At 42.4% G+C, this 72,089-nt stretch overlaps 1 long non-coding RNA gene and 1 other non-coding gene across 3 annotated transcripts; one reads left to right on the forward strand and one right to left on the reverse strand.

Annotated features, from left to right (window-relative positions):
• Positions 1-14,468: 14,468 nt before the first annotated feature.
• LOC114810006 lies at positions 14,469-55,187 on the reverse strand. 2 transcript variants are annotated; one of them, XR_003757757.2, is made up of 3 exons: positions 55,105-55,187; positions 54,852-54,998; positions 14,469-14,625 (listed from the first exon to the last, which is right to left on the reverse strand). It is a non-coding gene; the product is annotated as an uncharacterized LOC114810006 (long non-coding RNA). The 2 variants fall into 2 exon arrangements; XR_003757756.1 differs by lacking the exon at positions 55,105-55,187 and having other exon boundaries at positions 54,852-55,050.
• Positions 37,027-37,153, forward strand: LOC114810520. Its single transcript, XR_003758219.1, has one exon. It is a non-coding gene; the product is annotated as a U6atac minor spliceosomal RNA (small nuclear RNA).
• Positions 55,188-72,089: the final 16,902 nt, after the last annotated feature.

The raw sequence follows: 72,089 nt of genomic DNA on the forward strand, positions 1-72,089 counted from the left end.
TATGGAGGAGGAGGGGATGGTCGACAGTGTCAAAGGCAGCAGAGAGGTCAAGGAGGATTAGAATGGAGTAGGAGCCAACTGGATTTGGCAAGAAGGAGGTCACGGGTGACCTTAGAGAGAGCAATCTCGGTAGAGTGGAGGGGACGGAAGCCAGATTGGAGGGGGTCTAGGAGAGAATGGGAGTTAAGGAATTCTAAGCATCGATTGTAGACGACTCGTTCTAGGATTTTGGAAAGGAAGGGTAGTAGGGAGATAGGGCGAAAACTGGAGGGGGAAGTGGGGTCAAGAGCGGGTTTTTTTAGGATGGGGGAGACATGGGCATGTTTGAAGGCAGAGGGGAAGGAGCCATTGGAGATTGAGTGGTTAAAAATAGAAGTTAAGGAAGGGAGGAGGGCAGGGGCGATGGTTTTAAGAAGGTGAGAGGGAATGGGGTCCGAGGTGCAGGTGGAGGGGGTGGTACTTGCGAGGAGGGAGGAGATCTCCTCTGAGGATACTGCAGGGAAGGATGGGAAAGTAGGGGAGAGGGTTGGTGGGGGGGAGGGGAGAGGCAGAGGGCTGACTTTGGGGAGCTCAGACCTGATTGTGTTGATTTTCGTGAGGAAATAGGTGGCCAGTTCATTGGGGGTGAGAGATGGGGGAGGGGGAGGAACAGGGGGCCTAAGGAGAGAGTTAAAGGTCCGGAACAATCGGCGGGGGTGACGGGCATGGGTGTCGATGAGGGAGGAGAAGAAGTTTTGCCTGGCGGAGGAGAGGGCAGAGTTAAGGCAGGAAAGGATAAATTTGAAGTGTGTGAGGTCGGCTTGGTGCTTGGACTTTCGCCAGCAGCGCTCGGCAGCTCGAGCATAGGAGCATAGGAGGTGGACAGAGGAGGTGATCCAGGGCTGTGGGTTAGTGGAGCGAGAGCGGCGGAGGGAAAGGGGGGCGAGAGAGTCGAGATGAGTAGAGAGGGTGGAGTTGAGAGCGGAGACCTGATCGTCGAGAGTGGGAAGTGAGGACAGGGCAGCAAGGTGAGGAGAGATGCTTTTGGAAAGACGGATGGGATCGAGAGAGCGGAGGTCTCTGTGGGGCAGTAGCGAAGATTTGCAGGGGGAGGGAGTGTGAGAGATGAGGCAGATGAGAAGGTTATGGTCAGAGAGAGGGATTTCAGAGTTGGTGAGGGAGGAGATAGTGCAGCGGTAGGAGATGACGAGATCGAGGGTGTGACCGAGTCGGTGAGTGGGCGCGGTATGGTGGAGGAGGAGGTCGGCAGAGTCGAGGAGGGATAGCAGGCGGGCGGCGGAGGAGTCGTCGGGTACATCCGTATGGATGTTGAAGTCTCCGAGGATCAGAGTGGGCAGAGAGAAGGAGAGAAGGAAGGTGAGAAAGGGGTCAAGGTGGTTGAAGAAGTCGGAGGTGGGACCGGGAGGGCGGTAGATGACAGCGACAAGTATCTGGAGGGGGTGGTAGAGGCGAATGATATGGGCTTCGAAGGAGGGGAAGGAGAGGGAGAGGGGAGAAGGGATAGTGCGGAAGCGGCAATGGGGCGAGAGGAGGAAGCCGACGTCTCCTCCCTTACCGGTGAGTCTGGGGGAGTGGGAGAAGGAGAGCCCTCCACTGGAGAGAGCGGTGGCAGAGACTGTGTCTTCGGGAGAGAGCCACGTTTCCGAAAGGGCGAGGAGGAGGAGAGAACAGGAGAGAAAAAGGTCATGGACGAAAGGTAGCTTACCTGTAATAGAGTGGGGGTTCCAGAGGCCACACTTGAAAGTAGCTGTGGGTGCAAGGGGGGAGGGGGAGAAGGGCGGGGGGAGGGGAGGGTTTGGATGGGAAGGAGGTGGCGGAGCCCTGGACGGGGAGAGGGGGATGAGGGCTAGCGGTGGGACAGGAGGACTGGGATGGGGCGTGGGTGGGGAAGAGAGAAGGGGGGAGGGAGGGAGGAGGGGGTTTGGTGGGGGAAAGAGTAGGGGGAGGGGGAAGAGGGGTAGCGCTGGTAAAGTGGGGTTCTAGGGCGGGGGAGTGGAGGGGGAGAGGAGACAGAGGAGAGAGCGGGAAAGAGCTGAGCGAGAGAGGGGAAGGGGAAGGGGAGGATAGGATAGGAAGGGGCGGGAGGGAGGAGGGGGGGAGGAGGGACATGGAGAGGCCAGAGAGGTGGGTGGCAGCACTGACAACAATAAACAATAACAAACGAAATCGGTAATATAGCAACATGATACAGTATGATACAATATAGTACTGTTAATAAGCGGGCGATGACCAGGGTCGGGGGTAGGCTCGGTTAAAGGGCGACCTGATCAAACTCAAAGTCAGGCGGCTGGTGAGGCTAGAGAGGTGGGTGGCAGCACTGACGACAATAAACAATAACAAGCGATAACAAGCGAAATCGCTAATATAGCAACATGGTACAGTAAGACACAATACAATAGTGTTAATAAGCAGGCGATGACCAGGGTCGGGGGACGACCCGACCCTACCCGATCAGACTCAAAGTCAAGCGGCTAGCGGCTGAGAGAGTCCCAGAGCTCATGACCAAATGCCCTGAGGCGGCGGGGGGGGGGGCCCTGAGGTTGTGCGGTGTGGGTTGCGGCCGTAGGCGGCGGCTAAGGTGTAAGGTAACATGGTGAGAACAAGGACATTGTCGCCCAGGCGGGGCGGGGGCGGGGGAGATGAATCACCTCAAGGGGGAAGAGGGAGTGAGGCCTTCCCAAAATGGCCACCTCAGGCGGAGTTGGGGAGTGGTTCGGGAGCACAATGACCCCGGGCCCGAGCAGGGGGACACAATGTCCCCAGAGGACACAATGTCCCTAGGGCCGAGCAGGGGAGCACAATGTCCCAAGTGGGTGGGGGGGTGGTTGGAATGGGAGCTGGTGGCTGGGGGTCTGTGGGGGCGAAGATCCTTAGTGTCGGAGTTCCCGAGCGGGGGTGCGGAGGTCCAGGTTGGGAAAGGATGAGGCGGGCGTGGGGCCTGGCGGTCCAAGGCTCAGCTCTCCGGGGGAGGCGGAGGAGGCGCAGATGAGTCGGCGAGCGGCAGGCAAAGGACGGCGCTTGTCGGGAATCGGGGCCGGGCGGGCCGAGGCTGCGCTTCAGGGGAGCAGAGATCCCAAGCCCACGCGGTATGTGCAGAGCACTGTACTAAGCACTTGGAATGTAGAATTTGGTAACAGATAGAGAAAATCCCTGCCCATTGACGGGCTTACAGTCTAATTGGGAGAGACAGATGGACAAAAACAAAACAACATAAACACGATAAATAGAATCAAGGGGATGTACACCTCATTAACAAAATGAATAGGGTAATAAAAATATATACAAATGAGCACAGTGCTGAGGGGAGGGGAAGGGAGAGGGGGAGGAACAGAGGGAAAGGGGGGGAAAGGGGGCTTAGCTGAGGGGAGGTGAAGGGGAGGCAGAGAGGGGGCAGAGAGGGAGCAGAGGGAGCAGAGGGAGCAGAGGGAGCAGAGGGGAAAGGGGAAGCTCAGTCTGGGAAGGTCTCTTGGAGGAGGTGAGCTCTCAGTAGGGCTTTGAAGAGGGGAAGAGAGTTAGTTTGGTGGAGGTGAGGAGGGAGGGCATTCCAGGACAGTGAGAGGATGTGGGCCAGGGGTCGATGGTGGGATATGTATGAACGGGGGACGGTGAGGAGGTGAGTGGCAGAGGAGTGGAGCGTGTGGGGTGGGCAATATAAAGGGAGAAGGGAGGAGAGGTAGGAGGGGGCAAGGTGATGGAGATCCTTGAAGCCCAGAGTGAGAAGTTTTTGTTTCATGTAGAGGTTGACAGGCAACCACTGGAGGTTTTTAAGAAGGGGAGTGACATGCCCAGACCATTTCTGCAGGAAGATGATCCGGGCAGCAGAATAAAGAATAGACTGGAGCAGAGAGAGGCAAGAGGAAGGGAGATCAGAGAGAAGGCTGACACAATAATCCAGCCGGGATATTATGAGAGCCTGTACCAATAAGATAGCCATTTGGATGGAGAGGAAAGGGCAGATCTTGGTGATATTGTAAAGGTGAGACCGGCAGGCATTGGTGACAGATTGGATGTGTGGGGTGAATGAGAGAGCTGAGTCAAGGATGACACCAAGGTTGCAGGCTTGAGAGACGGGAAGGATGGTCGTACCATCCACGGTGATATGGAAGTCAGGAAGATGACAGGGCTTGGGAGGGAAGATAAGGAGCTCAGTTTTGAACATGTTGAGTTTCAGGTGGTGGGCAGACATCCAGGTGCAGATGTCCTGGAGGTTGGAGGAGATACGAGCCTGAAGGGAGGGGGAGAGAACAGGGGAGGAGATGTAGATTTGTGTGTCATCTGCATAGAGATGATAGTTGAAGCCGTGAGAGCGAATGAGTTCACCAAGGAAGTGAGTGTAGATGGAGAACAGAAGAGGGCCAAGAACTGACCCTTGAGGAACCCCTACAGTTAGAGGATGGGAGCGGGAGGAGGAGCCCATGAAAGAGACCGAGAATGAACGGCCAGAAATATAAGACGAGAACCAGAAGAGGAGGGAGTCCATGAGGCCAAGGTGAGATAAGGTGTGGAGGAGAAGGGGATTGTCGACAGTGTCAAAGGCAGCTGAGAGGTCGAGGAGGATTAGGATAGAGTAGGAGCCATTGGATTTGGTAAGAAGGAGGTCATGGGTCACCTTTGAGAGAGCAGTCTCAGTAGAGTGGAGGGGACAGAAGCCAGATTGGAGGGGGTCCAGTACAGAGTAGGAGTTAAGGAATTCTAGTCAGCGAGTGTAGACGACTCGTTCTAGGAATTTGGAAATGAAGGGTAGGAGGGAGATAGGGCGATAACTAGAAGGGGAAGTGGGGTCGAGAGAGGGTTTTTTCAGGATGGGGGACACATGGGCGTGTTTGAAGGTAGAGGGGAAGAAGCCACTGGAGAGTGAGCGGTTAAAGATAGAAGTTAAGGAGGGGCGGATGGAAGGGACGATGGTTTTTATAAGGTGAGCGGGAATGGGGTCCGAAGCACAGCTGGAGGGGGTGGCACTTGCGAGGAGGGAGGAGATCTCCTCTGAGGATACTGCAGGGAAGGATGGGAAAGTGGGGGGTGGGGGGGGGGGGCGGGAGTCAGAAGGGGGAGGGGTGACTTTGGAGAGCTCAGACCTGATTGAGTTAATTTTCGTGATGAAGTAGGTGGCCAGATCGCTGGGGGTGAGGGATGGGGGAGGGGGAGGAACAGTACCTCACCTCCTTTCCTCCTTTCTACATCCTAGCCTGCACACTTGGCTCCTCTGTTGCTAATCTTCTCACTGTGCCTCAATCTTGCCTGTCTCACCACCGACCCCTGGCCCATGTCCTACCTCTGGCCTGGTTTGCCCTCCCTCCTCAAAACCACCAATCACTCTTCCCTCCTTCAAAACCCTACTGAAGGCACACCTCCTCCAAGAGGCCTTCCCAGACTAAGCCCCCTTTTCCTCAGCTCCCCCTCTCTACTTTGTCACCTTGACTCACTCCCTTTGCTCTTTCCCCTCTCGCCCCCCAGCACTTATGTATATATCTATATATCTATAATTCTAATAACTTATACTGATGCCTGTTTACTTGTTTTGATGTCTGTCTCCCCTCTCCACCGCCCCAGATTGTAAGCCTACTGTGGACAGGGATTGATCACATTATTGCTGTATTATACTTTCCAAGTGCTTAGTGTAGTGCTCTGCACACAGGGCTCAATAAATACAATTGAATGAATGAATGGAAGGCAATCTACTAGAAGTCAAAACTCATCTGTGCTGGGCAGTAGCATTATGGGAAAGAATTGAGGGTGGAGACTAAAGTTTACTGCATGGAAGAAGGCAATGATAAACCACTTCTGTATTTTTACCAAGAAAACTCTGTGGATACACTACCAGAGCTATTGCAGGGAGAGGTGGAGCATTTTGGGAGAGATGTGTCCATAGAGTCACTATGGGTCAGAAATGACTTGACAGCATAAGACAAGACAGTTGAATTGGGCTTGTATGTCAAATGCCCAAAAATAAATTGATTAATTCTATAATATCAAGTTTTGTATTATTCCTGGGTTGCAACTTTTGCATCCTTGTTATGAGAAGGTTAGAATTCTTAAATATGTTAACCTGAAACTGTTCCTTACATTTTAATAAGTCTGGAGGCTTTCATGTGAAGACTGAGTCTGATTTGAGCTTTTGGAATATTGCACAATCACTATCCTTTATCCGGTTGACTTGATTGGATTACAGCTTGAAAGCTGATTTCCAGGCCTGGAAACTAAAGTCCTGTATTTATCCACAGGACGGTTAAAGCCGGAGCAGTGGAACCATGAACTCACTGCATACCTCCCTGTTGTTGTTATTCATCACATGTATTTATCACACGTATTTACCCATTCTTGACACCCCTCTCCCTTCCTGCCACAGAAGTCCTCTATTCCCAATCCTGTACCTCAGTATAACTTGAAAGGGCAGGATAGCCTTTTCCAAGACTGTTCAATCACTGATTCTCTGGACTTGAAAATACTCAGTAAATACCACTGATTGAATGATTTTTCACCAGCAAACCTATGCCACTCATTTGTTTCATGGGATACTTGTCCTTTACTACTGCTCCAAGACCCAAACCATCCTTTGTCATAGCCCAAAAGGCAGTACTCCAAAACTTTGATCTTGGGTCTTCAGCTTGGGCCAGATGAGAATCACTGACCAGGAGGTGGGCGTTTGTGTGTAATGAAACCTTTTAGTCCCCCCAAAATAGAACATTAAACAAGCCAGTTTATGCAGTTTGCTTCTAAAGTTTCAATAACTGACAAAAGCATTTTCATTTCCACTAATGAGGAAAAACTCATAACAGTGATGCTTTAACACCTTCCTCCTTATTGTTCTTGTTTGGAAATGGGCAATAAAACTTTACCACAGCACCATTATAGATCACTTTTAAAAAATAAAATAAAATCGAATTTACATTTTGTTCCAACTGGTTTTCTTGACAGACAGTTGTCCACAGCTCAGTGGTTGCTCTGTTCAGTGTACTTTAATTTTGAGCTTTCAAGTATTTCTGAAGCCCATTCAGAAGTAAATTCTCAGAGAAAATTGAGCTCTGTCATGGATGGATTAGTACTATAATAGTTGGTCACATATCTTGCATGAAACCTTTCAGAAGCAAGGCAAATGAGAAGGAAATGAAATTCATTTCATACTTCTTCAAGCACGCTAAGAGACTTTCTCTCCAAGTAATCTGTGAAGTACCACTGGTTTATTGGAGGTTCGCATAACTACCATTACATTATACCCTGTCACAATCTCATATATTGGGTGACTGCTTTTTCTGAACTGATGGTACCTGCAAAGTGCTCTCTGAAGGCACTGAACAGAGTACAGTTTTTTTGATCAAAATATATAGGTCTAAGGAATGGCATAAATAAGAGTACTTGAAGTAAATTGGGACATTACAGGTCAGAGGTGAATGAAATCTGAAAAGCAGATATATTGAGGAGTCATCAGATTTGCTCTTTGATGTATTGATGAACCAAAAGATGAAAGAGAAAAGGGGATTAAGGAAAAAAAATAAAGTTTTTTCCAGCAAGCTAACGCACAAAAAGGACTGCCAATTCATTTCCCTCCAGGAAAGAAATAGAGGTTTATCACGTATAGCCATTTAGTTGGCTTCTTTGTCACTGGCAGTAATGCCAGCACTTCATTCTAGAGTGTGAGTGTGTGTCTGTCTATCTTACATGTTTATATTTTAGGACCGTAAGGTAACACAACTTACCTTGAACTCATATTACCTGTGGAAACAATTTCCAGGGTGGAGGGATACATTTTAAACATTTTTTTTTTACTTTTATATGATTATCCTTTTACACTTATTCTTTTACACTTGCCTGGGATTCAAAATCTCTCTCTGAGAGATGCAATGTGACCTACTGGAAAGACCATGGCCTTGATAGTCAGAAGATCTAGGTTCTAATCCTGCTCTGCTAATTGCTTGCTGTGTGACTCGGGGCAAGTCATTTAACTTCTCTGAGGCTCAGTTTACTCAACTGTAAAATGGAGGCTAAGTCCTACTCCCTTCTACTTAGACTGTGAGTCTCATGTGGGACAGGCTCTCTGTCCAAACTGATAAACTGTATCTACCCCAGAACTTAGAACAGTGCTTGACACCTAGTAAGAACTTTAATTCCATAAAACAAATATGGGGATGACAAATACACTAACAAATTTTTTCCAAATGTGAATCAGCTGCCTAGTTTATCAAAACCACATGAATATTAGATTCATCACTTTCCCCATCTATTTTTTCAAGTCATTCAAATCTAGGGATGGACTAATCCACCAAGATACCAGGAAAATCCCACTGGGCCAGGGCCCCTGAGGTCATGTCTGAAAGCCAGAAGGACCTGGATTCCAATCCTGACTTTGCCACTTGTCTGCTGTGTGACCTTGGGCAAATCATTTAATTTTTCTGTTCTTCAGTTACCTCATCTGTAAAATGAGGATTAAAAATGTAATAACCATGGTACTTTTTAAGTGCTTACTCTGTGCCAAGCATTGTGCTAAGTGCTGGGGTAGATGCAAGTTAAGCAGGTTGGGAGCCTCTTGTGAGACATGGACTGTGTCCAACCTGATTAACTGGTATATACCGCAGTATGTAGGACAGTTCCTAGCACATAGAGCTTAACAAATACCACTTAAAAAAAAGTATTTGGCTTTAAGACTTCCTCTACGTCTTTAGAGTTAGGCATCCAGAAGTAGAGGAGCTTCTACACTTAGTACAGTGCTTGGTACATAGTCAACACCTATTAAATTTCATAATTGTGTGGTTATTATACATAATGATAAACTCCACTGTTCTCAGACATTTATGTCTGGATTCCTGAGTGAAGACTTCTGAACCAGTACCACTCTGTTCAGATGTTAAGGAAAACAGTTTCCAAATGGTTTGCATTTTCCAAAATACTGCAATATTTCTGTGGTGTGCTAAGAATCTTTAGGAACTTACATATGTTACCTAAAGAAAACAAAATTTCCTAATTTCCTCATACTTCTCCCCACTCCAGTCTCTACTACATTCTGCTGCACAGATTATTTTACTGAAGCTTCCATTGGCCCACACATCTCCTCACTTCTAAACCTTCTGCTGTCTCTCTGTGTCACTTCACATGAATCAAAAACCCTTCCAATCACCTTCAAGGCTTGCCATTATCTGGTTCCCCTTTAACTGTCTGCTCTCTATGCCTACTATTCCCCAAATCACTGTTTTCACTGTCTTCATTCTTCCCAGGCCAGAACCAGCATGGCTCAGTTGACAGAGCACAGGCCTGCGAGTCAGAAAGAACTGGGTTCTAATCCCTGATCTGCTTGATCCCTGATCTAGGGATCTGACCCTGATCCCTAGAGAAGTGACTTCTCTAGGCCTCAGTCACCTCATCTGTAAAATAGAGATTAAGAATGTGAGCCCCATGTGGGATAAGAACTGTGTCCAACCTGAATAACTTGTACCTACCCCAGTACTTGAAACAAAGTAAGCGCTGAAGTATCAGAATAATAATGTTATTATTAAGTCTCAGCTGTAACCATGCTCTCTACCCTCCCACCTTTATCTCCTCACTCATGCTGTTCTCTCAATTTGGAGCTCCCTCCCTCCCCACCTCAGACAGATCCCAGCTCTCCCCAGACTGAAAGCTCTCTGAAAAAATTCCACCCTTTCCAAATAACTTTCCCAAATTATTTCCCCAATACCCTGAACTGTATCATCCCTTCAGCTAACTCTAGCACTTAGGAACTTATCAATACCCTCCTTAGCAGTTATACAGACATAAATTTATGTATTTTTTACCTCTCTAGGTTGTAGATTTTTTAGTTTCTTTTTTTTCTCCCTAGGAGTGTAAGCACCTTGTGAGCATTAGTCATATGACTAAATTTTCTGAACTTTCCTAGTGCCTACTACAGGCACCATATCAAATATGTGGTTAGTAAATGTTACTACTATTATTGCTGCTATGACTACTCATTCATGGATAGATTGTTTCAGACCACTAGGATGAAAGATCTATTCAGCCTCTAGTTCAGACTCAGCAGTGCCCTTCCACCCAAATCAATCAATGGTATTTGAATGATTTTCTTGGTGCAGAGCACTGAATAAGTTACTGGGAGAGTACAATAGAAGTTGGAGGTCTCCCTGCCTTCAAGGAGCTTACCATCTGTTGGGAGAGTCAAACATTAAAAAATATTACAGTTCTTATTTATTACAGTTAACCTGGATACCAATTGAAGTATCTGTCAGCTAGGATGATTTTTGATTCCTGGATGCTAGCATAGGGATATTTCTCAAATATTGTAATGATAAAGCTTTGGCTGTGCTAGAACTTAGGATCTGGGGAATACCATCAGTTTGGTGATATTTCATCACAAGACCAGCAAGGGACATGGAGTGTAAATTTGGCAACGTGCCTGAAATACAGTATCATTGTAACAGTAAAGACAAGGGAGTTGCAGAGGGAGGGAGGGAGGGAGACCCAGGCATTCACAGGGTTGAACACCTTTTTTTGTCATAAATTTCATCCAGGCGACAAGAAACGACTCTATTTTAGGTAGTCGTGAAACCTCTAGAGATTGTTACAGAAGCTGTCCACCCTGCTTTCAAAGCAGTAGGAGAAAAACATTATGACAATTGTCACTTTAATAATTAACTACTGTATTTCCAGTTTATGAAAATTAATTGTTTTCTATGAGTGTATATGCTATCTTCAGCAGGATTTTTTTTACCCCTAATATCTACAAATAATAGGTATAATGAAAATTCAGTGGAAATTAAATTTCTTATCTCCCTACTTTCTCTCCTTCCTCTAGCCCTTCATTTCTCTGTGCCATCTAATCACTTAAGCACAATCAACCGCCTGTAGCCCATACATATGTACATACCAGGTACTTAAGCAGTCACCAGTATACATATCCTCTTTTCCTTCTTCCTCTTATTTGTATTTTAGCTAACCCTCTGTCATTCCCCTAGGAACCCCTCCAGGGCAGGGCTTTTGTCAACTAATTCTATTGTATTCTCCCAAGCACTTGGAAAAGAGTTCTGCAATCCTCTAAAAAATCAATAAATATTATTGATTGATTTGGGTTAAGTGTAGTTCTGGTTAGTACAATGTGTCACCTGGATAATGGCTACCTACACTTAAATTCTTCGGCAAGAACCAAGGGATTTTTATTTTATTTTTTAATTCGCTCTTTGAGGATAATCTTCAAAAGGCAACTTTTTATCTTAAACTTCCCTGACCTGACCAAACCTCCCTCCCTCCACTCCTACTCCAAATTTACCACTATCAAGGGGCAAGACATGTAAATAACTGCTCTCCGAGTGAAGAAATTCTGTAGCCGGTTTTGTGGGAGACTATGTGGACTACTTAGTGAACAACAATAAAACAAGCTTCACAGGTCAACTTTTCACAAACTTGTGACCCCAGACCCAGTTGTAAGCTATCCATTTGTCTAAAATACCAATCAGCAGTGACTCCTTCTAACATAAAATGTTGTCAATATTAGGAAATTCAACTGATTTTAATGAAACTCTTGAGAATCTCTCACTATGAATCTACATCCAAAACACTCCCTGCTCTGACAGCACTTTGCTGTCCAAGGAAAAGTGCCTGAACTTTCCAGAAGGGCTGAATATACCCCTTGGCAAGAGTTTAAACACTGGAGAAATCTTTACCTGCCTCTTTATTGCCCTAGATGTCACATTTAAATTCACCCGTGGACATAATACATGATGTCTACTGACTTACTGACTGTGCAGATTTAAATGAAAGAGTGGTCTGGGACCCTGATCCCTTTAATTAGTCCTACATAGACTTAGAGCCATAGCAAACAAGTAGCCTCATCTTTGAATACAAAGGATCACCTCGGTATGCATATGTAAAATAACAGAAAGGGGCTCTGAAACTGTTTCAAGGAAAGAGCCCCGGAGAAAATTGCCAATGTTATTTAGGTGCAGCTGAATGTCAAAATAGTGCCGTCAAATATGTTAGGGGCTCTGCTGGCAAAGTCACTGTTCTAACTATGGGCTAAGAGGAGAATATCCTCTGGGAGCTTGTTGCAGCTTTGATGGACATCAGTGGTCTCAATGCCTTTGAATATTGTATTCCTTGCTATTTATTCTGACCTGGCCCGTGGAGAGGTGGTTGGGGTTACTGGGGACATGGCTATTGCATACGTGATGAGCTTCCACTCTGCTGTCAGCCACAGCTTCCTATAGTATCTGGGCATCCTGTCCCACTGGGAGGTGGGGAAAGGGTCTAAAGAGTCCCACAGAGAGGGCCGCTCAGCAGACATACAAGAACGAAAAGCGGGCCAGAATCCCCGGACACGTTATTTGTGGACCTGGGTCAACAGAATGCAAGCCGAGGCCATGTTAAGGAGTAGGAGGTATTCCTTATCTGCTCTGAAGCCATTCCCAATGTCATTAGCATAGTCCCCTAGAGGTCAAAGACCATCTCTTCTCTGTGTCTCCATGATCGGGAACACAACAGTGATACACAAGCATGAGCCAGCGATTCCCAAGGGCTATGTTGAGCCCTGATTGGACTTTAGATAACCTGGAAAGCTATAGAAACACTGCATCCTCTCACTTTCTCATTCTTCCATCCTTCCTCTCTCCCCCCACCCCCACCCCTAACAAGTGTACCTCTCCCCTCTCCCCTTACCACCTCACCTCCCACCATGTACTTCAAATCTCTGCCTGAAATTTATCAGCTTGGATAAATAAGGAATATCATGGAAAAATAAGAGTCCAACAACTGAGCCCATTATTTTTTTTTGGCTTTTATTACACAAGTGCCTGCAGAGCTAGCACTATGTAGTCATTCAATGAGTGATATTTATTGAGTGCTTATGTTCTAAGTGCTTGGGAGAACCCAACAGAATTAAGCCACATCTTCCCTGCCTACAGTGAGTTTACAGTCTAGAGGGTGAGACTGAGGTTATTGTAACACTCAATGAATACCACTGACTGATTACCACTCAATTAATAAATGTATTGCTAATTATTAAAATACTCTAACTGCATTTTTCATTGTTTCACATTCCCCGCTCACTGATAAGTTGTCTTGACTTGCTCTATTTTTTAATCTTCATAGGATCTAAGGTGACAGCGGGTTATAAATAACTCAGTAAACAACAGGAAGAATACTACCCTAGTCTCCCATAGTTTGTTCATTTTAACAGGCCTCCAGAGTCAAGGAAACGACATACTCTCTAACCATCTCTAAATAAGTCAGTAAATCAAAACTCCAAAAGGTTGGAGGAATTCATTAAGCTTCACAAAGAGTTACTCAGACCATCCATGGCTTCTGGGATTTTATTGTAGTAGAGCCAGAAAACAATGAAAAAAATAGTAGGCTGGGGGGAAATCCTCCTCCAACAGAACAAAAGGACTGAGAAACAGCATGGCCTAGTGGAAAGAATATGGGTTGGGGAGATGGGAGACCTGGGTTCTAGTATGAGCTCTGTAACCTGCCTGCTATGTGACCTTGGACAAGTCACTTAACTTCTCTGTGCTTCAATCTCCTCATCTGTTAAGTGGGGATTCCTACACTCACCTAGAGTATCTACCACTTTCTCCAGGTCCTCTGTGTTCCTCTCCAAGATTTTTCTAAATAAGGCCATTATTTCTGATCTGTGGAATTCAGCAGTCAGGGCTAAAATGGAGGGAGGCTGGGAATGAAAATTTAACTGCCAGACATAGAAGTGTCCAGTGCATTAGCACCCAGTGTAAAATCAATCAGGAGAAAGCCTGTAAACTCACCTGAGCTGTGCTAATCCAAACTGCAAACTCACTGTGGACAGGGAATGTTTCCGTTTATTGTTAGATTGCTTAGTACAGTGCTTAGTACAGTGCTTTGCACACATTAAGTGCTCTATAAATACAATACAATTAATCAATTGATAATCCTGTAACAGTGCACTCCATTTCCCAAAACCCTCTGTTGAGAAAGTTCTTCCATTCAACTAGCTTTAATCCTTACTGCCGCTCTCCAAGCTCAGACGTGTCTTTCAGAATATTTTCTCCAGAATACACTTTTTTACGCTGCCTGGCAGAAATTATTAGGAAGTTTGCAGAAAATGGCTCTAAGAAACAAATTTGGATATACTGGAACCTACAGAAAAAGTTATCTTTTTGCAAATACTTGAGAATTTGTGAAAGCGTTCTTTCCAGCCAGGAAATGTCATTGCGGCTGAATTTTAAATCAAGTGTTCATATTTCTTTGGGGAGTTTCAGATCAGCAAAAGAAATGGAATATTTACAATTTGGTGCATAATTCATTTTCTGTGTGTAACTTCCAATTTTTTTTCTCTTTTTTTTAGGTTGAAATGGTGCTGAAATCCTGACAAAAATGGAGAGCATAAATTATTGAAAAGGATTGGAGAGCTTGGACTTAAGTGAAGCATTATTTGCCTTATTATCATCATGGCTAATAAAAGAGCTTATCAGGGAAAGGCTAAAAATGGGATTAATATTGCTGACCAAGGAGCTTTAATCACCTAGTGTTTGCATGTTTATTTGAATCCATGTGAAACAGGATCTTTTTTTTAAATCTTCACTCTGATCTGTGTCTTTTACAGTTGCAAAACTCCGGGCACATTTCAGGAGGCGCCAGCCAGCTCATCTTCTTGAAGAAGGGCCTTTCAGCTTCAAATATCTGGCAGGGAGATAACATCTTTTAGCATTTAGGTCTGAAACACAGATGGGTTTTCATAAAGGCACGACCTGCATAAGAACTGAAACTCTTTTCAGATTTTCATCTACTTGAGTGGCACAGATGGAACCTGATTCCCCAGGTGCTGCTTCTCAGGTAGGTTTTTTTCCGCCTCTGTTTCCAAGCTGAGGATAAATACAGCATGGAAGCAGCATGGCATAGTGGAATAGATCATGGGCCCAGGAATCAGGTCATGGGTTCTAATTCCATCCTCACCATCTTGTCTGCCGTGTGGCCTTGGGCAAATTACATCAGTTCTCTGGCCCTCAGTTACCTCATCTGTAAAATGGGTATTGAGACTGTGAACCCCATGTGGGACAGAGACTGTTTTGCTTGTATCCACCTCAGCACTCAGTACAATGCCTAGCACATAGTAAGTGCTTAACAAATATCATCATTATTATTATTCTTACTATTAAATCCACTCAACAGCCTGCTTCTCCACATAAGTCTCAGGGGTCTGATATTCATTTGGAAGTGGTGTGACCACTGGAAAGAGCACCGGCTTAAGAGCCAAAGGACATGGGATCAAATCCTTTCTCCGCCACTTGCTTCCTGTGTGACCTTGGGCAAATCACTTGAAATACCTTTGTCAAATTCACTTTATGGGAAGTGGAGTTTCAATACTTGTCCTCCTTCCTACTTAGACTGTGAACAGGGAAGCAGCCAGGCGTAGTGGATAGAGCACGGTCCTGGGAGTTAGAAGGTTATGGGTTCTAATTCTGGCTCCACCACTTGTCTGCTGTGTGATCTTTGGCAAGTCACAACTTCTCTGTGCCTCAGTTACCTCATCTTTAAAATGGGGATTGAGACTGAGCTCTAAGTGGGACAGGGACTGTGTCCAACTCGATTTGCTTGTAACCATCTCAGTGTTTAGTACAGTGCCTGGCACATAAACGTGCTTAAAAATAACACTATTATTATTATTTAACCTGCTTATCTTGCATATACTCCAGGGCTTAGTACAGTGCATGACACATAGTAAATGCTTAACCAAAACTGCAGTAATAAATGTGATTGATTTACATAAAGGTTCCCCAGTAAGATAAATAATAATAATAATGGTGTTTGTTAAGTGCTTACTATAGGCCAAGGACTGTTCTAAGTGCTGGAATAGATACAAGGTAATCAGGTTGTCCCACGTTGGGCTCACAGTCTTCATCCCCATTTTACAGATGAGGTAACTGAGTCACAAAGAAGATAAGTGACAATTTTCTTGTATCTATGCAGTGTTTAGAACAGTGATGGAGCATAGTAATCACTTAAAAAATCAAAATTATTAGAGGAGCGGCAGAGACAGAGGAAACACAGATACAGTTAGACACACTGGAAAAGAAGGGGAGAAGGAGAGGAAGAGAAGGGGAAGGGGGAAGAAGGGGAGGCAGGGAGGAAAAGAAGGAAGGAGGGAGAAGAAAAGAGTTGGGGAAGGAGGAGAAAAGAGGAGGAAAAGAAGGGTATGAGAAGCAGTGTGGTTTAGTGGAAAAAGCATGCGCCTGGGAGTCAGAGGATTTGGGTTCTAATCCTGGTTCCACCATTTGTCTGCTGTTTGATCTTGGAGGAGTCACATCAATCATTTATTTAGTGCTTATTCTATGCAGAGCACTGTACTAAGCTCTTGGGAGAGTACAATACAACTTAATTAGCAATCACATTCCCTTTCCATAATGGGCTTCTCTGTGCCTCAGTTTCTTCATCTATAAAATAGGCAGTTCAATACTGATTTCCCCTCTACTTAGACTGTGAGCTCCATTTGGAAAATATTTTATCACGTCTGATCCATTTTCATCAAGAGCCTTGAGTGCCTTTTTTTATGGCATTGGCCAAATGTTTATGATGTACCAGGCTCTGTACTAAGCACTAGATAGATACAAGGTAAATCAGGTTGTATCTTTGTCTATGGGCCTATGTTTCCATAGCCACAGTGCTAATGGCAGCCAGGTAGATAATTTCCTCTAACATCTCATTCATTATTCATGGTACTTCTGTAACTGGGGTAAATTGCTATAATAGGGTGGCTTTCATAATGTCACAGAATGCCTTGAACATAAGAAATGCCTTTAGTAGATCAGATCATTTCTTTATCCAGCCCAGCCTGTATGCTGTAACCAACAGAGGGAACAGGACACTGGAAGAAAGAAAATGATGGTGGTTTTTAATCAATTTTCATCAAACTCTTTAGTGATGAATGATCCAACACCTTAATTTGTTCATTAGTCAATCAATACAGGATTTTTTTTACTGATCTCTTAGTGTGAAACACTGTATGTGCACCTTGGGAGAGGTAAATAAAAACAAGATCCACATTCCTTGCCCTCAAGAATTGATTGACTGATTGACTCATGCTTTACTTGATAATGTCCCTTTAACCATAATGGGATTTGGTGAATACAAATTCTGGTTGACTGTCCATACTTCATAATTTTATATTCTGAAAACTTGGTACCGCTCGGCCTAGTTTTCCCCAATGAAGAGTCATTACCTTTTCCATTTCCAGTGTTCCCAAAACATCTCAATCCTCCTTACCATTTTAGTTGCTGTGACGATTTTGGAGCAAGAATGTTATGAGGAGGCACAGAAAAGGGCAAGATTTATGACAAAGAACACTTTGTGCCAGACACTTTGGGCATTTCACCATTCTGAAGCAGTTCTTAAATCAATCTTAACCAATGATATTTATGGAGCACTTACTATGTGCAGAGCACTGTACTAACTGTTTGGAACAGTATAATGACAACAGAATCAACACTCTCCCTGCCCAAAATGAGTTTACAGTCTAGAGGGGGAGACAGACATTAATATGAATAATTAAAAATATAATTTAGAGTTTATCCATGAGCCTCCCCACATTCTGCATGGTGGAGTCATATCACATCACACAAATCCACAATAAAACAATGATGCCACACAGAACATTGTGTGGAATAGGTCGTCTCCACCACCACCACCACCACATCTTCCCTTCAACTGACTGCCTCAGTTTACCATAGCTCTGAAACCTCAACATATGCCCCACCAGTGCCTGACTTTCAAATTCCCATCTTTGATAAGGGATCTGGTACTCTGACAGTAAATTAGGTCTATTCTTGCAGTTACTAGAAGTTTCTCCAAGGGTTGGGTGATTCACTGGGAGAATGTGTGTCAACAAATGCCTACAACTTAATTTAACCTTCCAAACTAAGGGCACTGCCATAGAGCTCTCTGATAATAAAAAATGTTCCTTAAGGCTTTGTTTCAGAGAAGCATAAGAATTTGAATTTTGCTCTGTTGCCATGTAAACTCGGATACACAGCCTATTAGCTGCTCAGTTTCCATACCCAATGTGGGATTATCTACCTCACATCACTACTGCGAAGCAAAAAAATCTAGTGCAAAGGATCATTTTGGACATGTAGGTGAAAAGCAGGGCCAGGTGCTATGTAAAGGTTGGTTAGACTATATAGCTGCAAGCAGCACTAGTTAAAAATCCATTTTTTATTAGATAATTACCCTTCAGAAGCTCAGTTGTCAAATATAGGTTTATGAAGAGAGTAATACATGAATACAGTAATTATCACCTCAGAGATGACATTGATCATTGTTCAGATCACATTATATATTCTCAATGAAATGTAAAAAATGGGTGACATTGTAAATGATAAGGTAAAACTAAGATTTTTCCATTTGGGAAAAATTCAGAGAGAAAGTTACCCAGGCAACTGAATATATTGCTTTGCAAATAGACCTGACCAGGAGTTGGTAAAGGTTATTACACACTCCAATTAGATGTAGGCAATAACACAGACTTCTACCTTGAGTTAGGCAGCAAGATTTGGTTGCCTTTTAAAATTCCTCAAGGACCTCCAGTGGCTACCCATCCACTTTGGCATCAAATAGAAACTCCTTAACATAACCTGAGCTTTAAGATACTTCAACTGCTTTCTCCTTCCTACCTTCCACTTACTGATTTCCTATTACAATACAGCTTTGCTCTTCTAACCCCATGTTACACACTGTTCCTTGAACTCACTCATCTATCTCACTAATGACCCCTTGCCCATATCCTCTCTCTGGTCTGAAACTCCCTCCCCCTTCATATACAACAGAACACCACACTCTCCTCATTCAAGGCCTTACTGAAATCACATCTTCCTTAACAATGGTCTCATTTCCCCTACTCTCCCCAACTTCCACATAAACCTGACACTTAGCTCTTTACCCTTGAAAGTCTCCCCACTCTCAGCCCCACAGTGCTTATGCACATAAACATTATTTATTTTCAAGTCTCTCTCCCCTTCCAGACAGCAAGCTCCTGATGGACGAGGAACATGCCTATCAACTCTGTTGTAGTATATTCTCCAGTGCACTTAGTACAATGTTCTGCAAACAGTAATGCTCAATATCGGTAATTCACTGAGTGACTGAATAGCTTGAGCTAAGACTCCAAGTCAGGAAAGTCTGGAACAGTGTAGAGTTAGAGGATTAGCTTAGAAGAACAAACAATAAAAATTGTTGAGTAGCAAATGAAGAACAAGTACATGGAAAATCTGCAATCCAAAGGTAGGGTTTTTTTTCTGATGTGAAGAGATGAATAGCTAATGAAGGGTATTGAGGAGTGGAGAGCTGTGAGCTAAGTGATGTTTTGGGAAGATGCTTCAGGCAGCATGATAGAGTATAGACAGGAGGGAGAAGAGGTGGGAGACAAGAAGAGGAAAGAGTCAGGGAGATGAATCAACCAATGGTAATTATTAAGTGCTTACTGTGTTTATAGCAATGTACTAAATGCTTGGGAGAATGCAATTTAACAGAGTTAGTAGATGTGTTCCCTGCATGGTGGAGTGGATAGAGCCTGGACCTGGTAGTCAGAAGGTCATGGGTTCTAATCCTGGCTTCTCCACACCACTTGTCTTTCGTGTGCTCTGCACCTCAGATACCTCATCTGTAAAATGGTGAGTAAGAATGTAACCCCTATGTGGGTGTAAGTAGGAGGGACAATGGACATTCAATACCCATTTTGCAGATGAGAAAAATATGGCACAGATAAATTAGGTGGCTCGCCCAAGGGCACACAGCAGATATGTGGCAGAGCCAGGATTAGAACTCAGGGCATCTCACTCACAAGACCATCCTCTTTCCACTAGCCTACACTGCTTCCCAGCAAAATCGTGGAAGAAACAAGGAGCTTACAGTTTAAACCTTAAAATACATAGTGTCCCATATTCTAATACATCCAACATTTTTCCAACCCTCATTTGTTAGGATGGTAGTTATGATGTGTCACCAAAGAATTTCTCATGGTAGTCCATGGAGATAAATTTCATCCAAAGATTCTCTTTTTAAAAGAAATCCAAAATCAAATTCCATCTACAACAGAATTGGTTTTGACTAAAATTCTTTAAAAAATGTACTGCCTGGACAAGACAAAGAACCACTGACATGGGAGCATCTTTACGTATATAATTTGGCAAAAAGAGAGGATTGGTACATCATTAATCTTAATTCACATTTTCGGCCCAGGATAGAGAAATAACTCACTTTGGTGTGTCACTGTAACTCTTTTTGGGCTACTCTACAATTTTAATCTTAAATTCTGCCATTTTCAAAATGGCATCTTAATGGCCCAAAATAGCTAATGAAATAGGGAGCCACTCTTTTCCTTGATAAAGTTCTTAATCTTTCTTGAGGAGATTAGAAAAAACAAGGAATAAAATACTGCAGACTATCCTGATAGTAGAAGCAACTTTAAGTAGGGGGTATGGAGTAGATGATGCCTTTCATTCTTTGACACAGTACTTTAGTGATCCCTGCTAGTAAAATGGCTTAAATATGTAAGTACAAGAACTCAAGCCTTTAACTCCAAACTTCTAGCTATATTTTATGAAACGAAGGCAATATCTACATGGGAAGAGCTAAGTGAGTAGGACAGTTGATTTGATCATTTGAAGTCAACTCACCTGAGTCATGTCACGTCTAAGAAACAATACCTAGAAAATTATCTCAGCTCTTCCTATTACTTTGCATGCTGGGTCTATACTAGCAAGGGCTACTGTGCTGCCTGGGGATTGCAGCATCTAAACAATTATTATTCTGTGGATACCAATTTTTGAAACTGAGTACCTGTCAAATCAGTAACTTAATATCTGTCGTATCGGGATGACAACTGATTCCCTACTATATGAGGTAGAAGTAGTTTACAAACAGTACCTTAGTGTGTAATTCTCCCTATAGACATACATCTATACATGGTGCTTCCTAGCAGCTCCTCATTGTAGCATTTGTTTTCTGCTTGTTAACATCATTTCACGCTAGACGGGCACTAGTGTAATTTTCCATTTTGTTTCATCAAATTAAGGGAAGAAAGGAGACGGTCTTGCAAGTCTTTCATTTTATAGACAGTTGGTCATTTCATTAACACTTTTCATATTCTTGTTTGTCATGATGACTGACGATGGTAAAAAGATTTTCTCCCCATTAACATATGATAGAACAGCACTTTTTTTGCAAGGAAATATTGATCGGACAAAGAGTACATTTATTAAAATGTAACCGGCATCTCTGGCCCTCACAAGTGGTGCACACTTTAACCAATTAAATAGTCATGAAGGAGAAAAATCAATGCATCTTGGATTCCTCTGTTCTGGTCCTTGCCAGCGAAGTGGCCACAAGAATTATGAAATAAACAAACGTGGGGATAAGCTTAATATTTCAATGAGAGTTTTATGAGAATAAACATAATTATTAATTATTTCTAGTGGTGGTGATGATAGGTTTTTGTTTTTTTAAAAAAAAAATTCCTGGCAATTTGTAAGAAGCCAGGATTTCCAAAATCAATAGGGTCCTTAGAGGTAGCTGTGAGCCTCCAAGCAGTCTTAAGTTTGGGACTCAATAATGCAATACAATTGGAGGTGTCTCTGGTCAAGGGCCTCAGTGAACCAGATTTGCTTATGCATCTAGTTTGATGACACTAAAATGATGTCACAAATGGAACAGGTTCTCATATGCCTAAGAAAAAGGCCTCACTCTCTCCCTCAGACTGGTAGCCCAATGTAGGAGAGGGAACATGTCTGACCTGATTATTTTGTAACTACTCCAGGCTTAGTCAAATATTTGACACATAGCAAGGGCTTAAATACCACAGTTATTACTATTCAGATAAAAAGAATACCCTGCATAAACAGTTGCCCAAATGTTTCAGGGAAAGAAAAGGGGATAGAAGGCTTTTTTGGTTGGAGTTGATTTACTTTTGTTACTAAAATATTTGCACATACCCCCACACTCTGCTCCTCTAGCACCAATCTACTCTCTGTACCTCAATCTCAACTAATCCTCCATATACTCCTTGTCCAAGTTCTCCCTCAGGCCATCCTGCTTCATATCTAAGAGTCCACCACTCTTGGGATCCAAGAGGCCTTCCTAGACTAAGCCCTTTACATCCCCTTTCTGGTATCCTCTCTGCATCAACTATGCACTAGGTCGTGTAGTCGTTAAGCACTCTGACAGTCACCACAGCCCCTATGAAAATATTCTTATACTCTATTTCCCATATCCCTAATCAATTTCAATGTCTCTCTCCCCCTGTAGACTGTAAACACCTTGAGGACAGGGATTGCATCTACCAACCCTGTTTTATAGCATTTCCTTAAGCACTTAGTAGAATGCGCTGCACACAGTACATGCTCAACAAACACCACTGATGGACTGAGCTGGTCAGGTTTCTTCACTATTACTCCATTTGATATCATCAGGGACAAAAATCTTGGGTTGGAGTAACCACTGGTCTCATCTAGTTTATCACCTTCTGTAGCCTGAATTAAATGTAAAAATCAATATTTTGCTAAAAAAAAAAAGAGCAGACTACCTCAGAAGAAATGGAAGTCTGCCCAGTGACTTATTGGATGAAATGAAATTTTTGTACTTTCACAAGCAGGAGGTGGGACAGGATGTGAAGAACACAATTACCTCTCCCCTGACCTAGCCACACCCTATGATAATGTCATGCACTATTTCACTTGTCCCTGGAATGCAAACCTTTGAATTACCATTCAATGTCTTGTGCCTGGCACATAGTAAGCACTTGACGAATATCATTATTATTATTAACTTGGCATACCAGGATTTTCACTGCTTAATGAAATTCAGAAGTGTGATTCTTGTTACTCAGGTGATTTTCCTATGAGCCTAAATTCACTCTTAATACTAACTTCCTTAATAATGGTAGTATTCATTATATACTATGTGTCAAGCACTGTTCTAAGCACTGGGGAAGATACAAGATAATCAGGTCTCACATGGGGCTGATGGTCTTAATCCCCATTTTACGGATGAGGTAATTGAGGCACAGAGAAGTAAAGTGATTTGCCCAAGGGCACCCAGCAGACAAGTGGCAGAGCTGGGATTAGAACTCAGGTCCTTCTGACTTCAAGGCCCACATTCTATCCACTAGGCCATGCTGTTACTGAGGGAGTAGCATTCCTTTTCACTTCAATACTGGACTATGTAATAACAGTCCAGAGTTTGTTTCTACTCTATTAACTCCTATTGCTACTGATATTCTCTAAGAAATCTTAGCCCCTTCAGGGAAAGAGCCCATGTCTAATTCCTGTTTGTATACTCTTTCCCAGTGCTTAGTATGCCATGCACACAAAAATTGCTTGATAAACACTATTACTGGTTAGAAGAGCTTTTGACATTAATGATACTGAATCAATTGTGTTTTTTGAGGATTTAGTGTGCAGTGCATTGTACTAAGCACTTGGGAGAGTATATTATCACAGAAATGAGCTTTTACTAGGATAAATGATGGCATATTTCTTCAGACCATCTAGATTCCAGGAGAACTCTCAGATTTCATTTACAGTAGCCTAAAGTGGTGGTCATGCTTCAGAGACAGAGATTTAACTTGTCTGAAAATAAAGTTTATCTCGGACTGCATCACACTGTGTTTGTTCAAGTCCCTCTGAAACAATAAAAACCTTTTCAAAGTGAGTTCTTTCTCAAAGAAGCTGTGAAAGGATATAGAAATTCTATGGAAATCAGTAAAGGGAGAATGAAAAAAACATGAAATTTTGATTGTTACTGGTTTGTAAAAGAAAAGTGCAAACAATGTCATGGGAAAACAAAAAGTAAAATTTCCATACTCTCAATAAAGAGAAAGATGAAAGAGAAAAGGTACAAGCTCCTGAAATCAGTAAAGATCTCATAACCAAAAAGGAAATAAAAAACAAAGCCAAAAATAAAGTCATTAAATTGAAAGAAAAAGGGAGACAGACAAGAAATCTAGAGATAAAGGAAAAATATGCGCTGAGTGGGATCTTATCTATATTGGAGAAAGGAAAAATGAAAATCTGCTGCCTTGCCTAATGGAGTTTTGCATTTGGCATAGAGGGGAAGATAGGAAGAGAAAAAGCAGAACATTTTTGGTTGGAGGTTATGTTTCATTTTTATTCCCTTACTGAAATTTCATTCAAGTTAAATCTAATTACATATTGAAATATAATCATGTGTATGTCTTCTAATTTATAATTCCAGAATTCAGGAATGTGATACCCACATGATTATTATACTTTTTGGCCTTGTAAAGGGAATAAATATGTGTAAAGACAAAATTAGGACAGACTTTTCACTAGTGTTCTTGAATCATCAGAGGACTAGTTAAACTGTGAACCCCATGTTGGACAAGGATTAGTTGTGGGCAAAGAATATGACTTATATTGTACTCTTCCAAGTAACTAGTACAGTGCTCTGCAAAAAGTAAGCCCTCAAACATGATTGACTGACTGCATTCAAACTGATTTTTTTCTACCTACCCCAGCACTTTGAACAATGTTTGACACATAGTAAGTGCTTAATATAATAATGATAATTATAATAACAGTGAACATACCCTAAAGCTGAATACATTGCTTGACACATATTAAGTGCTTAATTGTTTTTTTTGTTCTTTCCAGTAGGGAAAAAAGGAAAAAAATTGCATCGGATCTCCTCCTAATTACTGTCATCTCCTACTCACACAATGGCTTAATGGATAGAGCATGGGCCAGAGAGTTAGGCCATGGGTTCTAATCCCAGCTTTGTCATGTGTCTGCTGCGTAGCCTTGGGTAAGTTACTTTATCTGTGCCTCAGTTCCCTCATCTGTAAAATGGGGATTAAGACTGAGAGACCCATCAGGAATAGGGACTCTGCCTAGCCAGATTTGCTTATATCCTCCCCAGTGCTTAGCACAGTGCCTGGAACATAGTAAGTGCTGAACAAATACCACAATTATTATTCTTAATAATAGACTTAGAAAATATAAGTAACTGGTTTGTAGCAAACACCCAGAGATCAATCTCTCAGTAACATTAGTAGAGACCTTACTATGTGCAGAGCTCTTTACCAAGTGCTGAAGAGTACAGTAGAGCTAAAAGACTCAATGTCTGCCCTCAAGGAGAGTTCAGTATAGTTGTAGAGGCAGAAAAAATAAATTACACAGATAGGAAGACGGAAAGAAAGGTAAGGTGGATATTTGGATACGTGACTAGAGTATGTGTTAGCCAGAATCCCAAGCCGTGGCAACTCCTACTCTCTGTCCAAAAATACTACCAGTGGTATTCCAGTACCAGCACAGAGCATCTCCAAGTTACCAGATGGCAAGTGACACTTGTCAACAGGGTTGAGCTTATTGCTTGGGTTCCCCACAGATCATCATGCTCCAGCTAAGCACCCCTCTCTGCTGGAAAACCCCAAGACTAAAAGCCCCAGAATCCCAGTGCCCAATCAATGAATCAATCATATTTGAGTGGTTACTGCATGCAGAGCACTGTACTAGGTGTTTGGGGAAATACAATATAACCAAGTTGGAAGACAAGTTCCCTGCCCAAAATGAGCATACAGTCTAGAGGGGGAAACAGAAATTAATGTAAATGAAAAAGATTACAGATATTTACATAAGTGTTGTGGAGCTGTGGGAGGGGTGATAAAAAGGAGCAAATCCCAGGGCACAGAAGGGAGTGAGAGTGAGAGAAAATGTATAACATTAAGTAGACATAGTTCCTGCCTACAACAAGCTTAAAGCCTAGAGAAGGAGACAGACATTAATATTAATCCATAATGGATATATACACAAATGTTTGGGGGATGAGGAAGTGGGGAATTTGTAAAGGTGCAAATCCAAGTGCAAGGGCAACTCAGAAGGAAGTGGAAGAGGAGGAAATGAGGGACTAGTCTGGGCAGGCCTCTTGGGAGGAGATGTGGCTTCAAAAAAGCTATGAAAGTGGGAGAGTCATCACCTATATACATAGATAGAGGAAATTCGAGTCCAGAGGCAGGATATGGGAGAGAGGTCAATGGCAAGGTAAGTGAGATCAACATACAGTGAGTAGCTGGCAAAACAGAAGCAAAGTGTGTGGGGTGGGTTGGAGTGGGAGAGCAGCAAGTTTAGGTAGGAGGGGGCAAGATGATTGAGTCCTTTGAAGCCAATAGTAAAGAGTTTGTTTGTTAGGATGGTGGGTGGTCAACAACTGGAGGCTTTTGAAGAGTGGGGAAAACATGGACTGAATGTTTTTCTAGCAAGAGGATCTATCTGGGCAGCAGAATGGAGTATGGAGCTGGAATGGGGAGAGACAGGAGGCAGGGAGATCAGCAAGAGGCTGATACAGTAATCAAGGTGGGATAGGATAAGTGTTTAGATTAACATGGTAGCAGTTTGGATGGAGAAGATGGGCAGATATAAGCAATGATGTGAACAGGATTCAGTGACAGATTGAACATGTGGGTTGACTGAGAGATGAGTCAATCACACCAATTTTACAGGCTTGTGGGACAGGAATGATAGTGCTTTCTACAGTGATGGGAAAGTCAAGGAGAAGGCAGGGTTTGGGTGGGAAAATAAGGCATTCTGTTTTGGACATGTTGAATTTGAGTTGTTAGTGGGACAACCAAGTAGAGATGTCCTAAAGGCAGGAGGATAATACAAGACTGTAGAAGAAAGAGATCAGGGTTGAAGACATTGATTTGGGAATCATGAGTTCTACAAAACAGTTGGAGTAGTTGAATTCAAGGGGACCTAGAACTGAACCTTGAGGGACTCCTAAAATTAGGGGGTAGGAGGCAGAGGAGGTACCCATGAAAGAGACCGAGAATGAGTGGCCAAAGAAATATGAGGAGAACCAGGAGGACGGTGTCGGTGAAGCCAAGGTTGAGTAATGTTTCAAGGAATAGGAGGTGGTCCACAGTGTTGAAGAAAGCTGTGAGGTTGAGAAGGATTTGGATGGAGTAGAGGCCAAGAATTGATGGATTTGTCAAGGAGGATGACACCAATGTTGGACTTCTGGGATAGGGAGGATGACTAATTGACAGAGATGGAAAGATTCCAAGGAAGAGAGAGTTTAGGAGGGTGGGTGAGTATTTTAGTTTTCGATAAAGTTTGAAGTGCCAGCAGGATACTTAATGGAGATTTTTCCTGCCATATTCGAAGAATTTTGAAATCTCATGCTAGTAATTATTTCTGAACCTGCTGTTACTTCAGTCCTCTCCTGCTCTTCATGCCCAAAACAGAGAAGGGGCAAAATCCCCTCACACTTCCACCAAAAGAACTCAGAATAGGGATAAAAATGGGCATGTCTGTTAGTTTTTAGCAGTTGCAGGTCTAGAAATCATTAGCTAGAGACGCTTTCTCTTCTTTTCCTTCTTCCAGGATTCTGTATGATTCTCACATAGCACCATTCACTTGATAAGGATCATATACTTTTTTTAAAGAAAGGAAGGCAATAAATTGTAGCCTATGGCCAATTAAAGGCATTCATTTTCCTCATGAGTCATTTGCGACAAATATACAAAGTGGCTTTGATATCTGGGGGTAAGCAGAGATGGTAATTAATCTTGCATATCACCTGAATGCATGATAAAGCCAGGATGGTGATTTAGTAAACAGAAACCATTAAGTAAATTCTCTGGAAAGGAGCTCCGGTGGACAAGACCCTACTTCCCTCAACTATGACTGCCTTCCCTACCAAGATCAATTAGGCATCGCTAATAGAATGGAACCAGGAAAAAAAAGAAAATCACCTTAACCTTGCCCTAATGGATCCCTCCTATAACCCCCCTAAAATTATATTGAGCTGAAGAGAATTAAACAAGCCAACTTTATGAAAATGATGATTGAAGAGACTTCTGAAGAAAAGGTGTAGCAGCTGGTTGGCTGGGGGATTCCAGTTTGTTAACATCAAAACCTAGAACACACTTTGCCCCTTATTGTGAAACCATTATACAGTTCTGTCTATCAACTCTGTTATAGTGTACTCTCACTAGTGCTAAATACAGTTCTCCACTAGTGTTCAATAAATACAGTTGATTGATTGAAAGGGTAAATGTAAGTGTCAAATTATTATTATTGATGAGCCACTGAAAACCTGCAAGATGTTTATCTTCCCATCCTCCAAGAGGGAAGAAGCAGTGTTGCCCAGTGGGAAGAGTATGGGCTTGGGAATCAGAATCTGGGTTCTAATCCCAACTCTGCCACTTGTTTGCTGTGTGACCTTGGGCAGGTATTTCACTTCTCTGCCCCTCATTTCCATCATCTGTATACTGGGGATTAAGACTATGAGTCCCAAATGGGACATGTTCTGAGTCCAACCTGATTATCTTGTATATACCCCTGCACTTAGTTCTTGGCACGAGTACTTTGATTGGCAGATTGTAACTACTGGAACAAATACCATAAGGAAAGGAACAGGTCTTATAAATAATGTCATAGGAGCCATGGAAAAAAAAAATCTACTTTGTTTACAAAATTCTTATTGGGCTAGCTAGTATAGAATCTTCATCTCCTTTGTGAAAATCACTTTCTTCCTCCATTTGCTAGCCATACCCTCTTCCTGATATTACCAAGTGAAGAAAAATATCTGGTTGTAGCAGAATTCCCTCAAAGAAAGATTCCAATAAAAATCCAGCCAAGAGATATAACATGCAAAAGCAGAGAAAAGGAAAATTATTTTAGACTCAGTGTCTCCAGATTTCACTAATTAAATCGTGGGCACATAGGCCTGGGCTTGTTTCCATGGCTGAATGAAATCTAAGCCATTTAAATAAAAAGAGTGATATACCACTTCCTTTGTGATCTCCAAAGATATTCCACAATCTTCCATTGTCCTATTTTCTATGGCCTCACAACTCTCAGGATCCAAAGTTCTTCCTAACGTTTGTCATCACCAAAAATAAGATGGCTCTTAAGAGGTGGGATGATGTCATCTATTTAAATGTTAATAATTCTTTAACCTTTCTTAAAAAAAATATAGAGAGAGTATAGCCTAGCAGAAAGAGCAAGAGACTGGAAGCCGAGAGATTCCAGGTCTAATCTCAGCACTGTCAGTGGCCTGTTGAGTGTCCTTGCTCAAGTCACTTAAGTATTTGCATTCAACCCCTCTGCTTGGTGAGATTCCCCCTCAGTGCTTCTGACTTCTTTATTCAACTTCAGCAACCATCCTTTGTTCCACAAATCTTGATTCCAAGAGGCATTTCAGATTAGGGAGCCTTCTGAATCACATGATGTGACTTACACGACACTGGAGTCTAGGTGCTTTTATTTTCAGATTTTGTTCATTGACAATGGTTGTTGAAGATTGGACTTTCCAATCTCACATACTTATCTCAGACCCAAAGTCTACTGTAAGAGTTGTTTTCTTTCACCTAGAACTTCAGTTATTCCTTAAAGAAAATATCCAGTCTAAGGCCTGAATTTCATTTCTGATATCCTTCCTAGATTCAGGGAAATTCCACATATTGGAATTAAATCTATAGGGTAACGAGCACTTGAGGTCTATTCATTCATTTGCGAAAGGCAATTTTTCTTTTACAGCAGGTAGCTTCTTTCCCATCATAAGCACTTACACTTGAGGGAAGTTAACATGAAGCAACAATGTACCACTGGTAACAGTTAACATTTCATTTCCCAGTCCCAATTTTCAACATAATGGAAAACTCTTAACAAAACTAGTGATAGAAGGAAAAACTGTTACACCAATAAATGTGCATACATAGAGGATATGTTTAATAGTTCTAACATGTATAACATTAAAATTTTATCAAATCAAGAGAAGGACATTTTGTACACAGAAATCAATTTATACTGCAACTATCCGCAAGACTTGCTTGTAATTTCTTTTGCCTAGAAAAGTGTTACATTTAACCCTAATTTTATTGAGTAGTGGTGTATATGAGGAGGAAACAGTAGGTGATGTTAAAATTACTTTTCTTGATTTTGGTTTGGAAAAAAGTACTGATGTCCAGGTATTTCATAAGTTTAAAAAAAAGATGAAATAAAATAAAGCTCCTCAATGTAGAATGGGAGCTGGGTCATATAGAAAAGTGGGTGGTAAGGGCAGGTGATAGCCTGATTCTACACAAATACATCCAAAGTTGTGCCTACCAAAGGGCAAGCCATATTCTGCCCCATTTCCCAGTATTAGCCTGCAAGGCCTGTTAATCAACAGCCTATAATCATCACAAGACTGAGTTCATCAGAGGATGTCATGACTCATGACCACCCATTCCTTACATTAAACAAAGGGGTCTCAGAATCCACTGTCTTCCTCTGTCTCCACCAATGCTTGTCAGTAAGATACTAGTCAATAAATAAGGGGGCTGATGGAGTGGGGGCAGGGGGAGGAGATGGTCAAGAAGTTCAGGTAGCTCCTTTCTATCCTTTCCTTAACACATACCTTCCTCTATTCCTACTGAAATTTCACTTTGCCTCAGTAAATCTGAAGAATAAGGATGCCAAGATGTTTCCAGTGTACAAGCACTGGGTACAAGACTAGGCAATTTTTTTGCCCCAGGAATTGTTAATAAAAGTAGGCATCCAGCTGCCTAGACTTTTCTGGAGCCACAAAGGTTCAGTGCCCAAATTGGAAAAGACCAGCATTTCAATACTGAGGATTTCTGGGGACATTGTAAGCCAAGCTGGGGTTACCATCTTCTGAGAGTCCTTGAGCAGGCAGCCGGTAGCTAATTGTCTGGAAAGGCTCTGTGTCTCTGGGCTCCACATGCTCTGCTTTATTACAAAGGAGAAAGATAATCCATTTCCAATCCATTTATTCCAATACCATAGAAGCCGAGGCAATAACAATTATCTCCATCTCTACACTTTCTCCCCTTTCTGGCTAGTCCTTGTACAGTAATGAATTGTAACAGCTACTTCTCGTAGATTTCTTTCCCATATAATTAATGTCCTGAGATATTCTATTTACTTGTGAAGCAGTTTGAATCAAGAAGTGATTACTTTTAGAATAAACAGAGCTGCTAAACTCTCTCCATAAGCAAAGCTGATGGCAGTTTTCTTTTTAAAAAATACTGAAATGGGAGTCCTAAAAAAGCTTTGAGTTTAAGGTTGCTTATTGTTGTGTTTTTATAGGGCTGTATATAGTCTAGCTTAGTTTAGCTAAGACAAGTATGCTAATATTTTAGAGTCAGTAAACATCTGGAAGTCACCTATAAACTGATTAATAGTCTCCCTACTTAATAGCTATACTATCTGATCAGCTGCCTCAGCACACACATACACAATATATATTCTACTGTGAAAAATGTATGCTTTCCCATTAATTTGTAAGCTCTTTAAATGCAGGGCCCACTAAATGTTCCTCAAGTGCCTAGTTCATGCTCTGCACATAGTAGGTGCTAAAAAATACAGTTCGGTGAGGATACTGATAAAGTTAGGGAGATAAAACCAGTTAGGGAGATAATACAATTCCTTATTTCACCTCAAACTACTGTTGCATGATAGGGCAAGACCTAAAGTCACAGAGAAGACGAGATTCTCGGAAAAATTAAACAAAGGACAGGAGAGAGAAAAACTGCTCTGTCAATGTGGGTTTTTTCCTTTTTTTAAAAAAAAAAACCAAAAACTCTGCACTTTGACTAAAACAGCGTGAGCCTGTTTGGATACAGTGAGACAGTGTCAAAAGCAACAGTTTTTCTTCATAAGCACGACATTGAATAGAATGCACATTTTCCTTAAACACTAGGTTTGCAAAAATCATTTCTCCAGGGTTATAGGAGAACTGGCTGCCTACTGTTTCTCTTTGGTCCACTAACTTGTGCTTCATGCACTTTCCCTTTCCATAAAATGGACATTCTCTATCATCATCAACAACAGCATTTATTTGACACTACTATATGCAGAACACAGAGTCCTGGGTGCTTGGAAATAGAACTCTGTCCCCAACATTTAGATGTTTAAAATCTAGAGAGAGACAAGTGGACACAAGTTGCCAGCATGTAGTAGGTAAAGAGTCAGAGTTCTGGTGCAAGTGATAAACGCAAAAGCAAGAAGTTGAGAAGCAGCATGCCTTAATGGATAGAGCACAGGCCTGGGAGTCAGAGGACCTGGGTTCTAATTGTGGCTCTGCCAAGTGACCTTGCACAAGTCTCTAAACTTCTCTGTGCCTCAGTTTACTTATCAGTAAAATGGGTATTAACACTGTGATCTCTGTGTGGGAAAGGGACTATATCCATGCTGATTATATTTTATCTACCCCAGGGTTTAAAACACTGCCTGGCACATTTAAAGCCCTTAAATGTCACAATTAAAATGATTATTAAAAACATAATCAGACCTATACATTAATGTCAATGGCTGATGAGATGACCTGAACAGAAAGATGGCATTTGTCTCTGAGAAATGAGAAGAGCACATCAATCATTGGAAGAACATATCACAACTTAATAGAAAGAACAGAAGACTTGTCCCAGCCCTGCCCCTTTCCTGCTGATTGACCTTGGATAAGTCACAACTTCTCTGTGCCTCAATTCCCTCAACTGAAAAAAAAAAAATTGTGATCTATTACCTGTTCTTCCTCAGACTGTGAGTCTCACATGGGACCTGATCATCTTTTATCTATTCCAGAACTTAGTACAGTACTTGGCACAGAAGTACTTACACACCACAACTATTGTTAAGTCACTCAGCTTCTGTGCCTCAGTACCCACATTTGTACAGTGGGGATAAAATACCTTCTCTCCGTCAGATCCTTGAATCTCATGTGGGTCAGGAACTATGTCCAACTGGGTATTCAGCAAAGTGCTTGGCAAAGTGCTTAATATAATCATTATTAATATCCTGTCAAACTAGGTATAAATACTGAATTCTTACCAGCAGAACTAGATAGTTTTGGTTTATTTTGTTGTTGTTTTTTAAATCAAAGTTGTTAAACAGTTCCTGTGTGCCCTGTAATAACAGCTGGGATAGACACAAGTTAGTCAGGTTGGACAATCTGTGTCTCACATGGGGCTTACAGTCTTAATTCCCATTTTCCAGATGAGGTAAATGAGGCACAGAGAAGTTAAGTGATTTGCACAAGGTCACACAGGAGGCATGTGGCAACGCTAGGATTAGAACCCAGCTCCTTTTGAGTTTTAGGCTTGTGCTCTATCCACTAGGTCAGGCTACTTCTCTGATCCACCAGGGTGCAGAAATCAAACATTTTAAGATTAATCAATTATTAAATCTCTGTTTATCAAATTCACCTAGGACCCAGGCATCTTTGACCCACTCCTAAGGAAAGAACTTGGGGGAAGAAAGGTCTCCATCTCCTTTTTCTAACCCTCCACTGCTTGCTCTCACACTTAGCTTTGCGGTGCTGTGGGTTTCTGGCTACAGGGGAGGAAAGTGAGCAAAAACCCAAAGTGGTGAGGACTGCAGCTGTAAGGGGTAGGGGTTCCCAGGGCTGAGAAAAATTGATCCTTTGACGGGTACCTGGCACACCCCACAGAAACTCTCTTATTAAGTGTGTATTTTAATGTGATCTGTTCACTTTTTTCATGTGTGTAGGAATGTAGCAGATTCATTTGCTTTCACATACCATAAAGAATACCTCTGCCACAGCACCTCTTAGGAAATAGGACTATGTTACCATGTTTAATCTAATACTGGGTCATGCCAAGGCTCCATCTAGGCCAGTATTTTGTCCCCACCACTAGCAACACAGGATAGTTGGAGAAATGGAGTGATAACTACCCTTGTAGATACCCATTTTCTAAGATGCTGAAATAGTAGTTCAGGGAAAAGACCCCAAAACAACCCACTCTTCCCCTTCATTAGCTCACTGGTTTCAGAAGAGGAAAAAGAATATCATGTGACCAGCAAAGCTACAGGGTGGGTTTGGAAAAGGGATTTGAGTCCTGTGCTTTGGAGAGATGCCAAACCCCTGCTCGTCCAGATGTAAAGCAAATGAAACTCATCTGCAAATCCCTGACATGCCCCTTTCCAAGACCATTAAAGTGGTTTGACAGATCGCTTTTGGAATACTATCATTACCCCTGATCACTCTGGCCTCATTTGCATATCATTGGATTGAGAGACACATCTATAACATAGAATGCTATTACAGCTTCCTCCAACGGATCACCTCTTTTTTCTATTTCATCATGGTCAGAGTGGAATCGGCTCTGGGATCAGGGTGCAGGTCAGCTCACTCTCAGCATAGGTCAGAGATGGTGTCCAATCTGATTATCTTGACTCTATCCCTTAATTTAGAGTGTTTGATACCCAGTTAGTACTTAAAATACCATTATTAATTATTATTATTAGGAAATATAAAAGGGCTCAGGTAACTTTTAAACAAGGGTGTTCTCCCAGATAAATCTTATTAGGACATCTGGATTGGAGGGATCACCTCTCTGCTAGAAAATAATTTCTTTAATACAGGGACGATTTAGGAGGACAAAGCTATATTAGTGTCTGGGAATCACCTGCTTTGCTCTGTTTTCTGAGCAATGGAGAAGTGTCTCAACCTTCATTACACCCATATTTGTTCTCTCCACCCACTCATTGACATTTCTCTTAAGAGAAACTAATTTCTATTGGATCTGTACCCTTTAAACACTTGATATTCACTCCACACGGGACTTCTGCACCTATCCTTATTTTAACATCTGTCTCCCCCTCTAGGCTGTAAACTTCTGGTGGGCAAGGAACATGTCTCTCTGTTTTATCAAGCTCTCTCAAACACTTAGTATACTGCTGTGTTCATAGTAAAAACTTGATAAATATCCTTGATTAAAAATTTTGAAAGCTTTCAAGGATGTGGGGTTTTTATCAAGACACCCCAAAAAAGAGCTTAATCTGATATTTTGTTAAGTATCCCAGCGTAGAAGGGACAAGCCCTTAGCACAGTGTTCTGCATACAGTGTGTTCAGTAAATATGCCTTGCTGGTTGATTGACAAGGCTATCTTATTTTACTCCTACATCTCACATCTTCAAACTATTCTGTACTTCCTCTCTGCATATGAGTTTAAAAGGAGTTTACCAGAATCCGTTTCAAAGAAACTCCAAACACACATGCTAGTCAATCCTTTATGGTCCAAAACTCAGGACTGGGCATGTGCATTTGATGCTGATCCCACAAATTTTAATTTCTTAGATACACATGAATCCCCAAAACCTAAGTTTCAACCCATAAAAAATGACAATATATGCCTTTTTATAGGACAACAGGGGTTTTTTATGGAGCCATTATTCTGTGCTAGGGTCTGTAAGGTTTGAAAATGTGGGGTGGGAGAAAGGGAGCGAAGAACAGAGGTGACCACTTTTCATTTTAAGCAAGGGTGTGAGCTTGGAGGGAGGAGCAGGCCATCAGTAATAAAAATAAATGGTATTAATTGCTTACTATATGCCAAACACTCAGACCACTGTGTTGGATACCTGGTAATCTGGTCACATGCATGAGGTCATTGTGATCAGGGCTTTGGTGAGACTAGGGATGAATATCTAGAGGGAAAGGGAGGAATTTGTGAATGAAAGGAAATTGAAAGAGCACTGGTTGTGTGCTTTTTCCTTTTCCTCCTTTAAACAGGGGTACCAGAACCTCATCTAAACAAGTACCTATGAAAAGACTAAAAGCCCTAGGGATCAGGGCTAGACTAATACAGGATTAACAGGGTTGATGTCCTGGGGCTGAGAGAAAACAGGGGGCCAAAACACCCTATAATGTGACCCTCTGCCCCCACACCCTCAAAAATTGCCTCCACTCTACAAGCCATGCCACTCAACCCCCAAGTTGCAGAAAATATAATCAACATGGCCTAGTGCATAGAACATGGGCCTGGAAGTCAGAAGGACCCGGGTTCTAATCTTGGATCAGCTACTTGTCTGCCATGTGACCTTGGGTAAGTCACTTCACTTCTCTGTTCCTAGTTACCTCATCTGTAAAAATGGGTATTAACACTGTGAGCCCCAAGTGGGACATGGATTAGCCTGATTAGCATGGATGGACATGGATTAGCCTGATTAGCATGGATTAACCTGATTAGCTTACATTTACCCAAGCACTTAGAATAGTGCCTGGCATATAATAAATGCTGCCTAGAGCTTAGAACAGTGCTCCAGGGCTTAGAACAGTGCTGGGCACATAGTAGGTGCTTAGCAAATGCCATTATTATTATATACCATAAAATAAGATAGGCCAGGCTTGTTTGGAAAGATGTAGTAGGCAGTTGGAAAAAAAGTGATGTGGGTAACAAAAAACATCACAGGGAATAGGGATTTGTGGAGCAGGAGACAAAGGGGCCTCCATATTGGCTTCTCCCATCCAACCTAAAAGAACAGGGTATCCAGCAGTACTACCTGGAACCACTCCTACTCAGTGTTCCTCTGCCCATGAGCAGCACTTTCTCTCCTGGTATACAAGTCTCTTGCAGCTGCAATGCCAAGGAACATCTCCAAATTCCTGACACAGAAAAAGCAAATGAGAGCTTTTAGAAGCAGTTTACTTCTCCCTACCCCAGAGTCAGGAATTTGGAGACATTCCCTGGGTAGTCAAGAATAAGCCATCCAGATCTTCAGGAGATTAAGACCTAGATTGCTGTTCCCTTACCTCCACCTGAAGATCCAGCAGGTAGATGGCTCCCATCTTCTTAAGCTCTCAGGCCAAATAACACGCCATATGACTTATAGAGATCCCTGTGGTGTAAATCACCCAGAGAAGAAGGAGAATTCTGCTATAGGAGTCTGCATCACAAAAGGATCAGGTGTCTCTCTACAGCTTCAATCCAGGTGTAATTTATCAGAGAATCGGAGCAGCAATCCTCTACATTCAATCAACAGAGTACATTCTGTGCCAGACTACTCTAAATTCTTGGGAAAGTACAAGTTGTGATCCCTCCTTACAAGGACAAAAGAGTCTATAGTGGGAGACAGACATTAAAGTAGGTTGCAGATAGGGAAAACAGGGTATAAGATGGGGAAGATTCCTTTCATTCTGCTGAGACTGCCAGTAACATCAGGCAGATATGCTTCTCCATCCCAGTGAAATCTTCCGGAGGTCAAAGCTGGTGGTCCTGGAGATTTCAGTGGAGCTTTCATTCATCTGCTAGTGTCATCCTATGGTGTGTGATGTTGTATGAAAGGAAAGAAGGTTAGCACTCCCCTTGAGAAGGATGGAAGAGGTCCTAGTGGCCTTTAGAACACATATATGATTAAGCACTGCCACCTACTTCGTGGCATCTAACCAAGTTTTTTCACATCGCCAAACTAACTCTCTTCCCCTCTTCGAAGCTCTATTGAGAGCTCACCTCCTCCAGGACATCTTCCCAGACTGAGCCCTACCTTTCCTCTGCTCCTCTTCCCCTCCTCATTGCTCCTACGCCCTATCTCTGCTCTACCCCCTTCCCCTCCCCACAGCACTTGTATATATTTGTACATATTTATTGCTCTATTTTATTAATGCTGTGCCTTTATCTGTTTCTATTTATCTATTTTGATGGTATTGGTTCCTATCTACTTGTTTTGTTTTGTTGTCTGTCTCCCCCTTCTAGACTGTGAGCCTGTTGTCGGGTAGGGATTGTCTATCTGTTGCCAAATTATACTTTCCAAGCACTTAGTATAGTGCTCTGCACATAATAAGTGCTCAGTAAATATGACTGAATGAATGAATGATGTGCTACTATCCCACACCTTATAGAGATTGCACACAACTGATCATCTCCAGAAACTAGCCAGGAGTTGATGCAAGGTCTCTGGTGATTACTTTGGAATTATGGAGAAACTCTGTGCAGGACATATAATATGGGTGACTTATAATGATGATAATGGTATTTGTTAAACATTTACTACATGCCAAGCACTGTCGAGGCACTGCATAGATATAAGATAGTCAAATCAAGCTCACAGTCTAAGTAGGAGTGCTGTTTTAACTTGGCCATGTTGCTTCCCACTTCTCTACTCTATACTTTAGTCCAGTGATTAATATTTTTCCATCATGGAAAGACTCTTAGATTAATAGATGTCACCTTTAGGGTCTGGAAATTGGTGTTCCATCCACAATTGATTGCAGCAGCATTGTGTCAAGTGTTAGCCAGGAAACATACAATGAGTAAAGATGCTCCAGATGGAGAAGGAGATATGAAATTGTATAAAAAGAGCGGGCTGGAGATAGAGATTTGGGAAACATCCACTTAAAAGAGGTAGGTGAAACCACTTGAGTGGCTGAGTTCCCTTAGAGAATGAATAGTGGACTCAGAGTTGAACCTTGTAGGACACACAGTTGAAAGGCGAGGAGAAGTGCAAGTCAACAGAGAGGTAAGTAGAGAAGGAGAACCAGGAGAGTATTTTGTTGGTTAAACTGAGGCTAGAAGGAATTTCTTGGGCAAGGGAGTAGCCAACAGTATCAAAGGTAGTCAAGAATTTAAGGAGATTTAGGGAAGAGCAGAACTTGATAGATTTGTTAGATCAGTTTCAGCAGAAGAAAGATCAGAAGTCCCGAAGTAGGGATTTGAGAGGGATTTGACAAAAAGGAGTGGAGACAGGTTTACACAGTCCATGCAAGGAGTTAAATCATTTAGTGAGCACTTACTGGGGGCAGAGAACTATATTAAGTGCTTGGGAGGGCACAGGACAGAGTTGGTAGACACACTCCTTGCCCACAATAAGCTTACTTGAACCAGAATAGAAGCTAGAGTCACAATGATAAACTGGAGAAAGCGGAAACTTCAATGGATTTTTTTCTTTCCTAAACGAAAGACTTGGGCTTGTGCTTAAATGAATGATGATGATGAAAGACACTGTATACCCCAGAACTTTAGGATGATGTGGTAGAAATGGAAGTAGTGTGTTGGGAAGTCTATTTTCCAGGAAGGCAGGAAACAAATTCATTTCCCTGGAAAATAGGCTTCCACCTTTTGAGCTTGGACCTTTGTTCTTTGTACATTGCTCTGCACACAGAAAGCACTCAAATACCATGAACTGATTGATCATACTGACCCTAGTTTCATTCCTTGTACCTGCATTGTTCCAAAACTGGGCCGCGTATGTTTTGCTCAAGGATCCTTCCTGTGACCATTCTTTGGAGATGGCATCATTAAGTAAGGAGAAGGAAACTTTCATTGCTAAGAGACAAACCAATTAATACTTCATTTTTCACAGTGACTCATGCTTAAGAAAGAAACATTCTGCATATATGGTTTGACTATACTAAGTACACTGGTTGCTCTGACATCTGTTCTTTCAAGGTGGCTACACCTGCCCATCATATAGCAGTTACAACTGTGCAGGAGTATTATTTCCACTGACTATCCTAATACCAGCCTCTTTCAAGTAACAGAAGCCATCTTCTCCCCTTTCCTGTATAGCGGCCTATGGGCTATAACACCTCTAGGTCTTCATTTCCCTTTCCTTCCCTCTTAGACTATTAGATGACATTTCTAAGTTATACTTCATAACGTCACATGCCAAACACACACACACACAAAACCCCCCACAGGAATAGCACATGAAATGTATCACAGAACAGAAGATTATCTGCTCCCTTTCCTCTAAAACAGATAATTGTTTGTCTTGTTCCAAAAGATGTTCATTTACTCCATATGCAAAGCATAGGTAGTCTCAAATTTCGTTACAAACCTCCCCTAGACTACCAAGCTAAGTACTGGGGAACTAAGTCATGCCAAATGACTTGTCTACATACTCTGGAATTAGATGAAATGACAACTCCTTTCAATAGTTACCTTATAAAATGACCAGGACTTCATTTTAAAACAGCAGCTGGTGGCATAAATATCAGAGCATTGCAACTAGAAATACAGGGATTTCCCATATTGAATTTTACTACAAGTCTCAAATTTTAATATATGAGAATCATTTGTGTTAAATGATTTTTTCTTCAGATCATGTTCACCATTGTCAGAGACAAAAATCAGTAACATGATAAAAATCTCTTTTATTGTAACAGTCATACTGTATTCCTGTTATTTCATAACATTGCTGTAGCATATTTCGATTAGTGGAACTTGAGTCTATGCAAAAGTGCATTTTTCAATCACTATTATTTCCAGTGTTTTTATAATGTCCTACCTAAAGTCATTTTAACCTACTTTGGGCACTCATCTCACTGTGGCTTTGAAAAATTATGAATTAAAACACGACAACATTAAAACTGCTAGTATTGAATGGACAAAAATTCCCCTATACAGATGCACTGGTATCTATGATATTCATGAACTGGTGGGTGGAATGGTTCACTGACTATTCCAATTGCTTTTAAATAGTTTGACACATCAAGTGTAATCTCAGGTAAAAAGTCCCCTTAAGAACCTTTTTAGAATTCAGTTCCAGTGCTTCAGTGTTAATTTCAAAGTCTGTTATTTGAATAAAATGGTCATGTAGGTTCTCCTTGCAGATGGAAGCCGCTGATAATAGCAACTTATATAGCTTTATGGTGCCTATATCCTAAAATAGACTGTGGCTTAGGGCCATTTTGTGCTCAACATTGTGGAGAATTCACTCAGGCAAATGTTTGGGAAAATATCTGTCATTTTATAGTATCTATGTAACAGCCACTAAGTGCAAAGAACTGAAAGAGGTGATGTGTGAGGGTTACAAAAGGTATAAAAAGATGGCATCCCTGCCCTTAGGGTACTTAGAATCTAATCAAGAAAAAAAAATCAAATGAGCTACAAGCAGATACACTCCAAGATAGAGGTAACAGCTGTATTTGTGTGTATTCATTTGTGAAGAATTTAGGGTGTGTATATGTGTTTGTGCATGCTTATGTGCACACACACACCCTAAATTCTTGATAAGAGAGAGCAACCCTAAGTTCTTCCATCACATACTTTGGATAGAACACTGTCTGGGAGTTAGAGGATGTTCCTTGGAAATGTGACTATTTGGGCTTGGGGTGCCAAGTTATTGGAAGAAACAGCTTGAGTGCATGGCAGTAGAATGGATGAGTAGTAACAGGGTGAGTTTTCTGTCTAATCAGGTTTCTCAAGAATGACTCTTGCAGCATAGCAGAACTGAGTGTAGCCCCTTCCTGTGCGGGTACATTGGCCACTTGCAGGACCTGTTACCATTTGAGTCTGCTTCCTGGTATCCTGATCTTCCTTTAGTCTGTTCAAGGAAGGCGGCCTTTCTGCTGATTGCCACTTGCCAAACTGTCTGGAATGCAGGGGTCTATCAAATTGGCATTTGCTCTTCTATTCTTCCCATTTTACTTCCTTCCCTCCTCATCTTTCTCGCCATTATTTTACTTCCTTCCCTCCTCATCTTTCTCTCCATTACTTAACACTCACCTTTCTTCCAGTGGCTGAGCTGGAATTAGCACTCAGATCTCCTGTCTGCTGACCCTCAGACCTATGTTCTTTCCTAATGAAATAAATCAATCATTTATTGAGCACATACTGTGTGCGGAGTACTATACTAAATGCCAGGGAGAGTACAATATAAATTGCCTCTCCGCCCTGGAAATTTTAAAAAGTAATGACTTTTAGTTGAAATGAAAAAGCAGCTTGGCTTTGAGGAATGCAGTTCTAATTGAGAGTCCTGGAGATTTGAGAGGAGTATGGGTGGGAAGTGAGCAGCAGCAGCAAGATAGGAAGTAGGAGAAACAGGGGTAAGCCAACTAATGTGATTTTGAGATGCCCATCTTTCACTTTTTTTTTTTTTTAATACTGATGCTGAGCCATCTTTTCCCAACTTTCATCATTTTCCTGCATCTCTTCTGCACTTTTTTGCCTTCTCCTTCTATTACCAAAAAGATCTTTTTGAAAGTCATAATTGGAAAGTCCCTTCTTTCCCAGTCCAGGGATTTATGTTAGTGATTTGGGGTCCTTTTTTTTCCTCCTGTTTAGACACAAACACTTGCATCACTTTTTTCTAGTCCTAATTTCCTCTTTGAATATGGAACCAGGAAAAAGGTTGGGACTGTAAGCACATTGTGGGCAGGGACTCTATGTTGTTATTGTTATATTGTACTTTCCCAAGCACTTAGTACAGTGCTCTGTACACAGTAAGTACAATTGAATGAATATATAACACATTAAGCTATATTTTAATTTCTCCCACCTACACTCTCCTTTTCAAGCCTTCCCTCAGGGCTGCAACTCTACCCCTTTCAAATTCACCAGACCACAGCTCTCCGCATCTTCATGTCAGCACTTCTGCATCAACTATATGGACTTGGGTACTCACAAACATCCATAACATTTATGTACATACACATATTAAAGCACCAATATTAGCACTAGTCCTGAGCCATTTTGGTTGCCATTGACACTGTGGGTTAATTTCTTTTTCTAGAAATACAATCTGACAGATTTTCTGACAATCTCTTCCTGATTCTACCCCCTCCACCACTCTGGCTGATCCTTCTCAATCTTTCACTGACTTTTTCTCTCACTTCCTAACTATGGGTGCTGTCCAATACTCATCCAATAGCACTTTCTCTTCTCAGTCTATACTTTCTCCCCCAGGCAGCTCTTCTGCTCCCATAGCTTCAATTACCACACTTAGACAGATGTCTCCCAAATCTTCCTCACTACCCCAAACCTCTCCCTCTCTTCAATCTCACATATCCTCCTTCCTCCATTCATTTACTCATATTTACTTAGCACTTACTGTGTGCAGAGCATTGTATTAAACTTTTGGGAAAGTACAAAGCTCACAGTCTAGAGTGGGGGAGGCAGAAGTCAATATAAATCAAATTACAGATATGAACATAAGTGCTTTGGGGCTGGGAGGTTGGGGGGAAGGGGAGAGCAAAAGGGAGTGGGAAATGAGGAAAAGTGGGGCTTTGTCTGGGAAGGCCGCTTGGAGATGTGCCTTCAATAAGGCTTTGAAGTGGGAGAGAGTGGTTGTCTGTCAGATGAGAAGGGACGGCATTCCAGGCCAGAGGCAGGATGTGGGCTAAGAGTCAGTGTCCCTCTGGAACCTCGAGCTCAACATTTCCAAACCTGAACTCCTCATCTTCTTTTCTAAATCCTCTCCTCTGTCTACCTTTCCTATTCAATTGAGACTACCATTCTCTGCACTTCTCAAGATTGGAACTTTGGCATCATCCCAGATTCTTCCCTTCCTTCAACCCCCATATTCAGTCCATCACCACATCCTGCCAGTTCTTCCTCTACAACACTTTCAGAATCCTTCTCTTCCAATCTATTTCAACTGGAATCTTGCTGGTCCAGGGGTGTTCCATATCCTGACTTTACTACTGCATTAACCCTACTGATTTTCCTGACTCTAGTCAATATTTCACTTGGTTGCCTGCATCCTTTTTCCTAACACTTAATTCTACATGTGCCTGGCAGCTCTTCAGAAAAAAAAAAGCCTCCAATGGTCTCCCAGTCCTCTTCACATCAAGTAGAAACTCCTATCAGCTTTAAGGTACTCACTCATCTCTCTTTTTTTACTTGTCCTCACCCTTCTCTGGTTACGTCTCACCTTGCACACTTTGTTCCTCTCAAGTCAGTCCACTTCACTATGCTTCATTGTCATCTCCCCTGTTGCTGACCCTTGAATCACACCCTCTGTTCTTCCTGGATCTCCTCCCTCCTTCACACCCAGAAGATCACTGCTTACCTTCTAAGCCATTCTGAAGACATCTTTCCAAGGTGATCTTTTCTGATTAATGTTTCTTCTCTATGCCCTACATTCCCCCAACTCCCACATTATCAAAACTTGGGAGTAATCAGTTCCCCAATAGCACTGTGTGTTTTTATACTATATTATTTTCTCTATTCTATCTATTCTATACTCATCCCATAGTATTATACATCTTTATACTCTATTGCTCCCTTCTATTTCAGTTTATTTTAGTGTCTGTCATCTCTATTTGACTGAACAACTCGAGGGCAATATCTACTCATTCTTATTCTTCTGCAATATTAATAATGGTATTTAATATGTGCAAGCACCATACTAAGCAGCAGTAGATACAAAATTATTGGTTTGGACACAATCCATTCCATATTGGGCTCACAGCCTAATAGGGAGGGCAGGTATTGAACCCCATTTTGTAGATGAGGAAACCAAGGCACAGAAGATCACAGCAGGGAAATAGTAGAAGCAAATTTGAACACAGACCCTTTGAAACTCAGGCTTGTGCTCTTTCCACTGAGCCATGCTGCCATACTCTCTCAAGCACTTAGTAAAGTGCACTTCACTCAGTAGGTACTTGAATATTATTGCTTGTTTGATATATACATAGCTGCTTCTCCTTCTCATTTGTAAATTATTTCAGTGTTTGTCCCACCTGCTAGATTGCAAACTCCTTGAGGGAAAAGAATTATGCCAACTAATATAGCTTTATTCCCCCAAAACACTTAGTACATAGTTCTACCCAAAGTTGGAACTCAAATTCTACCAGTAGAGGTTATTTTCTCCGTGGGGAGTCTAGGCTACTGAGTCAAATGGGAGATGAGTTGAGGTTCTCAGAGAACATGGCTCATTTATTAGCTAATTTGGTTCATTCACAAGAAGAGTGATTGTATATGTCTGTTAGCTCGTATCCACCCCAGCACTTAGTACAGTGCCTGGCACTTAACAAATACCATAACTATTATTATTATCATCTACTCTCAAAAGTTGGGAAAGTCCAATGAAAGAGTATCTACCAAGCCATTGAAAGACACTGAAGTTTGGAGGGAAGAAATACAAACCAATCCTCCTTGGGTTAAAAAGAAAAAAGTCTCTGCTTCTTTTGACTTTGTTTGACAAATACTTCACCAACAGTGTTTCCAGGGACATAGAAACATGCACCATCATTTCTCACTAAAGTAGCTGGAAAATGAAATGCAAAGTCTATTCAGAACTGCCTGAGTTGGCTGCCTGCTTTTCTCTCTACAGTCCACACCAGCCTCCCTGTGCAGCTACCTAAACAAACTGTACATTTGGCTCATTCAAGCTTTTCTGTTCAGTTGTGCAGATTCTGCTTCTCTCTGGCCTGACTTGGATTTGCCCAATTAAGAGGGTGCCCAGACCAGTGTGGGGACTTTCTGAATGTCTTCCTTGTGCACTTTGCCTGCTCCTGAGCTCTGTCTACATGACTCATGATACACAGCTTGGTTAGGTGAGCCAAATGGGAGGTGAGTCTTAAGAGTTGTACTGAGCTTGCCTCAGCTGGAAGTTGCCCTTTGCATGTCTTACAGTACTGCAGCTGTGTTAATAACACTGGAAATGTCTCTTCCCCCTCCCTTACATGAAGCTGAAATTTGCATTCTGTAAGGATATGGCTTATTTTTTGACTCCTCATGGATCAGTGTGCTTCCTCAAACTAGTTTTGGATGCTATGATCCTGTAATAAATGAAGGTGTATTATCACTGTGCATTTCAAGCACTTTTTTCAAAACAACTGGAATGTAGGCTTTGCATTTTTACCTCTCAGTAGCCAAGATGTACAACTAGACATTCTCATGCTGAATGGGTCTACACACATCCAGAGAGAACTAGAAAACAGAATGAGAAGGGGCAATAATAATAATATTGGTATTTGTTAAACATTTACTCTGTGCCAGGCACTGTTCTAAGCAATGGGGTAATAATAATAATGTTGGTATTTGTTCAGTGTTTACTATGTGCAGAGCACTGTTCTAAGCGCTGGGGTAGATACAGAGTAACCAGGTTGTCCCACGTGGGGCTCATAGTCTAAATCCCCATTTTACAGATGAGGTAACTGAGGCACAGAGAAGTGAAGTGACTTGCCCACAGTCATACAGCTGACAAGTGCCGGATCCGGGATTCAAAACCATGACCTCTGACTCCCAAGCCTGGGTTCTTTCCACTAAGCCACACTGTAGATACAAGGTAATCAGGTTGTCCCACATGGGGCTCACAATCTTCATCCCCATTTTACAGATGAGGTAACAGGCACAGAGAAGTAACTTGCCCAAGGTCACACAGCTGACAAATGGCAGAGCTGGAATTAGAACCCACGACCTCTGACTCACAAGCCCATGCTCTTTTCATTACTACAACCTCCAAAAACTCTCCCAGAGAATAGACTCCTGCTTGAAAGTTGGCAAACCAATGGGATGTCATTCCAAGTCATAAAACAAGGATGATATTTAGGACATTCTTACTATGTGTAAAACATTGTTCTGAACTCTGAGATAGAAGGGTAGAGGATAAATGTTAGCCTGTCACACAAGATTCATAACCCAAGAATTGGGAGGATACGTATTTGTCTTTTACAGATAAGAGCTATAAGTGACCTGCCATGATCAGACAGCAGCCCACTGTCAAAGACAGGCCTAATGCCTTTGCCTGACTTCCACTCCCATGCTCTTTCCAGGAAACCACCCCTCTCCCATGGAAATAGGAATCTGTTTCCACTCAGTGACCAGGACAGGTGAAGAGGGAAATGGATGTGGTATCAATATGGGTATCAATCTTATGAGAAGCAGCATTGCCTAGTGGATTGAGCATGGTTCTGGAAATCAGAGGGCCTGGGTTCTAATTCTGGCTCTGAGACCTTGGGCTAGTCACTTAACTTCTGTGGGTTTCAGTTCCCCCACCTCTAATACAGGGATTCAGTACCCATTCTCCCTCCTACTTATACAGTGAGCCCCATACTGGACTGTGTGATATTATTTCTGTCCCAACATTTAGTAAGTGGTAAAATATCATAAAGAAGTGCTTACTGTTTGCCAGGCACTGTACTAAGCACTGAGATAGATACTATTAAAACAGGTTGGCTAAAGCCATACCCCACATGGTTCTCACAGTCAATCCCTATTTTGCAAATGAGACAACTAAGGCACAGAGAGGTTTAGTGACTTGCCTAAGGTCACACAGACAAGTAGCAGAGCTGGGATTAGAACCCAGGTCCTTTTGTCTCTCAGGCCCCTGTTCTATCCATTAAGCCACATTCCTTCTCAAATACACTCAGTAAAGATCAATAAATATCACAGTTATTACTCTAGGTGGAGTAGGCTTCCCCTAGTCTGAAATAGTTCTTCAAGTGTACTAAGAACAAATTAGCACACAGATTTGGTTAGTTGGGACAACTCCAGTGCTAAATTATTTGCTCATATGTTCTGCCACATTATCCCAAAGGACATGCAGACTTCTTGAGTGGGTTTAGTATTGCCTTAGGTCATTGATCAATGTTTCAAACAGAACCTCTCATGTCACCACCCAAACCCTTCCTTCCCCATCTCTGCAGAAAATACCACCATCCTCCCTGTCTCACTAGCCAATGCCATTATCCTTGAATAAACCACATATCCAACTGGACACTCTTCACAACATTTCTAGAATCCAACTTTTCTGCTCTCTCCAAACTGCTACCATGCTAATTTTATCTCATTATTATGCTCTTATGTCCCACCTAGACTACCGCATCAGTCTCCTTGCTGACCTCCCCGCTTATTCTACTCTAGTTTCTCCCCACTCCAGTCTTTATTTCACTCTGCTGCCTGGATCATTTTTAAAACAATAATAAGAATAGTACTTGTTAAGTGCTTATTATGTGTCAGGCATATGTACTATGTGTACTAAGAAATGGAATGGATACAAGCAGCATGGCTCAGTGGAAAGAGCCTAGGCTTGGGAGTCAGAGGTCATGGGTTCAAATCCCCCTCTGCCACTTGTCAGCTGTGTGACTGTGGGCAAGTCACGTAACTTCTCTGTGCCTCAGTTACCTCATCTGTAAAATGGGGTTTTACTGTGAGCCTCGTGTGGGACAACCTTATTACCCTGTATCTACCCCAGCACTTACAACAGTGCTCTGCACATAGTTAGCTCTTAAATACCAACATTATTATTACAAGCAAATCAAGTTGGATACAGTCCCTGTCTGATATGGGGCGCTCATTGTCTTAATCCCCATTTTACAGATGAGGTAACAGAAAGAGAAGTGAAGTGACTTGTCTGCAATGTCACACAGCCAACAAGTGGCAGAGATGGGATTTAAAAAATAAAAGTTGGTATTTGTTAAGCTCTTACTATGTGCAGACCACTGTTCTAAGCGCTGGGGTAGATACAGGGTCATCAGGTTGTCCCACGTGAGGCTCACAATCTAAATGTCCATTTCACAGATGAGGTAACTGAGGCACAGAGAAGTTAAGTGACTTGCCCACAGTCACACAGCTGACAAGTGGCTGAGCCAGGATTAGAACTCAGGTTCTCTGATTTTCAAGCCTGTTCTCTCTCCACAAGCCCACACTTTCTCCCCACCCCCAAAACAAAACAAATAACTCTTTTACTGACGAAAAACTGAATCAGGACTGTGTCCTAACCCTTAGATCACCATTCAGTCCATATCTCTCCATTCCTCAAAACCCTCTGAAGAAAAACCTTCCATTGGGTTTAAAGTACTCAGTCAGCTCCTACCTAACTAACCTCACTGATCTACTGTAACCCAGCCCTATATACTTTGCTCATCTACTGCGACCCAATTCACTGTATCTTGATCTTAACTATCACATCACCCACTGCTTGCCTGCATCCTTCCAATGTCCTGAAATTCTCTTTTCCTTCATCCCCAAAAGATTACTGCTCTCTCCACCTTCAAAGCCCCCCTAAAAATCATACCTCCAAGACATCTTCCCTAAGTCCTCATCTTCCCCTAGTAGAGAAGCAGTTTGGGCTAGTGGAAAGAACACAGGCCTGGTACTCAGATGACCTGAGTCGTAATCCCAGCCCTGCCACTTGTCTGCTGAGATACCTTGGAAAAGTCACTCTTCTTCTTGGGGCTTCAGTTACCTCATCTGTAAAATGGGAATTAAGATGGAGAGCCCCATGTGGGACAAGGACTGTGTCCAATATAATTGGCTTGTTTGTACCCCAAAGCTTAGTATAGTCCCTGGCACTGTACTAATATTAACCAACCCCTTTTGGCACCCCTTATACACTTTGATCTGTATCCTTTATGTACTTGATATTTACCCACATAGCACTCATAGGAAGGTGAGAAGGAAGAGAAGAGGGGAGGAGGGAAGGGAAGGAGAGACAAATGAGTTCTGAAAAGTCAATGAGAAAATTAACTGCCCTGAAAAGTTATTTATTCTTTGCATCTTAGTTCAGCACTCTGCACACAGTTAGAGGTCAGGAAAAACTATTGATTGATTGATGCAGCCCCACTTGAATATGCAACAAGAAATCTGGGTGCAGGTGTTAGAAAAGATTCCCGGGGTGCCTAGGCATATTCCAATTCAGACTTTGAACACCATAGACAGTCATTCTAAAATAGCTGATGCATTGAGGACTGCACCCTAGAGGCCCACATGACCAAAGATGTGGGCATTATTGTAATCTGATTCACCACATCCACATCCATAAGACTTCATGTTCAGTGATGGATTGCAACCATGAGTAAGCCAAGAGAATATCCAGCTCAGAGTGAGATGTTCAGAGAAATGGGACTATGAAAGAGAATGTGTTTGTTATTCTTTACCTGACCACCTTCTCAAAAGCTTAAGTATGATTCAAAAATACAGCCCAAGGAAATATCTTCTTACTTAAACTGAGGATCCCTCCTGTTTTCCAGCTTTTGTAAATACAGGCCATATTTTTCGAGAGGGTACTCGAAAGTGCATGCCTCATTCCTATGAAGAGCCTAATTATCAACAGGTAAGGTAGGCATAGAGATTCATTGACTTTTATAGCAAAAATAGCAGTTCAGGTCAGAGTGTCTAATGACTGGAATGCCACAAACCAATTTTTCTTTTTTTAAGAGGAAATGCAGAGTTCCAGAAGGAATTTTACCTTTCCACTGTAGACCTAGAAAAACATTTGAGAGTCTTTTAGTTAGGTGAATCATAGAATTTGGAATCCTTACTCTAAATTCTGGGACCTCTGATATTCATATGTCCTATTAAAGGCAAAATACAAAAGCAGAGGTAGTTTATTTAAACAGGTAAAGCCTTTAAGATGAGGGAGTGGTCTGAGGTAAAAATTCTTCAGCGATCACCTGAATAATGAAACATTCTCAGCCCATAAGAATAGCCTGCATAGGCTTGTTCATATAATGAACTCGTTCATGGACAATGTGTTCAAGATGTGAGTTCCTTAAAAAATAAATAAATAAATAAATGAAATCTACCAAAACAACTATGACTAAGCTTATCTTGAAACATCTTTGGGATAAAGCTTTTTCAAATTAAATGGATATTAGTGGCTATGAACAGTGGTAATGTTGGAATAAACTGGAAGAGAGGAAGCTGGAAAATATAATAGGATGCAAGGATTTTGAGAACTGTCTGTTTAATTACAGTAATCTTTGAATAAAACACCTGAAGTCATTTTTATTCAGATGAGGTTCTAGGATCACTTTACTTTGTTTAATTCAAGGCAGTAACCTATTTGCTGATCTTCACTCAAATCCCACACAGGATGCTGTGATCATTCCTAAGATAAGTATTTATAGGATTTTAGACATACAGCATTGGGGCCAAATATTTTTCTTAATTTGAGTGTGTCAAAATAATTTTTTTTTTAAAGATCCCATTAGTTGCTATCCTGCCTCTTAGGCTGTTTTAAAAAAACTCATCCTTACAAAGAACCGGAAAAAGAGGATGACCTAATTCATATTTAAAAGTATCACTGGTATTTTAAAAAAATCAGTTTTCATTCTCCAGTTGAGGAATTTTTTCCCCACAGGGGATAAACCCTACCTTTTAGTCCTATACTGAGAATATGATTCTGCCATGAATCATCCCCAACAGAAAATATGCAATAAAAATACAATTTATTTCAGTTTTAACTGACGTCACACAATGCCCTCATCTGGATAGATGCCTCAAAGACTCCAGTTATTTATCTGAAAACTTTTAATGGAAAAAAAAAAATTCTTCCAAGATTTCAGAATTGTTTGTGGGGTCACTTCTCTTTTTTAAATGATAAAGGACTTTGATGCACTGTTTGCATTTTGCTATTAAAATAGGTGATTCCTTTGAGGTACTGTGGCACAAAGCTAGAAACAGAGTGAGTTAAACTCAGCAAGTCAGAAACAAAGTGGAATTTAAGGGTTATTTTTATGTTTTCTGGAGATAATGTCTTCAATGTTATAAGGTTATTGCTTAGCTGTCGAGATAGAGAGGAGGCAGTGTGGGGCAGAGGAAAGAGCACTTAGTACAGGGCTGTGCCCACACTTGGAACTAACTAAATACCATTGATTAATAGAGATTCTAGTCCTTATTCTGCCACTTATCTTCTGAGACCTTGGACAATGCATTTAATTCAATAGTATTTATTGAGCGCTTACTATGTGCAGAGCACTGTACTAAGCGCTTGGGATGAACAAGTCGGCAACAGATAGAGACAGTCCCTGCCGTTTGACGGGCTTACAGTTTAACCTCTCTCTGTCCCTCATTTTCTAGTTTTACAGGGATGGTACTGTCTGTCCCTAACAATATTGTGATGTTGAGATGAGATCTTTTAGATTCAAGCCCCCCAGCGGACACAGTTACTATCTAATTCCCTACCAGTGTTCTTTCCCAGCATTTAGTTCAGAGCTCTGCACACAGTGAATAATAAATGTTATTTCTACTACAACTACCATCTCCACTATTAATATAGAAGTGCTCAAAAAAAAATGAAAATGCAATACAAGCCCATTAAATAACATAATATCATGAACAATGCCATCACTGTTCAGACCAACAATCCCCATAGCCTATTATTCTGTACCCACAGGGACAAAATTTCACTTTCAAGAGGTGTAGAATAGTCACCCTCCTTAAAATCCATCCTATTAAAGGTTTAGGGATGTGCCATCTAATTTATTCCTTTGATAAGTAGAAAAATTCGCAAAATGTTTCATATTAAAAATGCCACTCTAGGGGAAAAAAAAGGAGCCTAGCAGTGCCTGCTACCTTAGGGAACAAATATTTTGTTTTGTGGCCACGCGTACACCTCTAACCCTGATCAGCTACCTTGCAAGGAGGATTGCTGGTGACAGGTAAAACAGGTTAGGCTTTGTGGTTAACTTAGTTCCAACTATCCTTCCCACTAAACAAAGAGCTGAAGTGCATCTCCTACTAATAGTGGAAATCCCAGTATCTGGAAACGTTCTATTCAAGTGGAATTGTTTTTCAGTTCAGAAGTGGTAATGGTGAGATTGCATCATTGGATTTGAGTGTCACAGTGAGAATCCCTTAGACACTGTGGCCCTCAAGATGAAGGAGAAAACCTGTGCTCACCCCTTGCCATTTAGGATGAGCAATGTCAGACACCCAAGTTTAAGAGGAGACGTAAATCCCTAGGACCAGCAGAAAATATCCTTGAGTTGTTTTTACAGTAGTGGTGATAGTTGCACTGAACCAGTCAGTAAATATTTGAGACACTTGAGAGTACAGCAGACTGAGTAGACATGATTCCTGTCCTAAAATAACTTACTATGTAGCAGAGAAGACAGACAGTAAATTAAAATACAGATAGAAGGACAGAGGAAAAGGATGCATGGCCTAGTGGAAAGAGCACAGGCCTGGAAATTAGAGAATATGGGCTCCAATCCTGGCCCCTCCAAATGTCTTGTGTGACTTTGGGCAAATCACTTATCTGTGCCTCAGTTATCACATCTATAAGTCGGGGACTGAAAATGTGAACCCCATGTAGGACAGGAACTGTGTCCAACCTAATTACATTGTATCTACTCCAATGCTTAGAATATTGACTGCCTCATAGTAAGCACTTAAATACCATTATTACAAGAGAGTGCTAAAGTGATGAAGTATCCACACTCTTATTCAGACCCCTATGATCGTTATTACGCATTACAAAACACTTGGTAAAGATTGGGTGCATTCTGGAGTCACATAACATAAGACGGAACAGCAGAAACTGCTGAGCCCTCACTCATTTGAGAAGCCATCTTCAAGCATAATACTCAGAGTGGTTAAAGGGGAAAGCAGCTTCTTTTTCTTCTTGTGCAGAGAAAAAAAGGAAACCACCACAAGAGCACCTATTCCATCAAACTAGACAGACCAGAGAAGGAAAGAGGCAGAAGTTTCAGAGCAGGGTACTAGTCATCTCAGGACAGATTTGGAGGGTCTGTTTCCAGCATTTCTCCAGTTTGAAGCCTCAGATATTTATTAAGGAGAGCAAAGACCTCCCCTCCCCCTACACACACACATATCCCAATAAAGATAGCAAATATCTACCATCCATTTCTGTGAGCAATTCATACAGCCATCTTTAATTCCCATTTTTCCATTCCCATGTATTTTCTCCTAGTGCTTAAGGGTTCTGCACACAGTAAGTGCTTAATATTATGACTACTAGTATTAAGTTCTTACTCTGCGAAAAGTATGGTAAAAAAAAAACACTGTGGTAATCAGTTTGAATGCAGTCACTGTCCCACATGGGGCTCACAGTTTATTTAGGGGGGAGGACAGATACTGTTTTCCCATTTTACTGATTAAGAAGCTGAGGCACAGAATTTAACTTGCCCAAGGCCACAAAAAAGGCTGCACAGGGCAGGGATTCAGAACTCAAACTTCCAGACTCATACCCTTTCCCTTAAGCCACACTGCTCCCAAATGGTAAATACTCACTCCCCACCTGGCCAGCTCACGTGCTACAGGTGATGTCATTTTGGGTGGAATGACTGTTCTCCATTGCCTGCCTCTAACAAAAGGGTTTGGAGTAGAAAATGTCAACACATAAGAAGCAAAAGACCCATAGTCTCCACCACGCCATTAAATTAGAAAAACCAAGAACAGGGAAGTTCTCTTTCTCCACAAGTCCTTGTTCCAAGTGAGACTGGGAGAGAAAAATAAAATAAAAATGACACTTTCTGTGACCTGGATTCAGTTTGTGGACTATTGTTGAGTGAGACATCTTCATTTTTAAAAGTATTGACCACTTAAAAGTGTTCAAGAATAGACTGCCTCTTCTGATAGTTAAGGAGTGGAGGAAAAAAACCCTCAAAACACAAAAACAAGAAGAGAGTTATTTGTTCAAAGAAGGTTTTCTTATCTTTGTAGGAAGTCTCAATTCACAGAATCAGATTCACAGTCTCATATTCTCTGTGAAAACACTCTGTAAATAGGCAGCTAGGTATCAACCATTTGGTAGCTGATGAGACAGCAGTGATGTCTGGTTTCACCCGAGCTATATAAGCAGCTAGCTCCAGTTAGGAATCTCAACTCCACCACATGCCTGCTGTGTTTCCCTGGGCAAGTCACTTCCCTGGGCCTCAGTTCCCTCATTTGGGAAATAAGGATTAACACAGTGAGCCCTGTGTAGGACAGGAACTGTGTCCAACCCAATTACATTGAATCTATCCCACTGTTTAGTACATTGCCTGGCACATTGATTCATTTGTATTTATTGAGCACTTTGAGTGTGCAGAGTATTCTACTAAATGCTTGGGAGAGTACAATAACAAGTATATTTGTTAAGAACATATTAAGTGCTAAATACCACAACTATTATGAATGTATTTCTCATCCTAAAGTGGAAAGAAGACCTAACCCAACTCAGTTTTGGTCCACCAACACTGAAATAAGAAATTGAACATTAATGATTAGAAAGACCACTTTCACAGCTAAAGAGCTCATTAGACTTCTTCAGTCAATCATTCATACTTATTAAGCACTTGCCTTGCATAGAGAACTATATTAAGAGTATAATGGGAAGATCCCCATTCTCATGAAGTTTTCAAGAGAAGGGAGAATTTTCTAAAGATAGAGAGTGGTAGCTTCTTGTTAACTTACAAGAAAGAGTAGATTAAGGAAAGCAAAGTTTCAGGATGAAAGACAGCTGAGAACAGAAGCAACTAAAACCACCCAGAATGATGCATGAGTACAAAAGTAAATGTGTGATATAATAGGTGCTAGTGCAATAATTGGTTAGTAATAAAGAAAATTACTTTGAAATTTTCTCAGGTAAAATGAAGTCCTTTGGCCCAGGAACTTCACAGCAAGAGGATGAGTGCTTTGTCTCACTAGTTTGAGTGTGCATGCCAAGGATCACAAAAGCCATTACATGACACCAGTCCTTACCTGAGTCCAAGACAGGGAGAATGAACTTCACTTGTGCCGGAATTCCGCCAGCCACCCGGACTGCAATCTATTTTCACAAGAAGCCATTAGAATTCCACACTTGATACAGAAGCCCAAAAAGTCAAGCCACCTTCTTCCTCTTTAGACCTGCCAAGAGTCATAGATAGAATTTTACTCTCCCTCAATGAATGAAAAAATAAACCACGCCCCTGCCTCCCTGCCAATGATTTTAAACACTTGCTTGTCTCCCTACCCCTTAGGCAACACCCGATCTTATCAGATCAATAAGGCATCTAAGAGCACAGATGGAAGCACTTCCTTCCCTTTCTGATTAGAGTTTTTGTTATCTTATCTCAGGCAATTTCTGGGACCTCCTTCACCTGGAGCAACTCAGGTCTTCAGAGCCAAAGCATTGTCAGATTTACAATCAGAAAGTGCTTATTTACTGGCTACCCAAATCTATCCCTAATCATAAGTCCCTGACTACTTAACCCTTGCTTGTAAATCAGGCTTTATTTCACAGTGATAAAGAACAATGAATAGAATGAAAAATAATAATGCCTGGAATTTGTAGGGTGCTTTTATTTTTCCAAAGTGCATTTATATTCCTTATCTCATTTTATCCCTAAAATATCTCTGTGTGGTAGGTATTATGGAATTGTTTCATATATTTTACAGATGAGAAAATGAAAACTGAAAGAGTTGACACTCCCTCCCCCTTTAAGGTGAAGGCAGAACTGGTAATAGAATCCGATTCTATTGCCGATTTAAATATTCTCATGTATTAAGTCCGATTTAAATATTCTCATGTATTAGCTCTGGATTGTAAGTAGTGCAATTACTCCTTTGCAGCTCTGGACTTTTCTAATATTTTTCTAATATTTTTTCTTGGACACTTCTCTCCATTTCTCTTCTTCCTAGACATCAAGGCTCACACTTAGATTCCATAAAGGAATCTGTTGCCTTCTTGTGTTGAATCTCAGAATCTAATAGAGTTACCTGAATGGCATGGCAACCTATGAGTAAAGGAATTGTTGACTTCTTGTTGTGGAGCCAAACATTTAATAGAATAATTTGAAGGACAAAGCTAACAAATAACTTCTAGCTCAAGAAGCCCATCTTTCTTAGAAGGAGAAGGGGTGATGTTTTTTGAGGCTGGAGAGACTGTTGTGTTGTGTTGTGTTACTTTGTTGTGGGCAGAGAATGTTCCAGGGAATTTGTCTGCTAATTCTGTTGTATTGTACTCTCCCAAGCCCTTAGTCCAGTGCTATGTACATAGTAAACTCTCAGTAAATACAATTGAATGATTGATAGATTAAAATTCTTCTAGCTCCCTGTACCTTTAGGCTCAGCTAGTGATGTTGAGTGGGATTTGGAGGATATACCCATCCTCTATAGGATAGAGGAATGGGCCTCTAATCCTGGCTCTGCCAGTCACCTGTTGGATTATCTTGGACAAGTCACTTAACTCCTCTTTGCCTTAGTTTCCTCATTGGTAAAATGGGGATTCAATACCTGTTCTACCTCCTACTTAGACTGTGAGCCGTATATAGGACAGGGACTGTGTCAGACTTGATTATATTGTATCTGCCCCTGCACTTAGGACACTGCTTGACACATTGTAAATGCTTAACAAATATCATTATTATTATTGTTAATTACAATAAACCATTTGGAATAAAACCATTCAGAATAAAAGGGAATACCCTATATAGAAAAAGGTATAATTTCAGAATATTATTGAGACAAATAGTTGAGTAAGAACTAGCCACTGATTAATTAATCAATGAATAAATAATAATAATAATTATTATTATGGCATTTGTTAAGTGCTTACTATGTGCCAAGCACTGTTCTAAGTAAGCACTGGGGTAAATACAGGGTAATCAGGTTGTCCCACTTGGGGCTCACACTTTAATCTCCATTTTACAGATGAGGTAACTGAGGCACAGAGAAGTTAAGTGAATTGCCTAAGGCCATACAGCACGCAAGTGGAGGACTCAGGATTGGAACCCATGTCCTTTGACTCCCAAGCCCATACTCTTTCCACTAAGCCATGCTGTCATGTGCTGAGCACTGTATTAATCACTTGGGAGAATACAATAGGGTTGATAGACACGTTCCCTGTCCACTATGAGTTTACAGTCTTGGGACAACGTGTGTACAACCTAGATATAAAATAACACACTTGAGTTTTAGCACACAAAATAAGAAAAAAAACCTTTTACACAGAGGCTAAAATCCTCTATAGATAAGGCAGCTAAAGAATTGCCCAAAGTTTATTCAAGATTATCAAGATTAAATACCTGATAAAAGGAAAAGGTCCATCTATGAGGAGCATTCCATAGTAGTTTAATTCCCTAGCAAGAACTCAGAATTAATGATCTCATAAAAAACGTTCTCCTATGGCACGCCTCATGCTATTTAATTGGCCTTCCAAAAGGAAGAGGTATCAAGGCAGGGGATTGATTGAGTCCACAGTCTTTCAGAAAGATTTGACAAGTTGAGACTCCATTGAATATGGCTTTCTTCATTCTTAGAACTGGTGAAAAGATGTCTTTGGGAAGGAAAACCACAAATATGGGAGTGTTTGCTTTGTTCTGAAGCAACCACCTTGTATCCTATTTTGGTGGTTCATGCCCTACTAAAATGCAAAAGTGTTCTTGCAAAATGGGGCTTTCCACAAAGTGAATTATTTCCAGAAATATCAATCAATCAAATTTCTTGAGTGCTTACTGTTTGCAGAACAGTGTACTGCGCACTTAGGAGAGTACCCTTTATCAGCATGGTTTAGTGGATAAAAGACTTGTCTGGCAGCCAGAGAACCTAGATTTTAATCCCGGCTCCACCACTTGCCTGCTGTGTGAGTAGGTTGGTATTAGAGAAGCAAAGTGAGCCTGCTGGGCTTTTTTAATGGTACTTGTTTAGCATTTACTATGTCTCAAGTACTGTATTAAGAACTGGGATAAATGCAAACTAAGTTGGACATAGTCCATATTCATTCATTCATTCAGTAGTATTTCTTGAGTGCGTACTATGTGCAGAGCACAGTACTAAGCACTTGGAATGGACAATTCAGCAACGGATAGAGAAAATCACTGCCCAATGACGGGCTCACAGTCTAATCGGGGGAGACAGATGGAGAAAAACAAGACAATATAGTCACGATAAATAGAATCAAGGGGATTAACACCTTATTAACAAAATAAATAGGGTAATAAAAATATATACAAATGGGCACAGAGTTGAGGGGAGGGGAAGGGAGAGGGGGAGGAGCAGAGAGGGAAAGGGGGCTTAGCTGAGGGGAGGTGAAGGAGGAAAGGGGGAGGGAGCAGAGAATGGAGGGGGTGTAGAGAGGGAGCAGGAGGAGCAGAGGGAAAAGGGGTAGCTCAGTCTGGGAAGGCCATAACCCACATGGGGCTCAGTCTTATTCCTCACTTTACAGATGAAGTAATTAAGGCACAGAGAATTTCAGTGAACTGCCCAAGGTCACACTGCAGACAAGTGGCAGAGCCTGGATTAGAAACCAGTTCTTTCTCACTCTCAGGCCTATGGTCCATACAATAAGCCAAGCTGCTTTTCTTTTAAAGTAAGAAATCAGAGAGATAAGATAATAATGGGAATGGTCTAGTGGATAGATCAATTGGCTTGGGAGTCAGAAGAACCTAGGTTCTAATCCTGGCCTTGCCACTTGTATGCTGGGTGGCCTTAGGCAAGGCCCTTGCCTTCTCTGTGCCTCAGTTACCTCATCTGTAAAAAGGGTCCTAAGATTGTGAGTCCTGTGTGTCCCATCCTTTAACTGTTGGAGTTCCTCAAGGGTCAGTTCTTGGCCCTCTTCTGTTCTCCATTTACCCTCACTCCCTCAGTGAACTCATTTGCTCTCACGGCTTTGACTACCATCTCTACGCAGATGACACGCAGATCTACATCTCTGCCCCGTCCTCTCCCCCTCCCTTCAGGCTCGCATCTCCTCTTGCCTCCAGGATGTCTCCACCTGGATGTCGGCCCGCCACCTAAGACTCAACATGAGCAAGACTGAGCTCCTCATTTTCCCTCCCAAACCCGGTCCTCTCCCAGACTTCCCTATCACCGTGGATGGCACGACCATCCTTCCCGTCTCTCAGGCCTGCAATCTTGGTATCATCCTTGACTTGTCTCTCTCGTTCACCCCACACATCCTATCCGTTACCAAGACCTGCCAGTTTCATCTTTACAATATCGCCAAGATCCGCCCTTTCCTCTCCACCCAAACGGCTACCTTACTGCTACGGGCTCTCGTTATATCCCGGCTAGACTACTGCATCAGCCTTCTCTCTGATCTCCCTTCCTCCTCTCTCGCCCCGCTCCAGTCTATTCTTACCTCCGCTGCCCGGCTCATCTTCCTGCAGAAACGATCTGGGCATGTCACTCCCCTTCTTAAACACCTCCAGTGGTTGCCTATCAACCTCCGCTCCAAACAAAAACTCCTCACTCTAGGCTTCAAGGCTCTCCATCACCTTGCCCCTTCCTACCTCTCCTCCCTTCTCTCTTTCTACTGCCCACCCCACACGCTCCGCTCCTCTGCCGCCCACCTCCTCACCGTCCCTCGGCCTTGCCTATCCCACCATCGACCCCTGGGCCACGTCCTCCCGCGCGGTCCTGGAACGCCCTCCCTCCTCACCTCCTCCAAACTAATTCTCTTCCCCTCTTCAAAACCCTACTTAAAACTCACCTCCTCCAAGAGGCCTTCCCAGACTGAGCTCCCCTTCTCCCTCTACTCCCTCTACCACCCCCCCTTCACCTCTCCGCAGCTTAACCCTCTTTTCCCCCCATTTCCCTCTGCTCCTCCCCCTCTCCCTTCCAATCCCCTCAGCACTGTACTCGTCCGCTCAACTGTATATATTTTCATTACCCTATTTATTTTGTTAATGAAATGTACATCGCCTTGATTCTATTTAGTTGCCATTTTTTTTACAAGATGTTCTTCCCCTTGACTCTATTTATTGCCATTGTTCTTGTCTGTCCGTCTCCCCCGATTAGACTGTAAGCCCATCAAAAGGCAGGGACTGTCTCTATCTGTTGCCGACTTGTTCATTCCAAGCGCTTAGTACAGTGCTCTGCACATAGTAAGTGCTTAATAAATACTATTGAATGAATGAACACGGACTGGGCCCAACCTGATTAGCTTGTATCTATCTCAGAGCGTAATTCAATGTCTGGCAGATAGTACCCTACTACTTAGAAATTAACTCATATATTGTCACTTCTATTTCTCCCTCTTATTTGTAAATTATTTCAGCAGCTGTCTCCCCTACCAGAGTGTCAATTCCTGGAGGGTAGGCAACAATTAAAAAGTCCTCTGAATAAAGTAAGTGCTCAATAAATACTATTGAGCTATTGAGGATTCTGGGGGAGGGGGTGGGTTCTGTTTCATCCTGATTGGAAAGATCAAGCACAAGAATAATTGGGGATTAGTGATAGGTAGTATGAAACTTGTTCCAATTTAAAGTATCTTAAAAATGACCACAGTTATTTGCTTGATCACCATTAGTTTTTTTCTATCTCACTCTCCCTTCTGACTTTTCAGTCTATTGTAGAGGATGGAAGTTGAAGAAACCAGCATGTAAATCCTTTGGTTTGTTAACGGTAAATTGTGTGTGGGCTCACCCATGATTATGTGACAAATCAATAATACAGAACAGTTTATAAGAATGCCTTTCCAGAAACTATGGAGCTATGTCATTTTCTAGGTAATTCAACCCCCAAAGATAGCTAACCAGAATAATCGAGGTTTCTGTAAGTTCCTGTTTTTGCATGATACCTGGGATTCTTTTTGCATGAATTATGTAAACAATTGCAAACATTCCTCTTTGCTTGTGTAGACACAGTTCATTCTTGCCAACAGCTTTGATATTCATTCTCATTAGGTTATTTACCTACTACATAGCCAAAAGGTATGAATTGTGCCCTACCAAGTAATTGCATAAAATGACAAGGCTGTTAATGGTCTAGTACAAGTCTGTTTCCAGCATCAAAGCAGTTAATCTTTCTTTATTGAATGCATATTTTAAGCCAAAATGTAGAGATTAATAAATGGTGCTCCCTTATGTTAATCCAGAAAGGAGAAGCAGATTTGGATAAACAATCAAAGCTTCAGAAACAAAAAGCTTCTTTTAAACAAGTGCTGAAGAGGCTATAGCAACTCTCTAAATGCCTGGTGTCAACATTTTGTATGGCTCTATCATGGAGATGAGAGGCAGAAGTTGGGGGCCATGCCCAAATTATTTTCTCAGGGGTAGCGAAATTAATAGCATTACACCACCGTGCTTGGAAGAGTCAGTGCTCAATCTCTGTTCTTTTATACTAAAAAATCTGGGTTTTGTAGTTCAATGTCTGATCTCTGCTTCAGTGCAAAGCACAGAGGGATGTTAAAATTAAAGGTCCCTTAAAAGATTTTTATTTTATATTTTCTCTGAGATACGCAGATAATTACTTTTTTTTTATTATGCACTCTGCTCCCTGTTCTGTATTTACAATGCCATCAACATCAAATTGGCAGGGGGACTCGGGAGATGCTTCAGCACAAGTCCAGAATCCCAAGTCGTGCTGGACAAGAGAACACACTCTTTATCCTAGGCAAATCCCTAGTGAGGCAGCTTGTCTTGCTGTCTCTGTGAATCCGGCATATTTTCCACAGCAGAGTCTCTAACTGGCGTCTCTGTCTTCTTGCTGACCATAAAAGGATGAAGAGAATTTGGAGAAGGACCAGAGGAGAGCGATCAAAATGATTAACTAGAAGGAAGATAGGCTTGCTGAAGAAAGCTTAAAAGAACTGGGATTACTTAGTTTGGAGAAGAGAAGGCTTAAGGGATTCATAATAACTGTCTGAAGGAAAACAAACTCACACACAAACACACACACACACACGCACCCACATACATATCCTACCACACATACACATATGTCTACATGGCCACAAAACCACAAGAACAAAGGAACTAGGGAAGTTTTTTTTTTTTTCATTTTTTCTCCTCAAATATGGGAATGGTGAAATTTAGTTTAATGAAAATTTCAATTGGATACTTTGGTAACATGTTAATTTTGTGTCTTCTTTTGTGTCCTTAACAAAGCATTTATTGGGGGAATAATGGAAAAGACTGTTGATTTTTTTCAGTTTCCCACTTGGCTCTGAAAGTGAAACCAGGCTCTCTTCATTTCAGTCAGTATTTTCTCACTTTGGTGCCACACTTTCCTATTTTCAGCAGGCTGACACAGGACTCAACAATCTATCCTTGGTATTTACTGAGTACTTATTGTGGGCAGAGCACTGCACTCTGCCACTTGTCAGTTGTGTGACTGTGGGCAAGTGACTTAACTTCTCTGTGCCTCATTTACCTAATCTGTAAAATGGAGATTAAGACTGCGAGCCTCATGTGGGGCAACTTGATTACTCTGTATCTACCCCAGCGCTTAGAACAGTCCTCTGCACATAGTAAGCGCTTAACAAATACCAACATTATTACTAGGCGCTTGGGAGAATACAGTGTTAGAGAGTTGGTTAACAGGTTCCCTGGCCACAGTGAGTTTACAGTCAAGAAGGAATCATCATCACCATTATCATTATTATCATCATGATGGGCAAGGGACTGGGGAGGACAGGGGATGGAGATTTGAGGAGAGAGTGAAACGTTTGGAATAGCTGGCAAGGGCAATGGGCAGGTGTTGTCAATAAGGATGGAGAAGCAGTTTTGCTGGGCAGAGGAGAGGGTAGAGTTAAATCAAGCAAAGATGAACTTTAGGTGGATGAGGTTGGCTTGATATCTAGATTTCCACTAGAGCACTCTGTGGCTTATGCATAGGAGTGAAGGAAGTTCATTCATTCATTCAATAGTATTTATTGAGCCCTTACTATGTGCAGAGCACTGTACTAAGCGCTTGGGATGAACAAGTCGGCAACAGATAAAGACAGTCCCTGCCGTTTGACGGGCTTACAGTCTAATCGGGGGAGACGGACAGACAAGAACAATGGCAATAAACAGCGTCAAGGGGAAGAACATCTCGTAAAAACAATGGCAACTAAATAGAATCAAGGCGATGTACAATTCATTAACAAAATAAATAGGGTAACGAAAATATATACAGTTGAGCGGACGAGTACAGTGCTGTGGGGATGGGAAGGGAGAGGTGGAGGAGGAGAGGGAAAAGGGGAAAATGAGGCTTTAGCTGCGGAGAGATAAAGGGGGGATGGCAGAGGGAGTAGAGGGGGAAGAGGAGCTCAGTCTGGGAACGCCTCTTGGAGGAGGTGATTTTTAAGTAAGGTTTTGAAGAGGGAAAGAGAATCAGTTTGGCGGAGGTGAGGAGGGAGGGCGTTCCAGGACCGCGGGAGGACGTGACCCAGGGGTCGACGGCGGGATAGGCGAGACCGAGGGACGGCGAGGAGGTGGGCGGCAGAGGAGCGGAGCGTGCGGGGTGGGCGGTAGAAAGAGAGAAGGGAGGAGAGGTAGGAAGGGGCAAGGTGATGGAGAGCCTTGAAGCCTAGAGTGAGGAGTTTTTGTTTGGAGCGGAGGTCGATAGGCAACCACTGGAGTTGTTTAAGAAGGGGAGTGACATGCCCAGATCGTTTCTGCAGGAAGATGAGCCGGGCAGCGGAGTGAAGAATAGACCGGAGCGGGGCGAGAGAGGAGGAAGGGAGGTCAGAGAGAAGGCTGACACAGTAGTCTAGCCGGGATATAACGAGAGCCCGTAATAGTAAGGTAGCCGTTTGGGTGGAGAGGAAAGGGCGGATCTTGGCGATATTGTAGAGGTGAAACCGGCAGGTCTTGGTAACGGATAGGATGTGTGGGGTGAACGAGAGGGACGAGTCAAGGATGACACCGAGATTGCGGGCCTGCGGGACGGGAAGGATGGTCGTGCCATCCACGGTGACGGAGAAGTCTGGGAGCGGACCGGGCTTGGGAGGGAAGATGAGGAGCTCAGTCTTGCTCATGTTGAGTTTTAGGTGGCGGGCCGACATCCATGTGGAGACGTCCCGGAGGCAGGAGGAGATGCGAGCCTGAAGGGAGGGGGAGAGGACAGGGGCGGAGATGTAGATCTGCGTGTCATCTGCGTAGAGATGGTAGTCAAAGCCGTGAGAGCGGATGAGTTCACCGAGGGAGTGAGTGTAAATGGAGAACAGAAGAGGGCCAAGAACTGACCCTTGAGGAACTCCAACAGTTAAAGGATGGGAGGGGGAGGAGGCTCCAGCGTAGGAGACCGAGAATGATCGGCCAGAGAGGTAAGAGGAGAACCAGGAGAGGACAGAGTCCGTGAAGCCAAGGAAGTGGACTGTTGAGGTGATCCAGTTTAGTGGGTTAGTGATATGAAATTGATGAGGGTTAGGGGAGTGAGCAGATTGAAGTCTGTAGAGAAGGTAGTGTTGAGGGCATCAATTTGGTCATCACAGGACTATAGTTCGGGTTTGGAGGCTAAATGGAACATGATGACTTCAGAAAATTGGATGGAGTCGAAAGATTGGTGGTCTCTCTATGGGGGGCAGGACAGATTTGTGGGAGGAGGTGCAGGAGAGACAAAGCCGGTGAGGAGGTTGTGTTCAAATAGAGGGATTTCCGAGTTGGTGAGGATAGAGATTGTACAGTGACTAGAAATGATGAGATCAAGGAATGATCTTAGGTGAGAATATGTGCTGCCACGAAAATGAGTCTGAAGAGCTCACGGGCATGCTTGCTAATTCTTGGATTTATTTGGAGCCTGGGAGGGTCCAGATTCTGCAATCAGATATGTGTGTTGGGGGGGGGGGGCGGAGGGGCAACATCCCCAATTATCTCCTTTAACTTTTACTATTGTCGTGTTTACCTTGGTATAACAGCCCTCTGATATGTTGAAAGCCATTGTTTGTTCGTCAAATAGATCAAGAGGTAGAAAACAGCCCGGGGTGTATAATACTTAGATGAGTGTTCTGTCTGTCTCCCAGCCTGGCAGACTGGGAGGGTCCAGATTCTGCTATCAGGAATGTAGATGGGGAGGTCAACAGTCCCAATCTTCCCCTTTAACTTGTGGTCTGTCTCACAGTTTATCTCCTTCAAGTCCGAACTGGCAAAAGAAAGGTTCTGGAAGGGCGGGGATGAGAACAACTGGTAGCACATCCTAGAATAACATGGCTAGAGTCCACCTTTGGTCTTGAGTGGCTTGGACAAAACAAGACAGCAAGTGGGGAGTGATCTGTGTGAAATGTGAAGGTATGAAGTGAGGAGGGGAACCTTAAGGCTTCTCAATCAACCACTCAATCTCCAAGGGCTCCTTCCCCTCTGCCTTCAAACATGCCCACGTCTCCCCCATCCTAAAAAAACCCGCTCTTGACCCCACTTCCCCCTCCAGTTATCGTCCTATCTCCCTACTACCCTTCCTTTCCAAAATCCTAGAACGAGTCGTCTACAATCGATGCCTAGAATTCCTTAACTCCCATTCTCTCCTAGACCCCCTCCAATCTGGCTTCCGTCCCCTCCACTCTACCGAGACTGCTCTCTCTAAGGTCACCCATGACCTCCTTCTTGCCAAATCCAATGGCTCCAACTGCATTCTGATCCTCCTTGACCTCTCTGCTGTCTTTGACACTGTCGACCATCCCCTCCTCCTCCATACCTTATCTCACCTTGGCTTCACAGACTCTGTCCTCTCCTGGTTCTCCTCTTACCTCTCTGGCCGATCATTCTCGGTCTCCTTCTCTGGAGCCTCCTCCCCCTCCCATCCTTTAACTGTTGGAGTTCCTCAAGGGTCAGTTCTTGGCCCTCTTCTGTTCTCCATTTACACACTCCCTCGATGAACTCATTTACTCTCACGGCTTTGACTACCATCTCTACGCAGATGACACGCAGATCTACATCTCCGCCCCTGTCCTCTCCCCCTCCCTTCAGGCTCGCATCTCCTCCTGCCTCCGGGACGTCTCCACCTGGATGTTGGCCCGCCACCTAAAACTCAACATGAGCAAGACTGAGCTCCTCATCTTCCCTCCCAAACCCGGTCCGCTCCCAGACTTCTCTATCACCGTGGATGGCACGACCATCCTTCCCGTCCCGCAGGCCCGCAATCTCGGTGTCATCCTTGACTCGTCCCTCTCGTTCACCCCACACATCCTATCCATTACCAAGACCTGCCGGTTTCACCTCTACAATATCGCCAAGATCCGCCCTTTCCTCTCCACCCAAACGGCTACCTTACTATTACGGGCTCTCGTTATATCCCGGCTAGACTACTGTGTCAGCCTTCTCTCTGACCTCCCTTCCTCCTCTCTCACCCCGCTCCGGTCTATTCTTCACTCCGCTGCCCGGCTCATCTTCCTGCAGAAACGATCTGGGCATGTCACTCCCCTTCTTAAACAACTCCAGTGGTTGCCTATCGACCTCCACTCCAAACAAAAACTCCTCACTCTAGGCTTCAAGGCTCTCCATCACCTTGCCCCTTCCTACCTCTCCTCCCTTCTCTCTTTCTACCGCCCACCCCGCACGCTCCGCTCCTCTGCCGCCCACCTCCTCGCCGTCCCTCGGTCTCGCCTATCCCGCCGTCGACCCCTGGGTCACGTCCTCCCGCGGTCCTGGAACGCCCTCCCTCCTCACCTCCGCCAAACTGATTCTCTTTCCCTCTTCAAAACCCTACTTAAAAATCACCTCCTCCAAGAGGCGTTCCCAGACTGAGCTCCTCTTCCCCCTCTACTCCCTCTGCCATCCCCCCTTTATCTCTCCGCAGCTAAAGCCTCATTTTCCCCTTTTCCCTCTCCTCCTCCACCTCTCCCTTCCCATCCCCACAGCACTGTACTCGTCCGCTCAACTGTATATATTTTCGTTACCTTATTTATTTTGTTAATGAATTGTACATCGCCTTGATTCTATTTAGTTGCCATTGTTTTTACGAGATGTTCTTCCCCTTGACGCTGTTTATTGCCATTGTTCTTGTCTGTCCGTCTCCCCCGATTAGACTGTAAGCCCGTCAAACGGCAGGGACTGTCTCTATCTGTTGCCGACTTGTTCATCCCAAGCGCTTAGTACAGTGCTCTGCACATAGTAAGCGCTCAATAAATACTATTGAATGAATGCTTCTCTCTGCAGATTCTGAGGAGTCTGCTCTTCTCTCTTGGGGCAGAACAATCAGCTTAAAAAAAGAGGGTTCAAATATGAACACCTTTAAATATCATTTAGTAAATAGAACGCAGAGATGCCCTTCTCAAACCATTGCTTAGAGATGCACACTGCTGCAAGAACAAAAGCAAGTTTGTTGCCAAACTTCCCATACAAATTCACCCTAATCTCAGGGAAGCAACAAAAAAAGGTGTGTATTTCCAGACCAGCTCTTGGCTGCGGAACTGATGCAATAAGATCAAGAAATGAACTTCACAGGAATAGTATTTCATATCTGCTCTTCTGTATCTTGCAATATCCTTTCTGGTCAAGTACCCTATCTCTGAAGCATATATTGATTTTTTTTTTTCCCAGCTACAGTACGTCTCACCCTGACCCTCCTCATCCCAACAGTTTCTCTCGATCTTGTAATTATAAATGTTTAAGTCAGAGTGAGCAATATGCAATCCTTTTAAGGTTTGGAATGTTAAAAATCTTGCTAGAGCTTAGTAATTTATTAATAATATCATTATTAACATTAATGACTTTCTGAGGGGAAACAGATGTTTGGTACTTGTTTGGGCCTTTGAATTTTTCTCTCTGTTACCAGGGCTGCACTGGGACAGAATGCCTGTACATATTTACCACAAAATGGCTTTGCAACACTCTGCAATTTGTCCTCTTCACTGTCTTATTTCACTCTTCAAAGTGTTTGGGAGTTGTAGTTGATATGAATGGCTTTTGTGAAATAATGTGGCATTTTATTCTACAGAGGTGATATTCCTCCACCCTTTATCCATATTTCACAGGGCTCTTTTCTATTGCCTGCCGATAAGGCAAATGACATTTTTTAGGCAGGAATTGTCACAAATTCAGTTGTTTATAGAAAAAGGTTTTAGATAAATTTTATCTCTAAAAAGGTGGAAAGAGGTACTGTTGGTGCCATTTTTTCTTATATATATATATATAGGACTTGCTTATTTTGTAATTCTCCAGAAGTTGATTTGGTTGCTTTTTATGAAGTCCAGCTATCATCCCTTTCCTAGAATAACAGAATCCCTTTCCTGCAATTTTCTCTTTTGCAGAAAATTGCATTGTTTTTGCCCCAAATTACTATTGTCATGTTTACTTTGGTATGACATCCCTTTGATATGTTGAAAGCCATTGTTTGTTCATCAAATAAATCAAGAGATAGAAAAAAGCCCGGGGTGTATTAATAGGTGAGTGTTCTGTCTGTCTCCCCGTGGTAAACTCATTTGGGGCAGGGGACAGTGTCTACTAATTCTGTTCTATTGTACTCTCCCAAGCACTTAGTACACTTAGCCCTTAGTACAGTGCTCTGCACATAGTAAGCACTCAATAAAATGATTGATTGATTGATCATTCACCACATCCTCTGGCTTTCTCCTTTTTCCCTTCTCCTTTTCCTCCCTTCCCCTCCAGGAGAGAGTACACTCTTGCGTAGTGATGTGTGGGTATAGCCAGGGTGTGTTTCCATGGTGGTGACTGTCAGGGAGGAGAAACGCTTCTGATTGCAGGGCAGTGCATTCCTTCCAGTACACAACAGAAAAAAGGATTTGTGGCTAGGTTGTGGAAAGGGGGCTAAGAAGTCCTGTAGCCCTGAGGCCTACTTTTTGGTTGCCAGTTGTCATGAGTGAGGCTCTCCTTTTGCACCCAAAACCTTGTGCAAGGAAACCTTCATTGTTGTTCATTGTTATACATTCTAGAGTCATTCTGATGTGCATACCATTGACTTCATTTGCCTCTATCCTGATCTATTCATAATGATGATGATGATTATCATCATTATTGGTATTTATTGAGTGCTTACTGTATGCAGAGCACTTAACTAAGCACTGGGGAGTGCAATGCAACAGAGTTGGTAGCTGTTCCCTGTCCACAATAAACCTAGAGTCCAGATATGGTGGTATCAATCCCAGAAGGAGCAAGCCATAGTTTTCCAATCTCAGAGCCAACTTTTAATCTGACATTTACTGGGATTAAAGAAATAAAACAACAACTAATAACACTTATTTCTGGGATATTTAATGACCCTGAGAGGCAGAAATGTCCAAGACATGTTTTTCCCTTTTGTCTGAACTTCAAGGGGATTTATTGTTGTAGTACCTCAATATGTCTGATTAAAAAATTATTGGTATTTTTTCCAGTTTTCCTCTTTCTTTTTGCATAGATGAAACACCTCCCTCACGTTCATTTCATCACCAATATGATTATTCCAAGTAATCAAATAAGAAGTTGATCTCTTTGAAAGTAGCTGCGTTTTTATTACCTTAAACACAGAAGTTATGATTAATTTGCTAGAGTAAATTAAAAAAATTGATATGTTAGGATAAAAGTCAGGAAAATTCCTCTGCTAACATGTTGGTAATCTTATTATTAAACATTTGTGATATGTGATGGGGAATTATCAGCTAATCCAAAATATACATGGAGTGCTTGAAATACCTGCTTCCCCGGATCAGATATCCTTTCAAAGCAGGTCTTTGTTCAGGAAGCAATTCATCATAGTTATCCCATGTCACAAAGTGTTACACTGTGTCATTTTACACCGAAACACGACATGACATGGTATAATTAAAGGAACACAATGTAGGGGCTTCTGTTTGAAAGAAAAGACTTATTTTCCAGATCATCTAATGGGTCTCTGCTCCAGTGGCAGCAATGTGCTAGGCAACTTCTCTGTTGAAAACTGCACAGATTCTGCAGGTATAACTGTCCAGGGTCTCTTCTTCTCTGCCCGTTGCTATTAAAACCCAAGTCAAACACTGTCAGGCAGTGTTATATACTTACCCCCTCAAGCTGTGATCTTGTCAGATCTCATAAGCTAAACAAGGCTGGACCTGGGTCTGTCCTTGGATAAGACCTATTAAGGAAAAGCTGAGGTATCTAGGGGAGAGATTTTTGGAGTTAGTCCTCCAGAATACTCCAGGCAGAATCACATTCTGCCTTTCCCTTCTTTTAACCAAGGACATAAATTGGAAATCCTGTGTCTGGGAGAGACTTACATTCTTTTGTTTTTTCTTTCACTTTCCCAAGTTATGGGGGTTTTCTATCTGCACTTTCCTGGATCCTTTCCAGTTCTAATAATTGCTTCTTCTCAGTTTCATTTTCCCCTGCAGTGACTACTAAGTCCTGCCCCCTTCATTTACGGTCCTCAACTGCCGTACCATGTTACTGGGTGCTGGCAAGCAGCTGTTGATTTCCAGTCCAGCTGTGGTGGTATTTTAGGGGTGGCCGAAATGCACTGGGCTCAACTTGCTTGAAATTGAGTGGGGGGGAATATAGCCTGGGAGTCTGTCTTCAGCACTGCATGCTATTTCATTGAGAGATTATTCTATATAATCATAAGGATGCAAATGGAGTGATACCCTCCTACAGTCTAGACTCGTTAACTCAGCACCATCTGTCCAATGCCAGTTTTCTATAGGAAATGAGAGTAGATGAGGCAGGGGTTAGAAATGATGAAACAGGAAATCTTTCTTGGGTGCCTTTTGACACAGTTTGAAGATCGCAGATAAAGGGGGGGTTAGGGGCAGTGGGTAAATGGGTAGAGATCCATCCATAGTCACAAAACGTCATTGGAAAGAACTGACACACATGACACATATTGATCTTTAAATAGAGTGATTCTATTTTGTCCCTGAGAGGTACACATGTCCAGTCCCAAAGAGTTAAAACTCATGTGACATAAGAGATTGGGAAGGTTCAGGGAAGCAGCTTGGCCTTGTGGACACAGCATGGACCTAGGAGTCAGAAGGACCTGGATTCTAATCACAGCTCTGCCACTTGTCTGCTGTGTGACCCTGGATGAATTACATAATAATAACAATAATAATAATAATGTTAGTATTTGTTAAGTGCTTACTATGTGCAGAACACTGTTCTAAGCACTGGGGTAGATACAGGGTAATTGGGTTGGCCCCCCTGAGGGTCACAGTCTTAATCCCCATTTTCCAGCTGAGGTAACTGAGGCACCGAAAAGTTAAGTGACTTGCCCACAGTCACACAGCTGACAAGTGGCAGAGCCGGGATTCACACAGCTGACAAGTGGCAGAGCCGGGATTCAAACCCATGACCTCTGACTCTCAAGCCCAGGATCTGTGTCTCAGTTACCTCATCTATAAAATGGAGATTAAGATTGTGAGCCCCATGTGAGACAGGGACTGTATTCAAACCTGATTTGCTTGTATCTCCCCCAGTGCTTAGTATGGTGCCTCGCACATAGTAAGTGCATAACAAATACCACAACAAATATAACAAGTTGTCACAAAAGTGATAGCTTGTGAAGTCTCCCCTTCTCATATCCTCCCCATATATCTCCTTTCTCCTGACACCAAATTTGTTTTAGAACTGCCTCGGCTCACTGTCAATCAATTAGTGGTATTTATTGAGCACTTACTGTGTGTAGAGCACTGTACTAAGCTCTTGGGAGAGTACAATATATCAGTTGGTAAATTGGTGGACATGTTCCCTGCCCATAAGGAGATTAAAATCTAGAGGGGGAATAATATCACTATTAAACATTATCAAAATAAAATGGTGCCTGGAGGGAAGCACTCTAGAATTCTCCTCTGGCTCTCCATCCAAACTACTATCATGCTGGTCCAAGCATTTGTCATATCCCTCCTTGACCCTCTTCACTGATCTCTCTGCTTCCAGCCTCTCCCCACTCCTGTTCATACTACACTCTAGTGCCTGAATTCTTTTTCTAAAAAAAATTCAGTTAATTTCTTTCCTCTCATAAATCTGCAGTTGTTGCTTATCCATCTCCACAGCAAAAATACATTTTTTACCCGTGGCTTAAGGTGCTCAGTGAGCTCTCCCCATCCTACCTGACCTCACTAATCTCTAATTACAACCCAGACTACACACTTTGCATCTTTAATGCCAACTTACTCACTTTATCTTGATCTTGACTATCTTGCTGCTGACTCCTTGCCCACATCCTCCCTCTCACCTGGAAATCCCTCTCCCTTCTTATCCAACAGGCCACCACTCTCCCTATTTTCAAAGTCCTCCTAAAATCACATTCCTCCAGGATTTCCTCCAGGAGGCCTTCCCTGACCAACCCATCATTTCCCTATGGCATTATCTTGACTCCTATCTCATTCAACCTACATATCCAAGTGAT

This window comes from Ornithorhynchus anatinus, chromosome 3, assembly GCF_004115215.2.
Source record: "Ornithorhynchus anatinus isolate Pmale09 chromosome 3, mOrnAna1.pri.v4, whole genome shotgun sequence".
In the NCBI taxonomy this organism is placed as follows: Eukaryota; Metazoa; Chordata; class Mammalia; order Monotremata; family Ornithorhynchidae; genus Ornithorhynchus; species Ornithorhynchus anatinus.